The 71686-nt window shown below is 40.1% G+C and overlaps 4 protein-coding genes and 1 long non-coding RNA gene across 11 annotated transcripts; 3 read left to right on the forward strand and 2 right to left on the reverse strand.

Moving 5' to 3' along the window:
* Nucleotides 1-32919: 32919 nt before the first annotated feature.
* On the forward strand, nucleotides 32920-37090 carry LOC110912297 (probable WRKY transcription factor 4). Its single transcript, XM_022156990.2, has 4 exons — nucleotides 32920-33594; nucleotides 34382-35034; nucleotides 36089-36259; nucleotides 36689-37090. Exons 1-4 carry the CDS (start codon nucleotides 33175-33177, stop codon nucleotides 36954-36956), a joined length of 1512 nt encoding a protein of 503 aa, XP_022012682.1. The 5' UTR covers nucleotides 32920-33174; the 3' UTR covers nucleotides 36957-37090.
* A 3540-nt stretch (nucleotides 37091-40630) lies between these two features.
* On the reverse strand, nucleotides 40631-46313 carry LOC110912296. Of its 6 annotated transcripts, none has more exons than XM_022156985.2 (11): nucleotides 46032-46313; nucleotides 44388-44446; nucleotides 43976-44250; nucleotides 43477-43554; nucleotides 42883-43155; nucleotides 42671-42806; nucleotides 42292-42454; nucleotides 42053-42181; nucleotides 41558-41752; nucleotides 41359-41481; nucleotides 40798-41079 (listed from the first exon to the last, which is right to left on the reverse strand). In XM_022156985.2, the coding sequence occupies exons 3-11, from the start codon at nucleotides 44220-44222 to the stop codon at nucleotides 40975-40977; spliced, it is 1449 nt and encodes a 482-aa protein (XP_022012677.1). In that variant the 5' UTR covers nucleotides 44223-44250; nucleotides 44388-44446; nucleotides 46032-46313; the 3' UTR covers nucleotides 40798-40974. The 6 variants fall into 6 exon arrangements, with proteins under 6 accessions (XP_022012681.1, XP_022012678.1, XP_022012677.1 ...); XM_035984819.1 differs by lacking the exon at nucleotides 46032-46313 and having other exon boundaries at nucleotides 42883-42960; nucleotides 43024-43155; nucleotides 44388-44677; XM_022156989.2 differs by lacking the exon at nucleotides 46032-46313 and having other exon boundaries at nucleotides 40631-40923; nucleotides 41359-41437; nucleotides 44388-44673.
* Nucleotides 46314-50024: 3711 nt separating this feature from the next.
* LOC110910169 lies at nucleotides 50025-50935 on the forward strand. Its single transcript, XR_002575915.2, has 2 exons — nucleotides 50025-50418; nucleotides 50482-50935. It is a non-coding gene; the product is annotated as an uncharacterized LOC110910169 (long non-coding RNA).
* A 1251-nt stretch (nucleotides 50936-52186) lies between these two features.
* LOC110912295 (vesicle transport v-SNARE 11) lies at nucleotides 52187-54682 on the forward strand. Its single transcript, XM_022156984.2, has 6 exons — nucleotides 52187-52363; nucleotides 52555-52656; nucleotides 53177-53235; nucleotides 53318-53506; nucleotides 53603-53773; nucleotides 54310-54682. Exons 2-6 carry the CDS (start codon nucleotides 52563-52565, stop codon nucleotides 54457-54459), a joined length of 663 nt encoding a protein of 220 aa, XP_022012676.1. The 5' UTR covers nucleotides 52187-52363; nucleotides 52555-52562; the 3' UTR covers nucleotides 54460-54682.
* Nucleotides 54683-54711: 29 nt separating this feature from the next.
* LOC110912293 lies at nucleotides 54712-56606 on the reverse strand. Of its 2 annotated transcripts, none has more exons than XM_022156982.2 (5): nucleotides 56210-56606; nucleotides 56043-56129; nucleotides 55355-55504; nucleotides 55090-55287; nucleotides 54712-54968 (listed from the first exon to the last, which is right to left on the reverse strand). In XM_022156982.2, exons 1-5 carry the CDS (start codon nucleotides 56414-56416, stop codon nucleotides 54867-54869), a joined length of 744 nt encoding a protein of 247 aa, XP_022012674.1. In that variant the 5' UTR covers nucleotides 56417-56606; the 3' UTR covers nucleotides 54712-54866. The 2 variants fall into 2 exon arrangements, with proteins under 2 accessions (XP_022012674.1, XP_022012675.1); XM_022156983.2 differs by having other exon boundaries at nucleotides 54731-54968; nucleotides 56043-56114.
* Nucleotides 56607-71686: the final 15080 nt, after the last annotated feature.

Raw genomic sequence — 71686 nt, forward strand, 5'->3', positions numbered from 1 at the left:
GTCGCAACATGACTCGCAACCGTGGTTGCGGCTCGTGCTGCTGTGGTCTCGAGTCGGGATGGTGAGGTATCGACTCGCAACCGTGTGGCTATCCAATTGTAACCATTTTCCTGATTTCATGCAGATCGGTTACGAGCATTTATGCAAATCAATTAACATATTCGGTTTCCATGATTATCAAATCAATTAACAGTTTCCACAAATTAGTTAACCAAAATATCGATCAACAGGCAGTAACAATATGAATCGTATGAACCCTAATCTAATTAAAAAATCAATCAAGAATAACATATAACATTCAATCAGGTTAACCTTATCATCTAATAGCAAATCATACCAACCGATCAATTAAGTTCAAACATCATCATCACGCATGCAAGGCATCACAACATCAATTCGGTTTAGATCAATATCACATCTCATCCGATTTCAACAACCCGAATAACCATTCATACGTCAATCAACAGCCGATTTACAAACATTCAATAACCCATAATCAAAACATCATTTAGCAAGCACTTAACATCAAACACTAATCGGATTAGCCCTAGTTTATCATCATGAAATTCTAAAACATGTGAAACCACATAACATCAACCAATTAAATAACCAAACACTAACCGAAAGGTGGAGGATGCAAGAACAATTCCAAACTCGTGAGCCTTTGGGTGCCGTCGGCTTCAAGAGGGAAAGGAACGAGAGAGGGAGCTTGTGTTCTTGTGCGTGTTTGTGTTTTGTAACAACAATGAGAAACAAACCCCTACCAAATGGTTTTGTGTTTGCGAGTGGGGAGTGGGCCGAGCCCAACTCGGTGCTCACTAATCCGAATGCAAAGTGTAGAGCCCAATGGTATCCGATTTCAAGAAGTGGCCCGAATGGGCTTGTGATCGGTTGAGCCTTGTGCGATCGGTTATGGTGTGTGATTTAGGCTCGTGCAACACATAACATACATACACACATAATGCACATAAACATAACATATCAAGTATTCATTCAATTAATAACGTTCTCGTAAACACGTATCGTTACACAAAGTAAGTCTAAGGTTCGAGTTGTCACATTATCCCCAACTAATTGGAAATTTTGTCCCGAAATTTGGTATGCACTCACTGAGGGAGCTAGGTAAGTTCAATCGTTCACTGATTTTCCTGGGGTGTCACATCCTCCCCCCGTTGATCTGGAATTTCGTCCCGAAATTCCGAAGTAGTAGCTTCAGCCTTAGTAGCGGTTGTATTGGTTCCGAATAACTGGGGGTACTTTTCTGTCATCCTGTCTTCGCGTTCCTAGGTGTACTCTGGGCCACGTTTGGAGTTCCAACGTACTCGAACAAGAGGGATTCTCTTGTTTTTGAGGACCTTCACATCCCGGTCCGTGATTTCGACTGGTTCCTCGACGAACTGCAACCGCTCGTCGATAGTGAGTTCTTTGAAAGGAATGATAAGGGTCTCATCTGATAGGCACTTCTTCAGATTCGACACGTGAAAGACATTGTGAACTGCTCCGAGTTCAGCTGGTAGGTTCAACTTGTAGGCTACTTTGCCTATCTTCTCAATGATTTCGAACGGTCCGACGTACCGCGGATTTAGTTTGCCCCTTTTGCCAAAACGTACCACACCCTTCCAGGGTGAGACTTTCAATAATACCCGGTCCCCGACCTGAAATTCCAAAGGCTTTCTACGCTTGTCCGCGTAGGCTTTCTGACGGTCGCGTGCTGCCGCCATGCGTTGTCGTATCTGTGCTATCTTTTCTGTGGCGACCACTACAATCTCTGGACCCGTAATCTGACTATCCCCCACCTCTGCCCAACAGAGAGGTGACCGGGATTTACGTCCGTACAATGCCTCGAATGGAGCGACTTGTATGCTGGTGTGATAACTATTATTATACGAGAACTCCACCAAAGGGAGGTGTTTTTCCCAGCCGTTGCCGAAGTCTATAACGCATGCCCTAAGCATGTCTTCAAGTGTTTGAATCGTTCGCTCAGACTGCCCATCCGTCTGAGGGTGATATGCTGTGCTCATGTCTAATCGTGAGCCGAAAGATTTATGCATCGCTTGCCATAGCTCTGACGTGAATCGTGCATCCCGATCCGAAATGATGGAAGTGGGCACTACGTGCCTCGAAACAACTTCTTTAAGATAAACGTCTGCGAGAGTGGAGAACTTATCCGTTTCCTTTATAGGTAGGAAGTGTGCAGACTTGGTGAGTCGGTCCACGATCACCCATATGGTATCATTCCCACGCTGGCATCTAGGTAGGCCTGTAACGAAATCCATGGAAATTTCTTCCCATTTCCATTGCGGTATCTTAGGCTGCTGAAGTAGGCCAGCTGGTTTCTGGTATTCAACCTTGACTCTCGCACAGGTCAAGCACTTGCCGACGTAAGTAGCAATGTGGGCCTTCATGCTAGGCCACCAGTAAGTAGTTCTGATGTCGTGGTACATTTTATCCGACCCTGGATGTACCGAGTAACGAGACTTGTGAGCTTCATCCATCACAAGTTCGCGTAGACTGCCATAAAGTGGGACCCAAATACGCCCCGTTACATAGTAGGCGCCGTCTGCCTTCTGTTCCATTCGTTGTCGTGAGCCGCGTAAGGCTTCAGCTTTGACATTTTCGGGTTTCAATGCTTCTACCTGAGCATTTCGTATCTGTGCTGGAAGGCTAGACTGAATCGTAAGCTGTAGCGCTCGCACGCGCTTAGGTAGTGTGTCTTTTCGACTGAGGGCATCAGCCACAACATTGGCTTTGCCTGGATGGTACTTGATGGCGCATTCATAATCGTTCAGTAGTTCAACCCATCGTCGTTGACGCATGTTCAAATCCTTCTGCTTAAGAATATGCTCGAGACTCCTGTGATCGGTGTAAATCGTGCACCTGGTACCGTACAGGTAGTGTCGCCATATCTTAAGCGCGAAAACCACAGCTCCCAGCTCTAAATCATGCGTCGTGTAGTTCCGTTCATGAATCTTTAGTTGACGAGAGGCGTAGGCAATAACTTTATCCCGCTGCATCAATACACAACCCAGACCCTGTATTGATGCGTCACAATATACCACGAAGTCATTCGTGCCCTCTGGCAATGAGAGAATAGGTGCGCTGCAAAGCCTATCCTTTAGATACTGAAAAGCAGTTTCCTGCGTGTTGCCCCAACGGTAGGTGACACCCTTCTGTGTCAGTAGTGTAAGTGGTTGCGCGATCTTGGAGAAGTCTTTGATAAACCGTCTGTAGTAACCTGCCAAATCCAAGAATTGGCGTATTTCTGTCGGTGTACGCGGTGCAGGCCAGTTTCTGATCGAATCTACCTTGGATGGATCGACATGGATCCCATCCCTGTTCACCACATGGCCTAAGAAGTGGACTTCACGAAGCCAGAAGTCGCATTTAGAAAGCTTGGCGTACAGCTGTTCCTTCCGAAGGAGTTCCAATATCAGGCGAAGATGCTGCTCGTGTTCCTCCTGACTCTTGGAGTAAATCAGGATGTCATCGATGAATACTATGACAAACTTGTCAAGATAGGGTTTGCACACCCTGTTCATAAGGTCCATAAATACAGCAGGCGCGTTCGTTAACCCGAACGGCATGACAAGAAACTCGTAGTGGCCGTAACGAGTTCTGAAGGCTGTCTTGGAGACGTCCTCATCCCGGACTCTCAGCTGATGATACGCTGACCTCAAGTCTATCTTGGAATAGTAGCACGACCCTTGCAACTGGTCGAATAAGTCGTCGATGCGCGGAAGAGGATAACGGTTCTTCACCGTTACCTTGTTGAGTTCACGGTAGTCGATACACATCCTGAACGTACCGTCTTTCTTTTTCACGAAAAGTACTGGAGCTCCCCATGGCGAAGAGCTTGGACGAATGAAGCCCTTTTCCAAGAGCTCTTGCAGCTGTTTTGACAATTCTTCCAATTCTGATGGAGCTAGACGGTATGGTGCGCGAGCTATGGGTGCTGCTCCTGGAGCGAGCTCGATTTGAAATTCGACCTGACAATGAGGCGGTAAGCCAGGTAAGTCTTCAGGAAACACCTGAGGGTAGTCACGTACAATTGGAATATCTTCCAATTTCTTTTCCTTTGCTGATGCGTCTGTAACGAGTGCCAGAATGGCAGTGTGCCCCTTTCGTAAACATATCTGCGCCTTTAAGAAAGAGATGATGCCACCCACTGCACCACTCTTGTCGCCTTGTACTTCGAGAGGTTCTTGACCAGAGCGTGGAATGCGAATTATCTTCTCACTGCATAAGATTTCTGCCTGGTGTTGGGATAGCCAATCCATCCCAATCACGACGTCGAAGCTACCCAATACTATGGGAATGAGATCAATAGAGAAGGCTTGACCAGCTAGGATAAGATTACAACCCTGAACTACGTGCGTGGCTTCTAGACTTTTACCGTTAGCTAACTCTACTACATGTTTGGTGGGTAAAAGTGTTGGTGCACGTTTTAGCAGTTGACACATTTTCACAGACATATAGCTTGTATCCGCACCCGAATAAAACAAAACAGTAACGTAAATATTGTCGAGGAGAAACTTACCCATAACTACGTTGGGATCGTTCACTGCGTCGCCTCGACCTAGTACGAATGCACGTCCCCTTGCCTCGTTGCCGTTGTTGTTTCCCCCGTTGTTGTTGCCATTGCCCTGATTGTTGTTATTGTTGTTGTTATTGCTCCGGTTCCTGTTTAAGTGAGGGCAGTGCCTTTTGAAGTGACCTTCTGCCCCACACTGAAAGCATACTTTGTTGCCCTGTTGCTGATTCTGCTGTGCTTGTGGCTGCTGCTGGTTCTGGTTCGCAGGACGAGGGCTTCTACAATCCTTAGCCTCATGACCCATCTTGAGGCATCCTTGACAGCGACCCTTGTTACACTGGCCACCGTGATGTCTACCGCAGTTGTTGCACTTTGGGAGGTTCCCTCGATATCCGCCCTGCCTGTGATTACCCGAAGAATGCTGACTGGGACTCTGATAACTGTCAGTCTTCCGCTGCTGGGCCTGAGACTGAACTGTAGCTGATCCCTTGCTGGAATCCCCATCCCATTTTCTCTTACTGTCACTGGGAGTAGCAGGAGTAACTGAAGTAGTAACGGTAGCAGTAGCGCTGATACGTTTAGGCAGTTTGTTCTGATCCACTGCCTGGTCTGTGATGCGGTGAGCGAGGCGTTGAATCTCCTGGATGTTATCAAGATTAGCCGAAGTAACATGGCTCTGGATCTCTGGCGCCAACCCCTTAAGATACATCTCGATGCGCTTGTATGGAGGGTCTACCATAGTTGGGCACAGCACGGCTAGCTCATTAGACCGTTTAGTATACGCTTCAATCTCTGACCCAACCATTTTCAGGTTATACAGCTCGTCTTCCAGCTTGTGAATATCTTCACGAGTACAATATTCCCTCTTGATAAGTTCCTTAAAATCGTTCCAGGGTGTGGCGTTAGCAGCTGCCAACCCAAGAATCTGCACCTGCGCATTCCACCAGGTTAGCGCGATTCCTTCCAAGGTGCCAGTTGCATACTTGACCTTGCGAGCCTCAGGGCACTCGCACATTTCGAATACTGACTCTAGCTTCTCAAACCAGTGGAGGAGTCCAACTGCTCCTTCAGTGCCACTAAAGGTACTTGGACGGCAGTCCATGAAGTTCTTAAAAGTGCAGACAGGTTGCTGCGCGTGTTGGCCTATTGTGTACGAATAGGACGAGATTAAATACGAGAGTTAATGCAGGATCTAAGGATCCTAGTATGAATCTATACTGCAGGGTATACTACCTGCTTGAGCAGCTGCAAGTGCCGCAGCAACTTGAGCTTGAACGAGAGCCTCTAGCTGGGCTTGAGTCATGTTGATTCGTCCAGACATGATCTTCATAGTAAAAATTAATGTAAGTGAGAGTGGTTCGCGAGTAGGGCGATGACAGAAAAGTGTAAACACGTAGGTATTCTCATGTAATAGTATCATGTGTATCTAAGTGTAATGCGAGCAAAGTTCTATGCAGTTCTAGCAAACAGGCAATAAACATAAACCTTATTACCTAGGATGTCGAGTCTTGCACGTGGAGCGAAGCGTCGTTGTGGATCGTTGAGAGCACTGTTCTGGTTATAGTCTGGTTTTAATAAAAACGTTTTCCCATATTAAAACCTAGTTCTCTATAACCAATGGCTCTGATACCAATCTGTCACACCCCCAAAATCCACACGCGGAGTATCACCGCTTGAGAGCGTGACATGACCAGGATCAAGCCACCAATCATATTGAACATGTAATTAAGTAATAAAAATCAATTTTTTTTAACACAAAACTCATTGTAATTAAGATACAACATCAAAAGAAGAATTTACAACATCAAATAGTTCATTTCTCCTTTCAAAATCACTCGTTTTAGATTTTTTACACATGTGTAAATATAACAGATTTACACATGTGTAAATGGCAAATTTACACATGTGTAAATTTTCTTTATTTACGAATTCACGTAGAGTTAGACGTGTAAATTAAATTTCTAACATTGTATTCGAATAATAATGATAAGTGTAGAAAAATATTTTGAATTTGAATTGTTTTTTACCAAGTTCTCGTGGTTTTTTCATTTGTTCTCACGGTTCTTCATTTAGCGTTCTCATCTAAACCTTCCCCTGTAATTATATATGTATATATATAACGGTGTCCAAAATACGAGTCACGTTCTAGTGTAATCTATCTACTATAATAAAAGAAACCAACTTTTGAACACGTGTCATTCATTGAAGGTATTCTCAAATCTATACTAAATAAATAATAAATTAACATTAAATCTTATCATAATTTAATAAAATATTATCCTCAAATCTAAATTGTTAATTTAATATTTTAAAACAAATACCTCTCTTTCATACTTATCTTATATTAAATGTATAAATAATAAAAAAATATTAAATGTTATCCTAATTTATTAAAAATCTAACTTTTTTTATTATTTGGTATATGAAGAAACAGTGATCTAATTAGGGAGTTAATTAGATTGGTTTATGTTCCTTTCATGAGGGTTAATCTTCTTAAGGATATTTGGGCTCCGACTTGGTGATTTATCCTGCAAAACAGAACACCGTTACTCGCTAAGAGGGGAATGTGGGGGTTTCCCTCTTAACCGGGCTCCGGCGTGAGAATAAGCGACTGCTTTGAGAGTAATTAAGTGTAAAGAATGAGAGACGAGGGAATAGAATGTTTAACCTGTGTGATGAGGTCTCTATTTATAGCCGGAGAGGTGTAAGGGGTTATGGGCTGATGGGCCTTGGGCCAGAAGCGGACAACAAAACGGATATGCTCTTTGTCTCACTGGCGTCGACCGCTTAGTGGCTTCTAGACGCTCGTCGGTGCTGGCGCAGCTTGATTGGAGCCACGTGTCATTCTTGTCGGCCTTGTTGTCCTTCTGTCATCAGCAGACAAGTGGAGATCGTGGGACAGTTGTCTCTGTCCTCTGATTGGTGCCACGTAGGCGTCCTTGTGTACTTCTCATCAGGCAATCGTGGCACACGATTGACCAGAGCCTGCTAGACGCTCATTGGCTCCTTTTACTGCCACTTGTACCTTATGTACCACTGTAGGTAGCCGTGCGCTTCCCTACTGAGTGGCTCTTGTTGGACAACAAACTAACCCGCGCGGGGTTAGCATGCTCATTTGTTCCATTGTTTCATGCTAAGTGCTGATACTTGGCTCTCTTGTGAGCTGTGCCTCGCGCGAGACAAACTACAACGCGTGTAAGTCGCGCGAGGGTACTTTTAATAAGTTTTCTGAAATAAGGAGTATGGTTCCGCGCGCAACCTGGGCGGAGGTTTGCGCGACTTTTTGGGACCATACCCCTTCAAGTCCCCCCAGTCCAGTGTTGCACCATGCGCAACGCAAGTGGTTGGAGCTCTGGACTTAATAAAATTAGGAGAAATAAGTGTAGGGGAAATGTTCTTTTGATATGTAGCTGGCGCGGTTCATGTAACTTCTGCATGAAGTCACTTGCAACTTTTATGGCGGGAAACTTCGAAATTTGAACTTCTGACGGGTTGGTGAGATAAGTCGCTGAGAGCGACGTTTGAGTTGACCCCTGGCACGGGTGTCATCATGCCGCCTGCGGCGGTTACACTTCATGTCAGGAGAGTGAGGCCCACGCGCGCGTGGTAACCGTCACCCCTGGTTTTCCGCTTGACGTGGCAACCTCCTGTTGGTTAGCCTAGCGGCGAACGCGGCACGGTTTCCCATCGCATTAAATGCGATGGGTATATATATTCGAAGAGAAGGTGAGAGGTTCTCACTTCTCTTCGTTTCTTCTCTACTTTCCTCTCAGAATTCTTTGAATCTTCAAAGTGTTCTTCATATCTTCAAATCTTCAAACTTTTCTTCGAGTTTTTTCCAGATCTTTCTGAAAAGATGAGTGAAGAACATCAGGAGGTTGCTGTTACTGAGGAAGGACCAGTTCCTGTCCTTAAATGGGACTTAGGTCTCTTCGAACAAATCGTTCGTAGTTTCCGATTCCCACCGGAGTGGGATGCCCGGTATCCGGCTCAGGGCCAGACCGCGGCTGATGCACCACCCGGTTACATCACTTTATACGAAGACTTCTTCCTTCAGGGCAATTTCCGACTGCCGGCGACCAACTTTATGGGCAATATCCTTCATCACTACAACTTTCATATATCGCAGATGAGCCCACCCGGGATGGTGAGGGTAAGGCACTTCGAGTTCTTGTGCCATTCTCATGGCATTGAGCCATCTGTAGATAAGTTTCGTGCTTTCTATCAGTTGCAGAGGACAATGGGGTTCTTTTCTTTTGCGAGCCGTGGTGCGGCGAAGAAGATTTTACTGAACCCACCGAAGAGTTTCCATGACTGGAAACCTAAGTTCTTCTTTATCAGGGAAGAGGTTTTGCCGGTTGCCATGCCTTTTAGGGACTGGACCGAGGCCATACCAAAGGAAGATCTTCCCATTCCAAAAACTGCTCGGTGGTACCAGCAGCTAACCCCAACCCCAAATCGGGTGTTTGGGGAAAATGTGTTAGTTGCTGCTAAGATGAGTGACCAGTGGTTACCTAGCAGTAGGGAGGTTCCGGTTTTGAAGATCGGCGATCAAGGTTAGTTTCCTCTTTGTTGTTTTTTCAGTTGATCTGCTTTAATTGCTACTAACTTACTTAAGTGCATGTTTAGAAGCGCAACTCTATCAAGCTGCCTTCTCGACATTTGGTGGCTCCATGGGTGTTCGCCCATTGCGCGATGACGAGGAAAGCTGGTTTGACCAGATTAAAGGCAATTTCATGTTTCCAGCTGCTGATGCCTTCGCTTCGCCGCCCACCGCTACTGAAGGTGCGCAATACCCTAAACCTCGTCCTTTGCGCTCTGTGACTCTTGCTGGGAAAGAGACTCTCTATCTTTCCAGCGAGGAGTCAGTAGGTTCTTCCAGCGGAGAGCTAAGTTCCTGGTCTAAAATCTTTGCAGGTGTGTTGCGCGACCTGGGGATTGACCCTGAGGAGAAGAAAAAGAAACCTGTGAAGAAGAAGAAGAAGGTGGAGCCTGAAGTCACCAGCAAGGGCACTGGCCCTAGTCGCGCGACAACTGCTGCTGTCAAAGGTACTCTTCGCCTTCGTCAACGTGACTTAGATGATTATGTGATCATCAGTGACTCATTTGAAGGCTTGTCATGTGTAGCTAAGGGAAAAACTAGTGCTGGTGGGTCGAAAAGCTCTGGGAGCGCGGGTTCTCGTAACCCTGAAGCTGGCGCGACTCCATCTTTTCCTGAAGATGACGAAGCAGAAGAAGAAGATGCCGGTGCTCAGCTTGTTGGGCGGAAGAGGGGTAGGAGCGAAGCCACGACTGGTGTGGCTTCCGCCCCTACATCTGTTGTGATTCCCGCGGTTGGGAAAACGAGCAAGTTGCGCTCGTTATACAAATTTTCTCCTGGTATGTTCCTTCGCTTCTCTTCTTAATACTTTTCTCTTTGCTTAAATGCACTTGCTTTATTTTTCAGAAATCAAGAAGAAGACCCCTGAGAAGGGTGTCACGTTCAGTGAGGCTGCGGCGAAGAGGCCCAAGATTACCGTCAAGTCCACTGACACTGCTGCTCAGGATGCCGCGAAGGCTGCTGAGGCGCAGCGAAAGGTGGAGGAGGATCGGAAGAGAGAGGAAGAGAAGAAGAGGGTTGCGGAGGAGAAAAAGGAAGAAGAAGAGAGGAAGAAGAAAGAGGAGGAGAGAAAAAGAAAGGCGGAGGAAGAGCGTTTGAAGAAGGCGGAGCAGGCGAGGTTGGCCGAGGCGGCGAAGAAGAGGGCCCTTGAGGAGTTGGAAAAAAAGAAAGCCATGGAGCAGCCTGTTAATGTTCAAGGCCCTGAGGTTACAAACCCTACTCACTCCGCTCCTGTCATTACTTCTAAGGGTGCGGGTCGACATGCTTCAAGCAGTGCGAGCTCTGGTGGTGCAGGGGGCTTTAACCCGAACGTGATCGGGGCGAAGGATACCGTCGGCGATATCTATTACAAAACTTATAGTGAAGAAGAGCGCGGCGATGCTCCTCACCAAGCCCCTTAGAGCTTAAAGCAGAAAGATACATTTCATGAATTTGCCCCTTGCCGCGAGTGGTTCTTGAATTCGTTCACCCCTGCAGAAGTTAACCGGCAAAGGGCGAAACCTCATGAAATGTTATATCGCACCTTTATTCTTGGAGAGGCCAACGCTCGTGCTGCCAACCACCAGATAGTCCGTGAATGGCGAACGATGGTTAGAGAGCGCGCCGATTGGGAGGCTTATCGTGAGCGCACGTTAAAACGCATTGCTGAGTTTGAAAAGTCCAAGGCTGCTCTTGGCGAGGAGAGAGCCAAATTTGAAGCTGATAAGAAAGCCGAAGCATGGGGCCGCGAGGGCCTGCAAAAGAAACTTCATAATGTTGAAGAGCAACTGGCCAAAGAGAAGGCCGAGTTTAAACGTATTTGTGCCCAAGACAACGAGCGCGCCTATGCGGCTCGACAGAAGATAGTTGATCTTGAGGCTAAAGTTGCTGACTTGACCTCGAAGGTAGAGGAGGCGCAGGGAGAGAAGGCTGCCAAACAGCAGGTGGAGGTTAGTCTTATTTGTTTTCCTTTATTCTGGCTATGTTTTTAACAACCCAGCCTAAGTCGTTTTGTCGGTGTCCAGGTTGAGTTATCTGAGGTGAAGGTGCAGCTGTCTAACAAGGACAGAGATCTCCATGCCAAGGACGTTGAGATTGCAGAGCTCAAACGTCGTTTGAACGAGCAAATCGACAGATGTGAGTCGTTGGAAATCGACCTGGAGGCCGAGAGGGTCAAGGCTGCTACGGCTGAGGAGGCGTGTGCTGTTAGCACTGCTGCGCTGAATGTGGCCCAAACCAACTATTCCGAGGCTCAAGGCATCGTCGATACGCTTGTCTCAGAAGCTGAATGGATGCGCACTCGTGGAGTAGTGTTGGTGAGTACTTCTTATGCTTCTATCTTGTTAAGGGTTATCTTTAACACTTTTCTTTTGTTGAAGGTTGCCAACTCCATCTTGAATGCTGGTGAGCTAGACCGCGCCGTTGCTGGTCTTACGGATGCGGCGCGTGCGGTGGGTCACCGAGGTGGTTACTTAGAATGTGCCAGTCACGTTGAGCAGATACTAGGGCAAGAATTCGATGTAAGCCATTGCTCGGTGACTGATCGTGCTGATGCTGCGCTTGCTCAAGCTGAAAACTCGTATGACAACCTTTCCTTGCCTATCATGGATCTGGTTGTGGAATCCTTGAAGAAAGACGACTGGTGCCAGCGCCTTAAAGCGGTCCTCGATCCACCAGTTACTGTCGAGTTATCCGATGAAGAGCCAGCTGGTGATGATGGTGGCGATGGCGATGATGATGGCAATGACGATGATGGCGATGATGATGGCGATGATGACGGCGACGATGATGGTGACCGTCATGTTGAATAGGGTAGGCTGGTGATAGGCTTTTATGACCTTGTAATTTTCTTTTGGTAGTTGAATGTACAATGTTGCGCTGTTGCGCAAGTTTTAAATGATATGAAAGATTTTCGTTTTTTTTTTGTTGCAATTATTGCATTGCTATAAAACTTAGGTTAAATTAGCTCGAATAAATGGAAGTATCCTTTATATAAAAGGTTACCGCCCGGTCTCGCGCTTTGTTTGCGGAGGACCTTGGAGGCGATTTGAACAAACTCTGAGATGCTGGAGTGTTTTCGCGGTAATCAAAAGTTTGGCATGCATTTGTAACGAAAAAAAATGTAATAGAAAAGCATGTCGTATGCATTCATTAAGTCAAAAGTGGGCGCGTAGGCCTTCGTACATAATTGCTAGTGGCTTATAGCCGACGTAGGGAACTAAACTGGGGCGCAAGGCCGGAATAGATTACATATAACATTTGCGCAGTTGTTGCGCATTCCATGTCCTTGGTAAGATGTGGCCATCTAGGGTGCGTAATTTGTAGGCCCCTTTTCCCAAGACCTCATGTATCAGATATGGGCCTTCCCATTTAGGTGCCAACTTCCCTGGACGTTCCGCATTTGACGCTTCATTGTCGCGAAAGACGTATTCCCCTGGGGTGAAGGTACAGATGCGGACTCTTGTGTTGTAGTACCTTTCCAGCTGGGTTTTGTACTTGGCCTCTTTGATTCGCGCGAGCTCGCGCCTTTCTTCTAACAGGTCCAAGTCCAGGCGCCTTTCTGCTTCATTGTCAATTGAGTTGACCGCTGTCATACGTGGTGAGGGTAGGCCAATCTCCGCCGGGATAACCGCCTTTGAGCCGTATACCAAGCTAAAGGGGGTTTCGCCGGTACTCGTCTTTGGCATGGTTCGGTGAGCCCATAAAATGCTTGGGAGCTCATCAACCCATCCTCGTCGCCTTGTCCCCAATCTGGCCTTTATTCCCTCGACGATGCATTTGTTCACGCTTTCCACTTGTCCGTTGCCTTGGGGGTGCGCAACGGATGTGAAAGTGTGTTCAATGTTCATCTCCTTCATCCATTTCTTGAGATCATCTGATGCGAAGTTGGTGCCATTATCAGTTACGATCTTTAGCGGAAGGCCAAATCTGCATATGATGTGCTCCCAGATGAACTTGCGCACAATCATAGCTGTGGTGGATGCAAGGGCTTTGGCCTCTACCCACTTGGTGAAGTAGTCGACAGCCACTATGATAAACTTTACGGCGCCGGGAGCATCCGGGAAGGGTCCCACCATGTCAATTCCCCATTGTTGAAAGGGCCATGCGGTGGATACAGGGATAAGATCATTTTTAGGGCGCAGTGTTTTTGGAGAATGCCTCTGGCAAGAGTCACATTTGCGGATCTCCTTCATTGCGTCGACATGCATACCAGGCCAGTAGTAACCGGCGCTCATGATCTTCGCGACAACCATCCGTGGTCCGGAGTGAATGCCGCAGATCCCCTCGTGGATCTCCCTTATCAGGTAATTCGCATCCTGAGGGTCCACACAGCGTAGCAGTGGCCCTAGGAAGGATTTTCGGTACAAAACACCGCCGTTCATTTCGTATTGCAGGGCTTTGTTTTGGATCTTCCTTGCTTCCGCTTTGTTTTCAGGGAGCACCCCTTCTTGCAAGTATTGGATGATTGGGGTCATCCACGATGGTTGCCCTGTTTCGATCACGTTCACTTGTCGCAGTAATACCGATGGGTTCTTGAGTACCTCTATCCTTACATCTTTGGCGAGATGTTGAAAGGAGGTCGAGGCAAGCTTGCTCAAGGCATCGGCAGGCTTGTTTTCTGAGCGATTGATATGTATAACCTTGTGAGTTTCGAATTGTTGGAGCAATTCTTTCGCTTGTTCCAGATATAGAGCCATGACTTCTCCCTTCGCGTCGTATATGCCATTTACTTGACTGGCTATCAGGAGTGAGTCAACATGTGCGCGCAAGTTTTTTGCTCCCATCTTGATGGCGAGGCGTAAGCCTACCAGAAATGCTTCGTACTCAGCCTCGTTGTTGGTGTTTTTGAAGTCCAACTTAATGGCGTAAGTAAACTCGTGATTCTCTGGGCTCACCAGGCGCAATCCTGCTCCAGCGCCATCTTCATTTGATGCCCCGTCGGTGTAAAGCATCCAAGTTTCATCTGTTGTATCTTTCTCGGGAGTCTCTATCAGCTCGCACTCCTTGATTTTATCGGCCGGCACTTCTGTGATGAAGTCGGCGAGGACCTGCCCCTTAATGGCCGGGCGCGGCCTGTACAAGATGTTATGGCCGCCCAGTTCAATGGCCCATTTTGCCAACCTGCCTGATGTCTCAGGCTTCTGTAGTATGGTGCCAATGTGAAAATTTGTAAGCACAGTTATCACATGGCCTGTGAAGTATCGGCGCAACCTTCGGGAGGCGTGTAGCAGTGCAAGAACCAGCTTTTCCATTGTGGAATATCTTGTTTCTGGGTCAGTGAGTACCCTGCTGACATAGTAGATCGGGGTTTGTACCCCGTTTCTGTCGACCAATAATACTGACCCTACTGCCTTATCCGAGGAGGACAAGTACAGTACGAGGGGCTCCTTCTCAAATGGTGCAGTCAGGGTAGGGAGTTCGATCAGACACGCTTTCATTTGTTGAAAAGCTGTTTCGGCTTCCGGGGTCCATTTGAACTCTTGCTTCTTCACACAATTGCGCAACGTGCTAATGAAGGGATACGACTTTGCGGCGTGATTGGAGAGAAAACGATTAAGCGCGGCCAGCCGGCCGGCTAGTCGTTGCATTTCCTTGATGTTTCTCGGTGAGGGCATTCGCTCAATAGCTTGTACTTTCTCTGGATTCACCTTGAAACCGCCGTTTGTGACAATGAAGCCTAGAAACTTCCCCTCTTCCATGCCAAAGGAACACTTGGCTGGATTTAGCTTCATATTCACGCTGCGCAATGAGTTGAATGTTTTCTCGATGTCTTTCAACATTTGGTCCTCCTCAGGACTTTTAACCACTAGATCATCGATATAAACCTCAATATGCTTTCCGATGTCACCTGCGAAGGTCTTGTCCATCAAGCGTTGATATGTCGCGCCTGCATTCTTTAGGCCAAAAGGCATCTTTGTGTAGCAGAAGATTCCAAGATCCGTTCTGAACGCTGTCTTGTCTTCATCTTCTAGCTTCATCTGCACTTGATGGTATCCTTTGTAGCAATCCAAAAAGCACTTCCATCGGTATGGCGCGAGAGAATCTATTTTTTTATCGATCTCAGGCAAGGAATAGCAATCCTTTGGGCACGCCTTGTTGAGATCAGTGTAGTCTACGCACATGCGCCATCCGCCATTTGACTTTTCGACCATCACGGGGTTCGCCACCCAACTCTGATATCTTACCTCCCGCAGGATCCCGGCTTTGAGCAGCTCACATACCTGCTCGTTCATTGCTTTTGTCTTGTCTGCCCCTAGGCTGCGCCTTCTTTGGACCTTTGGCTCGACAGAAGGGTACGTGTTTAAGCAATGCTCGGTGATGTTGCGCGGGACACCGGTCATGTCTGCCGGTGTCCAGGCAAATATATCCATGTTTCGAAACAGCAGTTGCTTTAGACGTGTTCTGATGTCTGACGAAATGGCATGGCCAATTGTCACAGTCTGCTCAGGGTATTTTCGGTTTAAAACCCATTTCTCTGGCTCGGTCGTGGAGACCTTTGCCGCCTTTGTTGGGCGCAGCTCTTCAGTTGACATTACTTCTTTCTTGGCATATATGATTGCTACTCCTGTCTTGGTTGGGAAACCTATCGCAGAATGAGGCGTTGAAGTCACCATGCTTAGCTCGCCTTGTGTTTCCCTACCAATAAGCACATCATGCCTCGATTTCACCGGCATTACCATGAAGTTTACATTTGTTGTTCTTGAGTGTTTCCCGTCAGAGAGCGTGAGGGGGAAACTGATCTGTCCGAGAGGAAAAACCATCTCGTTGCAAAATCCAGACAAAGGATAATCGACAGGTTCGAGTCGCGCTTTATCCTCTTCATCCAACTGATTGAAACACTGTTCGTAAATGATGTCGGCAGTACTTCCCGGGTCTATGAATATGTAGTCAGTTTCATAATGCCCGATTATGCCGGTGATGACCACAGGACGTGTGGCGCGAGGTCCGCCGCGCACTACTGGGAATATAACTTGCTGCTCTTGCCAAGAAGGTTCGTAAGGGCGTTTGCCTTTCTCTTTCGCGCTGTACCTGGGTCCGTTGACCATGTGAGTCTCTAGTCGTCGGACCTTTTTGTGGTTCCCTTCATCGTGGCGCTGGAGTTGACGGGTTTCCTTGCGTACATTCTTCACTAAATGGCTTAGCTTACCGCTTTTGAGCGCTCTCTCGATTTCTTGGCGCAAGCTATAACAGTCATCGGTTAGGTGCCCTGAATCTTTGTGAAAATCGCAGTACAAGTTAGGGTCTTGCCCTTTCTTGTTTGTCATTGGCCTGGGCGCCTTGAAATCGACATTCTCCGTCATCAATACCTCCTTTGGAGTTTTTGTGAGCGGAGTCCAGTGTTTGTCACGATTGTCGTCTCTGACCGCCTTCTTGTAACCGATTCGGTCAATCGTTTCTCGCGCATCTTCTCTGTAACGTGGCCTGTCGTCACGGCCTCTTGGTCTCTCAGACTTCCAGTCATGACTCTTGTATTTGTTACGCTTGTTGTTGTTGTCGCGCGTACTTCCTCTTGAAAATCGATCTTCTGGGTAGTAGCCCTTTCCACCAGCAAGGGACTCCTCAGTTTGCGCGACGATTTTTGCGGCTTCCATTAGTTTATCCCACTCCTTCGGCATTCCATCTTTGCCTGTGATGGTTCTAATGAGACTATCGCAGCGTATAGCCTTTTTGAAGTGACAGCGCATGAGTTGCTCACTGACGCCGCCTATTTCCAGACACTCTTTGTTAAAACGCGTGATGAAGTCCTCCAGACCTTCACCATCTCTTCGCCAAATATCTTCTACTTCGGCTGTGTCACGTTGGTAGCGACGTTGTTGGCTAAAGTAGCTTAAGAATTGCGTCTTGAAATCTGTCCATGATTTAATCTTCCCAGGCGAAAGGCTGTCAAACCAGGCGCGAGCCGCTCCGGTAAGAGTTTGAATGAACATGTGGCACCACATGGGCATGTTCCAACCTCCCATGCAGCCCACACTCGTGAACGTTCTGACGTGATCGTCTGGGTCAGTCAACCCATTGAATTTCCCAACAGTTGGGGGTAGCTTCTCTCGTGAAAGCGGCGCGAGTGCAATTTTCGGGATAAACTTGGAGTGTTCCGCAGCTTCCGCTGGTCTGTATGCCAGGCGGAAATCTCTTTCAGCTTCTTCTGTGTAGCCAATGTGTTGTCTTGGCTTGTAGTACTCATGGTTTTTTGGCAAACGATTAAAGACTGACGATTCTTCGTCACCTTCCCATGTGGGATCATATGGGTCCGTTTCTTCCCATTCATTGTTCATGTTGCGCGGCGTGAGCCGGCTGTGAACAGGGCCTCGTTGAAGGTTCGACGGATATTCACAGTAACTATCCGTTTCCCCTCTTGTATCGCGCGTGTCTTGTACGCTTAAACGTCTTGTAGGGGGAGGCCTGTTGGTTCTGCCTTGTATATTGGCTGGTGGGGGCATTTAGCGCACCCCCTGACTCTGAGGGGTGACCAAGGACGGTTCTGCCGTCAAAACTGCCTGCTGCGCGATGAGCGATTGGTATGCTGCATTGATAGTGGCGATGTTCTTGGCATACCACGAGGCTGGAGTTTCACCTTCTGGTAAGCCAAGTAATGCAGATACATTTTGAGGTGGCGCTGTGTTCGAAGGTCCTTCTCCGTTTCCTGGGGTGACCACTTGGGTGATGCGGGTGAAGCTCCCGCGCGGACCCCCAGTATTGTTGATTTCAACTTCGCCGATTTCTTCGATTTGTTGGGCTTGGAAGTTTTGGATTCCCTCGCCCAACGCCGTGTTAGAGTTGGTTCCGAAACCGAACTCTGGGATGATTCCTTGACCAGTCATAGCCGAAGGAAGAAAGAGACGTCAAAGGCTCAAATAAAAGAAGATGAGGGTGGTTATAGAAAAAATCGGTGGGCGCCAATGAAGAAACAGTGATCTAATTAGGGAGTTAATTAGATTGGTTTATGTTCCTTTCATGAGGGTTAATCTTCTTAAGGATATTTGGGCTCCGACTTGGTGATTTATCCTGCAAAACAGAACACCGTTACTCGCTAAGAGGGGAATGTGGGGGTTTCCCTCTTAACCGGGCTCCGGCGTGAGAATAAGCGACTGCTTTGAGAGTAATTAAGTGTAAAGAGTGAGAGACGAGGGAATAGAATGTTTAACCTGTGTGATGAGGTCTCTATTTATAGCCGGAGAGGTGTAAGGGGTTATGGGCTGATGGGCCTTGGGCCAGAAGCGGACAACAAAACGGATATGCTCTTTGTCTCACTGGCGTCGACCGCTTAGTGGCTTCTAGACGCTCGTCGGTGCTGGCGCAGCTTGATTGGAGCCACGTGTCATTCTTGTCGGCCTTGTTGTCCTTCTGTCATCAGCAGACAAGTGGAGATCGTGGGACAGTTGTCTCTGTCCTCTGATTGGTGCCACGTAGGCGTCCTTGTGTACTTCTCGTCAGGCGATCGTGGCGCACGATTGACCAGAGCCTGCTAGACGCTCATTGGCTCCTTTTACTGCCACTTGTACCTTATGTACCACTGTAGGTAGCCGTGCGCTTCCCTACTGAGTGGCTCTTGTTGGACAACAAACTAACCCGCGCGGGGTTAGCATGCTCATTTGTTCCATTGTTTTATGCTAAGTGCTGATACTTGGCTCTCTTGTGAGCTGTGCCTCGCGCGAGACAAACTACAACGCGTGTAAGTCGCGCGAGGGTACTTTTAATAAGTTTTCTGAAATAAGGAGTATGGTTCCGCGCGCAACCTGGGCGGAGGTTTGCGCGACTTTTTGGGACCATACCCCTTCAGTATACGAAATTATATTTATTCGACTCGTGTAAAACGCGGGGTTTTTAAAAACTTAACCATTTTTCATTATTTACTATACAAAGTTACATTTATATAACCTGTGTAATACACAAAGTTTTTAAAGATATAACTTTTTATCATTTGCTATGTAAAATTAGATTTATTCAACACGTGTAAAACACGGGGTTTTTAAGGATATATTTTTTTATTATTTGTTAGATTTTTCAACCCGATTATACGCAGGTTTTTTAAAGATACGTCGTTTTTAGTATTTAATATACAAAATTACATTTATTTAATCTATGTAAAATACACATGGTTTTTAAAGATATAACCCTTTTTAGATCTATTCAACACGTTACAAGTTTTTAAGGATGTAATTTTTTTATAATTTGGTAGATTTATTCAACCCGATTATACACGGGTTTTTTAAAGATGCGTCGTTTTTAGTATTTAGTATACAAAATTACATTTATTTAATCTGTGTAATACACATGGTTTTTAAATATGTAACTTTTTTTATTATTTGATATATAAAATTACATTTATTTAACCCGTACAATATACGAGTTTCGTAAAGATATGAGTTTTTATTATTTAATATATAAAATTACATGTATTCAACCCGTGTAATACACGGGGTTCTAACCTAGTTATATATATTTTCTAATCATTTACATATATTGCATAAGTATAGACATAATATATTGCATTACTATACGCATATGATATGTAATTACTAATCTACTATACATACCCATATGTCTCTAGACTGAATTACATAAGTAGCACTATAATGATTTCCTATGCTTTGTGAGAAAATCCCTTTTCAATATATAATACTAGGTTAGAACCCCATGTGTTACACAGGTTAAATAAATGCAATTTTATATACCAAATAATAAAAAAAATATATCTTTAAAAATCTCATTTATTACACGGTTGAATAAATACAATTTTATAAACCAAATAATAAAACAATATATATTTAAAAATCTCATTTATTACATTGGTTGAATAAATGTAATTTTATATATTAAATAATAAAAAAAGTTATATCTTTAAGAACCTCGTGTATTGTACGGGTTGAGTAAATGTAATTTTATATATTAAATAATAAAAAAGTTACATTTTTAAGAACCCCGTGTATTGTACGAGTTGAGTCAATTTAATTTTATGTATTAAATAATAAAAAAAGTTACATTTTTAAGAAACTCGTCGAGCTGAGGAGCGAGACTAAATTTGACCGTTAGGGAGACTAAAGCGGGAGGCTGTGTTATACGGGTTGAACACATGTAATTTTATATACCAAACAATAAAAAGTTATATCTTTATAAATCCTATGTATTATATGTATTGAATAAATCTAATTTTATATACTACATAATAAAAAAGTTATATTTTTAAAACCCCGAGTATTAAACGAGTTGAATGAATCTAATAAAATTTATATCTTAAAAAAAACTAACGGGTATACTCAATATACGATGGATGGGCTGATTGCGGTGATTGTTCTTATAAATGTCACGTAAACATAGTGATTATCGTATTTGAGTTGAGAATTGAACACGAAAATATAAGTATAGAATAAACACCTTTTAAACATCTTTGAAATAGGTTCTACCCTTAACTATTTTAGTTTAATAAAATAAATAAATCATTTAAATTAACTGAGTTAGGGCTAAAGGACATAACTTGCAAGAGTTTGCAAACATCGAGTATGTTTTCTGTAATTATTGAAGACGAAGGACACAGTTTGCAATAAGTGACATACATAAAGGACGATTTTTGTAATTTACTTTATTTTAAAATATTATATATATTATCTCCTATATGAATTGTTTAAATTTATATTAAATTTAATTATATAATTATCTTTTAATTGATATTAATTATTTATAAAAATAGATGGCTTCAATGAATGACACGTGTCCAAAACTTGGTTTCTTTTATTATAGTTGACGTAGCGCGTGATACGGAAAATGAAGATCAACACGTTAATTCTGCGAATACCCGTGTAGTTCTTCCCCAACCCCCAAATTGCAACCCAAAGGCCACGGAATTTGAAGTGAAAATTCGATAGTTTCAAAATTCTATTCTGATCATTCATATTACTAGAGGGACATATAAATAGAAACCGAAATTCGAAATGGGCCTAAAAAAGATAACGGGCCAAACACACGGCCTAAAACAAAAAGCCCAAAATAGTTCAAAAAACATAAAAATACAAATAAGTAATGGAAATAAGCGTTTTTTGCAGCAAGATGGAGCTCGTTCTCACGTTCGTTTCGCCTGGTCGCACGCCCAAAACGGACCTCCGTAGCCCAAGTTAGAGCCATTTTAGTGAAGTCCCTTTTGTTACGCGATCTTGAGCCTCCAAATACAAAATAGCCCGTTCCTCCACATTTGGGCCCGCATCAATAGTAGATAGATATCAGGTAGAGGATCCTGTTAAAAAGGCCCAAAGTGTGAGAAAGGTAAGAAAGAATCTTAACCATTAGACCTTTTGATTTAATGGTTGAGATCAATAGGGACCAAAATGGTTAATATTTTTCTTAATTTGGACTGAATTGAAAATTATAGGGGTAATAAAGTCTTTATATCCATTCAAAATAGGAAACTGTAAATCAAAATTCCTATAATTCTGATCTCTCTCTCTAATTGATTGTACAGTTTCTCTCTCTCTCTACAATTTCAAAACCCTAATGCCGATAAACCTCCATATCGATCGAACAGCGGCAGCGACGACGGCGAGCGACGAGCGGCGACGGCGAGCGGCAGCGGCAGCGGCGACGGCGAGCGGGCAGCGGCAGTGGTTGTGCGGATCGGCAGCGGTGGTGCAGCAGTGGTGGTGCCGGAAGTGCCAGTGGTGGTGCCGGAAGTGGAGAAGATGATACAGAGGTGTTTTTTGTACTGAATGGTGTTTTTTTTTATTTACTGCTGAATGGTGTTATTTTTGTACTGAATGGTGTTGTTTTTGTACTGAATGGTTTTTTTATCTAATGCTGAATGGTGTTATTTTTGTGCTGAATTGTGTTATTTTTGTGCTGAATGGTGTTATTTTTGTACTGAATGGTGTTATTTTTGTACTGAATGGTGTTTTTTTATTTACTGCTGAATGGTGTTATTTTTGTGCTGAATGGTGTTATTTTTGTACTGAATTGTGTTATATTCTTGTACTGAATGGTGTTTTTTTTATTTACTGCTGAATGGTGTTATTTTTTTGCTGAATGGTGTTATTTTTGTGCTGAATGGTGTTATATTTTCTGAATTGTGTTATATTTAAAACACCATGTATGAACATGCTCTGAATGGTGTTATATTTATGGACGGTTATAAGTCCTAAATTCCAGGTTTTTCTCTCTCCAAATCCTTAAATCAAGGATTACCATATTTGAATTTGTTAATGCATTTACAATCATACTCTTTTCAATTAATTTAGATCTAATGATTGAGATTTTTTCTTATCTTTCTCACACTTTTGGTCTTTTTTACAATAACTCCACCCTATATATCATATGTTACTTACATATCTTATCATATGTCTAGTAGTTTGATTCTTGACATATAGTTTATACTAATCTTGTTTTGATGATTAAGTTAATTTTCATTATAATAAACGTGTTTTAAAATAAACAAATTCCAAATACCTATAGGAATATGATTATAAATTGTTTCGCTAAAATAAGAAATTGACTAATTTGTAAGATTCGAAATAGTTGGATGATGGAATTTTCGCTTTCTTAATTTAATGACTAAATTAAAATACTAATGATTTAAAATATTGAGTAAATTGTTATTTTACTCCTTGAGGTTTGGTCCAAATTATCATTTTAGTCCAAATAGTTTTTTTCTTCTCTGGGTCCCTGACTTTTTCATTTCTTGCCATTTTGATCACATTGCCTAACTCAGTCTAAAAATCTGGTTATAATCAGGGGTATTTTTGACATAACTGTTGTGTAGTGATAACCAGGGGTAGTTTACAATATAATTTGTAAATCTCATAATAATTTAATGCCATAAATACCCTTGATTATAACCTGACTTTTAGACTAAGTTAGACAATATAATCAAAATGGCAAGAAAAATGAAAAGTTAGAGACCCAGAGGAGAAAAAATAACTATTTGGACTAAAATAGCAATTTAAACAAAAACCTAGAGACTAAAATGACAATTTACTCTAAAATATTAGAAGTTTTATATTGTTGAATTAATATTAATAAATAAATGAAAAAGAAACATCGGCCCATATGATTATTATCTTACTTATTTATATGTAGAGTTATGTGAGCTTTGGCATGAAAACAATCTAAATTGAAATTTAGAGTTAAATGTCTGGAAAGTGTTTGTGGTTTGCTTTTTTTTCACTTTTAGTCCCTAACTTTCTAAAATTAACTCTATAGTTTCCAACTTTTCAATTTTCGTTCCCGGATAGTCCCTGACGCAGATGAAGGTTAGTTTTTTCAGTTAAGTGGGTGTGAAATTACTAAAATACCCTTATTACTAATAAGAATATTATTACTTATCTATTTTTTATTTAGTTATCTAATATTGAAAGCATGTGGGCCCATTTTTACCTATCCCACCCTTTTCTTTCTCTCTCTTTTTCACCAGACCTCCACCACCTCTACCATCACTATCAACACAAAGCCACCACCATTATCATCACTACCACAACCACCCCCGCCAGAACCGTTGCCATCATCACCAGTGCCACAACCAACCTCCGCCATCATCACCACTGCCACGAATAATCTCAGATTTAACTTCAAGTTTCAAAATACACACACCGGAAATATCAGATTACAAGTAACAAAATCTCAGATTTCACATGCATTTTTCACTTCCTGTTCGAACAAATAATATCATATTTTCAAAATTTCAAAACACACACACGAAAACATTAGAGTACAACAATAAGTAACAAAATCGCGAAAATGCAAATTGATTCGAAGCATGTGGGCCCATTTTTACCTATCCCACCCTTTTCTTTCTCTCTCTTTTTCACCAGACCTCCACCACCTCTACCATCGCCATCAACACAAAGCCACCACCACTATCATCACTACCACAACCACCCCTGCCAGAACCGTTGCCATCATCACTAGTGCCACAACCAACCTCCGCCATCATCACCACTGCCACGAATAATCTCAGATTTAACTTCAAGTTTCAAAATACACACACCGGAAATATCAGATTACAAGTAACAAAATCTCAGATTTCACATGCATTTTTCACTTCCTGTTCGAACAAATAATATCATATTTTCAAAATTTCAAAACACACACACGAAAACATTAGAGTACAACAATAAGTAACAAAATCGCGAAAATGCAAATTGATTCAAAGTCGGAAACGTCAGCGTCATAACAACAACAGAATCGCGAAAATGCAAATTGATTCGAACTCGAATAATCTCATATTTACCATGAATTGGAGTCAGAAACGTCAACGTCATCGTCGATTGATTCGAAGGCTTCTCCGGTGACCGATGGCGTCATAACAACAACAAATTTGTTCGCCATTTTTTGACCTGCAAATGCAAATTTTCTTGTTGTTTTGAAGGGTTTGTTCGTGATGGCAGGAACGACGACAGCGGTGGTGGCGACAGTGTTGGAGCAGGTTCCGGAATGGAGGTGTGAAGGTGGTGGTGGCGGTTGGGATTTGGGGGTGGTGGTGTGGAAGTGTGAAGCTCGTGATGGTGGTCGTGATGGCAGGAACGAAGGCGGTGGTGGCGACAGTGTCGAAGCAGGTGCCGGAGTTGAGGTCTGAAGGTATGAAGGTTGTGATGGTGATTTGGTCGTTCAAGATCAGAAGAGGGGAAAGTGGGAATAAAAGGAAAGAGGGGTGGGGGTGGAGTGGGTAAAAGGATTAGGTTTTTTATTAATTATTAAGGGCATTTTAGTCATTTTACCCCCTATTTAACTGAGAAAACTAACTTCATCCGTGCCAGGGACTATCCGGGAACGAAAATTGAAAAGTTGGGGGCTATAGAGATAATTTTAGAAAGTTAGGGACTAAAGATGAAAAAAGACCAAACCACAGGGACTATCCGGGCATTTAACTCTGAAATTTATAAGTTTATTTTGGTTTGGACGGGTTCTCATGCATTTTTGGTTTGAACATATGAATTAAATGGATGGACCGGACTCGTGTCAACTATCCCAAGTAAAACAAGGGTTCGAGTCGGGTAACAAATCGGCCTTGGTCCAAGTCAACTTCTTAGCTTCAAAAAACTTATAAATTTGGTCTAGGTCAGTGTAAAAATGGTACGAACAGTTTTATGCAAAACAATCAACAACAATAACACCAGAAATAGTGATAAACCGGTGACATAAAACTTTTATTATTTACCAACCCAGAAAAACACCCAACCACCCTTGATCTTACAAAATGTAAGATCTAAAATCAGTACAAGAACAATAGATCAACTGGTGATAAATCAGTTGATCATAAGAAACGATACAACCAAACCAGACGAAGATCCACAGGATCTAATCAATACAGCAAACAACTAAAACAAGATCAATAGCAGATCTTCAAGATCAACAGCAGATCTTCAACATCCTCTCGATCTTCAACACAAACCCAGAGATATGAGCGAACAAGTGAAAGTAATGTGAGAGAGTACAGAATGATCTGGAAACCCTAGAAGCTGCCTTTTATATCATGAAAATATCAAGGTTTCTCTTTAGCCCCCAGCTTATAACCAATGTTAACCGGAGCCCCTTGGAAAGACCACAACAGCCCCTATCAAACATATGAATTACATTTATGGCACAAAATCAGTTGCAACCACTTGCAACCACAAATATCTCCAACAGTAACAGGCCACCAGCCCAACGTGTGTATAAGCCCAACAAATAAATAAATAAAAGACCCACTGGATGAATTAAGAAGAATGAATTATAAAAGGCCCAATATATATCTGAATAATAATCAGCCCATTATAATTTAACATCCCCCCATAATTCATACAGTGAATGCATCTAACATACCCATCTTATGACACAAAGTGTCATGCTGTAACCCATTCAGCCCTTTGGTGAACAGATCAGCCAACTGATCATCTGAACTTACCTTTTCTGGAATAACAATACCAGCTGAAATTTTTTCCCTTAAGAAATGCAAATCCAGCTCAAAGTGTTTAGTCCGTTCATGGAAAACCGGATTAAACGCAATTGAAATAGCTGACTGACTATCACAAAACAACTTTACTGGTAACACACTTTCAACACACAGTTCTTTTAACAGATTCAAAATCCACATAACCTCACAACAAGCAGAGCACAAAGCCCTATATTCCGCTTCAGCGGTAGATCTAGCAACAACACTCTGTTTTTTTGACTTCCAAGACACAACAGAATTACCAAGAAATATACTAAACCCAGTTACAGATTTCCTAGATGTTAAACATTTTGCCCAATCAGAATCAACAAAACCTTTTAACACAAAATCATTCTCTTTTTTGAACAAAATCCCTTTCCCAGGAGATTGTTTCAAATATTTTAACAACCGTAATGCAATTTGCAAATGGCATTCTTTAGGAGAATGCATAAACTGGCTTAGAAACTGAACGGCATAACTTATATCAGGTCTAGTAATAGACAGATATATTAGCTTGCCTATCAGTTTCTGGAAACTTGTAATATCTTTCACAACAGTTTGATTTTGACTCAGTTTATTACTAATAACATGGCTTTGCTCTATAGGTGTACTAACTGGTTTAACACCCAAATACCCAAAATCACTAAGCAGCTCTAAGCAATACTTACGCTGATTCAAACAAATACCACTATCAACATATAATACTTCAATTCCCAGGAAATATTTCAAAATTCCCAAATCTTTAATCTGAAAATTTTTACTTAAAACCGATTTAATTCTAACAATATCAGTTTCTGAATTACCAGTAACAATGATATCGTCAACATAGACAAGCAAAACAACAAACACTGAATCAGCAGACATAACATACATAGAATGGTCACATAAACTCTGAACAAAACCCATTTTAACCAACACATCATTCAACTTCTCATTCCACTTTCTCGGGGCTTGCTTAAGCCCATATAAAGACTTAACCAACTTACAAACACGAGTTTCATTTTCTGGAAAATAACCTGGTGGAAGTTTCATGTAAACATCTTCGGAAATGGACCCATACAAAAATGCATTGTTTACATCTAACTGATAAATTTGCCAATTATTTTTAACAGCTAAGCTCAACACACATCTAATGGTTACCATTTTTACAACAGGAGAAAAAGTTTCCCCAAAATCAAGACCTTCACGTTGGCTAAAACCTTTAGCAACTAATCTGGCCTTATACCTTTCTATTTCACCATTAGACTTATATTTTACCTTATAAATCCATTTACAACCTATAGCTTTTCTGTCTTTAGGCAAATTAACAAGAACCCAAGTACCATTTTTGTATAATGCTTCCATCTCCTTATTCATGGCCTCTACCCACCTAGGATCCTTAACAGCCTCACTAAAACAAGTAGGCTCAGTTGTTTTATTTAAGTTTGATACAAAACACATGTTTTCAACAGATAAATTAGAGTAATTAACAGACTTTTCTATGCCATACTTAACCCTCCCTTCAACAATATACTCATCAAACCTTTTTGGCATAGAAACATTTCTAGAAGACCGCCTAACAGACTGAATGCCCTCAGATTGGTTTGTGTCATCATTTGACCCAGAAGTGTCCTCTGCCCTACCACTGTTACCTAACCTACTACTGCCAGCCTGTTCCACTGGTTGACTAGACTCAAACCCGGATACAGGGGCTGATGTAGAGGGCTGCAGTGGTTGCTGATCATCACTAGCTGGATCATGTGCACCACTTGTACCCTCTTCATCATTGGGCGTGTTAGGAACTTCAGATGTTATTATATCAAAAAAATTCAAATGATTTAGATTTAATTCAAAGCCTCTTTCTTGATTATCTATTCCTTTAATTTTAAAAGGGTACACATTTTCATAAAATTTTACATCTCTTGAAAAATAAATTTTTTTACTGTCTAAACTCCACACTTTATACCCTTTTTTTATGTTAGAATAACCAAGAAAGACACACTTATCAGCATGAAATGCAAACTTATCAGGTTCATTTAAAACAGTAGTGAAACACAAACATCCAAAGTTCCTTAAATGTAACAAGGAGGGTTTAAAACCAAACATAACCTCAAAAGGACTCTTACTATTCAACACAGAGGAGGGTAACCTGTTAATCAGGTATACAGCAGTTAGAATACAATCAGACCAAAACCTCAAGGGAACACCACTTTGGAACATCAAAGCCCTAGCTGTGTTTAAAAGGTGCCTATGTTTCCTTTCCACCACACCATTTTGCTGTGGTGTATAGGAACACGTTGTTTGATGTAAAATACCATTAGTTTTACAAAACATGTTCATATTGTTGTTTACAAACTCTGTCCCATTATCACTTCGAAACACTTTAATCTTTTTCTTAAACTGTGTTAGAATCAATTCATAAAACCCTTTTAAGTTTTCAAACACTTCAGTTTTACTAGCCATAAAATAACACCAAACAGACCTTGAAAAGTCATCAACAATTGTCAAAAAATACCTAAAACCTTCATAACTTGTGACCTTGTATGGACCCCACAAGTCCAGATGAACAAGATCACCTACACTCTTGGTTTTATGTTCACTTAAAGGAAATGGGACCCTAACTTGTTTGGCCCTGTGACAAATATCACAAGGGCTATGACCATTTAAATTTAAGTTAAGGCACTGTTTCAACACAGCCAAGACCTGATCAGAGGGGTGTCCCAATCTAGTATGCCAAGTAACAGATTTCACAGCACTATTAAAGCAAGCATAAGTAGAATTACCATTAATTCCTACAACATACAGCCCACTATCTTGCCTACCACTCATCAGGATTTTCTTTGACTTGGAATCCTGAAGCAAACAACTATCCTCATTAAACACAACAGACACACAATTATCCTTAGCTAACTTATGTACAGACAACAGATTTACACAATAATCTGGAACATAGAAAACATCTTGTAACACAACATTTTAGTTAGCTCAAGATTACCAATCTTTAACACTTTAACCTTTGTACCATTTGGATGACTAACAGTAATATTAAACTCAGAGACATCCACAGCATTTATCAAATATTTATCAGACTTAACCATATGTTGACTCGCCCCTGAGTCAACAATCCAATTATGACTATTATTAAACACATTGGAACTTGAACAACTCACAAAATTAGACACATTAAAGCACTCACCTCCTATATTAGGATTCTGTGACTCTGATTGAGAACTTTCACCAACAAGATTTAACAGCTTAGTAATCTGCTCAGAAGTAAATGGCAATCCAGACACAGAAGAAGCAGCAGATTTACCAACAGAAGAATTAGACTTATTATTGTTATTATTAACACTAGTGGAATTAACTCTATTAGAAGAGTTATTATTAGTATTATTGTTATTTCTTCTTCTAAACCCTGATGGATAACCAATAATCTCAAAACATCTGTCTATGGTATGACCTAACATATTGCAGTGAGAACATTTAAGATTGTTAGGTCCTCTAGTTGATCTTCTCTTATTCTCAAAACTTTGGCTAGCCTTAGAGACAAATGACACATTCTGGCTTTTAGATCCATTACTAGAAAGCCTGTGTGACTCTTCTCTAGATACAATAGAGAAGGCCACTTTTACTGAGGGAAAAGATTCTCTTGTCAAAATATTAGTTCTCACAGGCTGATACACATCATCAAGACCCATAAGAAACTGCATTAACTTTATAAGAGCTGAAAAATCATTGTAATCCTTAGCAGCCTGACAAGAACATGAAGGCAGTTGAAGCATTGCATCAAACTGCTTCCACATTGTTGTCAACCTGTTATAATATTCTGCAACTGTACTACCATTTTGGGAAATACAGTTTATTTTTTTATACAAATCATAGACAACTGAACCATCAATTTTATCAAAGGATTCTTTTAAATCAGTCCAAACTTCAGAAGCTAGTTTAGAAAAAACTTGACCAAGAAACAATTCTTCTGAAACAGAATTTAATAACCAAGTAAGAACAACAGAATTGCATCTATCCCATTGGGCTGTCAAAATTTCATCATCTTTAGATTTTTCAACTTTACCATCTATAAATCCATACTTGTTTTTAGCTTCTAAAGCCAATTTCATGGCACTAGACCACACAGCATAATTCTCAGTTCCTTTGAGTTTAACACTAACAATAGTTAAACTACTGGAATCACTAGGATGTAAGTACAATGGATCTCCTATATCCAATTTACTAATCAACGTCTGAGAAGTACTAGGAGCAGTCTCAGCAGGCATAATGACAAGCAACAATAGACACCAAAAAAACAAGCAGACAACAACAGGTTATCAACAAAAAACACACACAAAGACCCAAACAACCAAAGACAAGGCGAAACTGAGTCAGGGACCAGATTCCAGGTTCATCACTCAAGGTGCCTGGACAAGCCTTTACTCAGGAGCTGAACCCTAATTAAAACAACAGCAACAATAACCAACCAAAAAAAAACCAAACAATACAAATATGTGCCGGTCCTCACTACCCCGACTTCAACTATCCAACAACAGAAACAAAAATAGGATAGAACGATCTTACAGAGGGTGCAAATCCTTGAATATATATCAGATTTGTAGTTTTCAAGAACTACAAACCTGATGTCCAGAAAACCAAGTGTCACACAGGTTAGTTTGCCCTAAAACTTTCAAGAGTTTTAGAGACCAACGCAGTATGAACACCAGCAGCAAATGAACCTTCACACAATCCAAGAAACCCTAAGATAGGGTTTCAGTAAACAGATCTGATCTACTATGCCCAAGATCAAGCCGATCCAAAACCCTAGAACACCAGGGTATAACCTAAACACAAATAACAAAAAAATATCAGAATCGAACAGCGGAGATAACAGATCAGGAGCGATGCAGCTCTGATACCATGTAAAAATGGTACGAACAGTTTTATGCAAAACAATCAACAACAATAACACCAGAAATAGTGATAAAACGGTGACATAAAACTTTTATTATTTACCAACCCAGAAAAACACCCAACTACCCTTGATCTTACAAAATGTAAGATCTAAAATCAGTACAAGAACAATAGATCAACTGATGATAAATCAGTTGATCATAAGAAACGATACAACCAAACCAGACGAAGATCCACAGGATCTAATCAATACAGCAAACAACTAAAACAAGATCAATAGCAGATCTTCAAGATCAACAGCAGATCTTCAACATCCTCTCGATCTTCAACACAAACCCAGAGATATGAGCGAACAAGTGAAAGTAATGTGAGAGAGTACAGAATGATCTGGAAACCCTAGAAGCTGCCTTTTATATCATGAAAATATCAAGGTTTCTCTTTAGCCCCCAGCTTATAACCAATGTTAACCGGAGCCCATTGGAAAGACCACAACAGCCCCTATCAAACATATGAATTACATTTATGGCACAAAATCAGTTGCAACCACTTGCAACCACAAATATCTCCAACAGTAACAGGCCACCAGCCCAACGTGTGTATAAGCCCAACAAATAAATAAATAAAAGACCCACTGGATGAATTAAGAAGAATGAATTATAAAAGGCCCAATATATATCTGAATAATAATCAGCCCATTATAATTTAACAGTCAGGGAAAGTGGGCATATCAGCGGCGGTGGGGGACGCAGTGGAGGTTGATGTGTCTATGACAGGCATGTTGGCGACAGTGGAGGAGGTTAGGAGGCAACGTCAGTGGAGGCCGTTATATGAATACACTAACCGATTATACAAACCATGATGAAATAATAGATAACAAGTTTTTTTTACTTGAATCAATTAATTTTTTGAATAGTGCTAATGGTTATTGAACACAGGCTCATCCTAGCGGGTTCATGGACGGACCCATTTAATCTATTTGTACAGGAAATATAAAAATACATATTCTATTATCTATTTTTAATACTAAAAAGTAACAAAGATTAATAGTTTTTTTTTTTTTAAATTAATTTTCATTTTATTTATCTCTTATAAGTTGTAACTTGCGTTAGTTAGTATTACAGGAAAAAAAAAAAACAAAATACTGATTAAATTTGTTGTGTCAACAAACCCATATAAATTTTATTAAAAACAAAGATGTTTTCAAAATAAAATAGTTTTTGTATTGTAAACTATACCAAGTATCGGTACAATATCGAACTGGTACTGACAGAACTACTAAATCGGTATTGTACAGCGACAATCGATACACTGTTTGGGTTGTGCTTTTACTCATTTTCGATTTCTTTGGGTTGTGCTTTTACTCATTTTCGATTTCTTTATTTTCAGTACTAGTAAGAAATAATTATATTTATTAACATTCCAATATAAATTTCATCAAACGTGGTTGTATTCAAAATGAATATATTTTGGTACCATAATGAATCTAACTGATACTGACCGAACATTGTTACTGGTATCAATATTCACTTTTATGATTTTTAATCGATATAAAACGCATTATTGTTATATTTTATAGGTTGGATTTGCCAAACCCGATTAAGACATTTGAGGGTCAACTCTCACACAAACATTCACATACTTCTTGTTCCTATAAACCAAAAGTGAAACTTACACAATAGTTAAAGGACCATAAGGTAGCGTTCGTTTCATGGAATGGAATGGAATTAGGAAGTTTTTCTTTGTAAAATTGATGTTGGTTGGGGGAGGGAGGAATTTGAAATCCCATGAATTTCTTTAATCTATGAAATTTGTGACTATTTCAACATTCCATTCCATTCCTTCATTAGAGTGAAGGATTTCTAAGGAATGTTGAAATAGTCACAAATTTCATAGATTAAAGAAATTCATGGGATTTCAAATTCCTCCCTCCCCCAACCAACACCAATTTTACAAAGAAAAACTTCCTAATTCCATTCCATTCCATTCCATGAAACGAACGCTACCTAAATGTAACCACCTGCTCATGATTATAGTATTTGCCACCATAAACAAGATAAGATCAAGATGCAAGAAACACACACACACACACTCTGCAAAATCCCTTTGTCAGTATCCGTACTTTAAATCCCAAATTGGAACAACTAATCCACAATTAAACCCCCAAAATCATCCCCAACACCCAAATTCCCATTCAATTTCACCCCAAATCCCCCAATTTCTAGAGACAGAGAACTAATCTGACACCACCAATCACCACCACAATCATCACCAATCTGCAATTAAACAAAAACCCACATGGCGGAGACTAACGGCGGCTCAGCCGCACCACCGCCGCCGCCTCCACAACGGCGAGTTCCCGTTCCACCGATTGCTCTGCCACCGCAATCATCGTTCGAAACCCTGTTCACCGGCGGACAAATACCAGGGTTTAGTCCGGGACCCATGACTCTTGTTTCAAATTACTTCTCCGATCAATACCCAGATGTTGATTGCCGGTCGTTTTCGCAGCTTCTCGCCGGAGCTATGGCTTCCCCTGTTTCGAAAATTTCACCGGCGAGTGTTGTTGAGGGGACGGATGAGAAGAAATCAGGGGGTTTTAAGCAAAATCGGCCGGTGGATTTGGTGATTGCTCAATCCCCATCTGGGTTTATGTTTCCGAGTGTTTTTAGTCCTTCTGGGTTTCTTAATTCTCCTGGGTTTTTCTCACCTCTTCAGGTATTGTTTTTGGCTGTTTGTTGGGTGTTGAGTGTAAATTTATAAGCTTTTTTGGGTGTTGAATGTAAATTCATAATCTTTGTTGAGTGTTGAGTTCAAATTTATTGAGTGAGTGTTTGATTTGGGTTTTAGAAGTTTGTGATTGTTTTGTGTGTTTTTCAAGAAAAAGGGTGCCCTTTGACTTTTGGTGTTTAATGAACTCAATTGCAAGTTGCAACTTGAAATTGGACCTAAATTTGAGTGTTAGGTATAAATTTATAAGCTTTTTTTGGGTGTTGGATGTTGTAATGGTTGTATGAGTAAGTGTTTGAATTGGGTTTGTTGTAGAAGTTTGTGATAATTTTGTTTTGCAAGAAAAAGGGTGCCCTTTGACTTTTGAGGTCAAATGAACTTATTTGCAACTTGAAATTGGACCTGAATTTGAGATAGGTAGAGACATTTGTGCAACAATATTAAACATTACAACAAGCTTTGAAATTGGAAAATTGTTGGTGTTTAGATATGTTAGATAGCCCTATCAATTTATATGTTGTGACTTTTTCGGTTTGACCTTTGGTGTCAAATGAACTCATTTGCAACTTCAAATTGGAACTAAATTTTAGCTAGGTAGAGAGATTTGTGCCAAGCATATTAAACATTTGTTGGACATTTTTTGGTCTATAGATATGTAAGATGGTCTGTCAATTATATGTTTGACATTATTTGGTTTGACTTTTTTGGAACTTGAAGTTCAAGATTGTGTTTTTGGAACCAAAAAAGGTGTTCTTATTTGTTTGAATTTTTGCAGAGTCCATTTGGGATGTCTCACCAGCAGGCATTGGCTCATGTTACCGCTCAGGCTGCATTGTCTCAATCTTATTTCAATCCTGTTCAACCCGAAAACGGATCATCTGCGACAATAGTATCCGAGGGGGAATCGTATATGGTCAATGCAGTCAATGCGAACCCAGAGATTGAGGATTCACAAGTAGGATCGCCAGATGGGTTTCCGGGATCTCAATCCGACGTTACGGAACCTCAACAAGTCGTTTCTGTATCGGCTGATACCAAAGACGGTTACAATTGGAGGAAGTACGGGCAGAAGCAGGTGAAAGCGAGCGAGCATCCTCGAAGCTATTATAAATGCACGCACCCTAACTGCCCGGTGAAGAAGAAGGTTGGGCAGTCGCTTGATGGTCATATAACCGACATTGTGTATAAAGGTCAACACAATCACGAGCCACCTCAACCTGGCAAACGAGGTAAAGAGGGTGCTGATGCGAACAAACAGAACAATTCTCAGTTTGTAAAACGTGTAGCAGAAGAACCGGTGGTGGATCAAGGATCTAACCACATGATTAGAACAGATCAAGGATCTAATCAGATGATGAGAACTGATCAAGGTTCTAATCAGTTGATGAGAATAGATGAGCCAGATGATGAACCGAATCCGAAAAGAAGGTACGTTGAATATCATTGAACATATGTTGATGCAGGACAAAAATACAGATTGTTAAACATGTGTAATTATAGAAAAGAGTTAATTGCCATTTTCGTCTTTGTGGTTTGTCCAATTATGCCAGTCCAGGCAATTTCCGTCCCGACATTCTCGAAAGATGCCAGTTCCATCCAAAAAACTAACGTATGTTAAAACCTACTGTTTAATGAGCGGTAAAACCGTCATTTTTCTTTATTCTCCCCTTTTAAACCCTATTAATAGGGTTTAAGAAAAAAAAGAAAAATGATGTTTTTACCGTTCATTAAATGGCATGTTTCAAGAATGTTAGGGACGGAAATGGTACAAATTTGAAGTTTGGGCTGGACTAGCATAATTGGATAAACCATAGGGACGGAAATGACAGTTAACTCTATAGAAAAAATAAATTGGGAGTTAATACTCACACATCCCTCCTCTCTCTCTCTCTCTCTCTAGACATACTATAGTTGTCAATAGCGGCTATAGCGACCGCTGTAGCGCGCTATGTAGCGAAGTGACCAAGTGTCGCTATTTGGGTCATAGCGGCCAATGGCGTGAATAGGGACAGTTAGTTTTTTTTTTTTTCTTTTTGATGTAAATAGCATTTAGATATAGCTATAGAATAGCTGGATTTATAGGTTTTTGTTAGATATACATGTAAAATAGCATATATACCAAGGTATTTTGATATAATATACATATAAAAATTTTCAAAATTCTTTTTCTAGTGTATCGCTATATATAAAATAGCGGTCGCTATGTAGCATATAGGTCCCTTGTCGCTATTTGGCGCTATTCGCTATTAACAACTATGACACATACATAGATATATAGAGAGAGAGATAGAGTGAGAAGGGTGTGTGAATAAGATGTAGGGACGTGGGAATAGTGGGAGCCAAAAAATTTGATGTATATATATATACTTTTTAGGCGTGCAAAGTTCCTTTTTATATAGGACACAATGACGAGCTAGTTGTATATCTATGATAAATTTGACTTTTTGCACATCGGTTGATGTAATTTGCTCATGGGTTGCAGGAATACAGAGGTCGGGCCTGTGTCCGTGCCTGTGGACTCGACTTCAGCTCACAAGATGGTCTCTGAGCCGAAAATCGTAGTGCAAACACGAAGTGAGGTTGATCTTTTGGATGATGGATTCAAGTGGCGAAAATACGGGCAGAAAGTGGTCAAGGGGAATACTAATCCAAGGTAATCTTTATGTCATCAACTTTAGAAATTTATTTTCATGGTTTCGTCATATTTAAAAGAGTAAAGTACACGGATGGTCCTGTGGTTTACCAAAATCTTGGATTTGGTCCTTAGCCTTTCAAAATTACATGAATGGTCCCTGTGGTTTGCACTTTGTAACGGATTTAGTCCCTAGCCAACAAGTCTAAAGGTTTCAGCATATCCAAGTTAGGGACTAAATGCGTTACAAAGTGCAAATCACAGGGACCATTCATGTGACTTATGGCAAAGTTGGGGACTAAATGCGTACCAAAGTACAAACCACCAGGACCATATGTGTACTTTTGAAAAATAGGGACTAAATTCAAAATTTTGGTAAACTACAGGGACCACCCGTATACTATATTTAAAAGGGTTCTGTTCACTTATATGAAGTTTTGAACCGTGCAGGAGTTACTATAAATGCACATATGCGGGATGCAACGTGCGAAAGCATGTAGAAAGAGCTCCATCGGATCCGAAATCTGTGGTAACAACATATGAAGGGAAACATAATCATGATATTCCGGTAGCAAGGCATCGAGGCTACAATAACAACAACAACGGTGGTGGGCAAATGGGGAAATCTACAAGACCAGCACAGCGCAAAGACACCAATTTAGGAAACAACGAAAGACCCGTTCTTTTGCAAATGAAAGAAGAGGAAATAATCGCGTAAATGGTGTGTTGTGAATGTGGTAATGTAAAAGATCCGTTTTGAAGCTTATATTGTTGCTAACAGATGTTCCAGTTTGCTTCCATATATATATATATTATATATTTTTTTTAATATTGTTTGATTGTTTTATTGAAGATACATATGTACAATATGTACAGGTGAACCTTGCTTTATTTTTTTTTGTACACAGAGCGAGGTTTGTACCTCATATGTCTTGTAGTTTTAGGCGTGAATCTTGAGTCTTGGCGCTGGTATGGGTCTAAAGTGCGAATCTTGAATCTTTAAACGTTATTGGGTATTATCTTGATCTGATACTGGACGCATTATACCCGCTTGCGGTGTACACATATAATGTATATATGTGTGGGCGCTCGCCCGGGGGGGGGGGGTGAAATGGTACTAACTTTAACGTTATTTTACTAATTTCGTGAAAATAACGTTAAAAGCGGCGGATGGTTAATCATGCATCATGTGGTGCCGTTGATAGCTGAAAGACACGGGGGTACATGCACCAATCATTCTCTATCCCGATTGTTTAAGTGTTATGTGTCTTAGGTCCAAGGCTTGATACAAAACTACAATCGAGCCGGGGTCTCACTGGAAGCAACATCTCTATTCCTACGGGGTAAATGTAAGGCTGTCTACACTCTACATCTACCTTTCTCAGACCCTATTTTAGTTTTGCTATTGGTGGGAATTACTGAGTATGATGATGATGATGATATCGGACACATTGGGATGGGAAAATGAAGTTCACATAGTAGGAACAAAATCTTTTTCAACAAGATATATTAAAGTAGTTTGACATTATTGTATCCACATTATTAACTATTTATTGTTATATATGATTTGTGATCTGGTGAGCAAATTATTACTTCTGGTGGGGTCTAAATGTATAAAGAGTCAACCTCTTCATATAATGCATGTAAATTAAAGGTTGATTATCTGTTTAAAAATCATAACTTTTCGACTAAAGGGTGGTCCAAGTAGAATTTTTGTTGAACTACAAATCGATGACAAATTTTAGGGTATTAAAATATGAAGAGGTATGGTCTCAATTCTTTGCTCACATGGCAAGGACCACACCACTTTTTCATCCTACATGGCGCCTACATCAGCAATGTAATCCAGAAACTTCTAGAAGCTTCTGGAAGACATCAAGGTGGCACCAAAGATGCTCCGTCTGACAAGAAGGACAACACGTGTCACCAGTCATTGAGCGCCATGTAGGCCTGCAACAAATCAAGGAGCAGACCGACAACGCCAGTACGACGTCTCCAGAATGAGCAAATGTAAGCGCGCCACGTGTACCACTACACTGGTCATGGCAGAGGAGACCAAGAGGATATTCCCCTTGGTCGGACAGCTGGCGCGCAACCACAGCTGGCACAGCTGCTCCTCCCTCCTTCACCCTCCGGCTATAAATAGGACCCTTCATTCAGGTTGAATCATCTTACTCTCCATACTCACACACTCAACACACACTGTTTATTCTCCCTCAGAACAGTACTTATTCTCACGCCGGAGCCTGGTTAAGAGGGAAACCCCCATATTCCCCTCTTAACGAGACTAACGGTGTTGCTGTTTTGCAGGATCCAGGTCATTTTCACAAATAAGAAAGGAGATTGAACCCACAGAAGAAACAACCCCACAGATTAACCTCAGCATTATTCTGTGTTTCATCAAAATAAAATAACTTATGTTAAAGAATTAACGACAATTTAGGGTAAAATTACAAGAAAATGGCATCATTTGTATTAAAGAATAAGGAAAATAGAGGCATTTATTAGCCACTCTATACGTGTAATTTTAGTGGGTATGATTGTTACTAATGTATTCATCCCTTGTGGTCTATATTTGGTAGATAAAGGTAATGAAGGCTAGTTCTCCCAGACCTTAGGTCAAGAGTTCGAGCGAGAGCCACCCTAGGTTTTAGTCCACCGTTACGCCAGAGAGATTCTCTCTTGTGGCAGCGTAAGCCCATGCCACTGGCAGCGGGTGGTATGGTTTCCCGGGGAATGTCGTTAGCCAAACTCTGACGCCAGCGTGGGCCCGGTTAAGACAACATAGGTATGGTTTCCCGGGAACGCCGTTAGCCAAACTTTGACACCAGCGTGGGCCCGGTTAAGACAACATAGTCTGACCGGAGTGGAGTTAGGGCCCTCTGTTTAAGAGGGTGTCTCTCTTTTATGCTCCCATAAATCCAACCGTTATATGCTCATTTTAAGTTGGTTCCTTTTGTAGCCATTTGTTTTTTATTTAGTTGTCCCAAATTTGTTTGGTATGGAATTCTTGGATGAACTTTAGGATCCTTTTGTATTGAATTTGGACTTAGAAAACTCGAAATTTAAACCAAACCAAATTCGAGCTTCAATTTTGAATCCAAATTTCCAATTCGAAATAGCAATCAATTCAGATTCAAGTTCAAATTTCAAATCGAACTCGAAATTGTGATTTTCAGTTCTAACCAATTGAATATGCGAAATCATATTAAATATAAGGGTAACAATTCAAATAGGGAGAAAAGCTTAGATACAATGATAAAATAGGTTTGACATAAAGATCTTTGACATGATTGTATGTCTCATCAATGTTGAGTGTAATCACCTCTTATGTGGAGAGAAAAGGTCTAAAAGTCTGCCGGAACCTATGTATTATATTCAATCATAAAATCATGTCTCATAAGTCGGGCAGTCGATACACATTACTCGCCACTTTTTGGGCATGCCCGTTTATGACCCTATGTTGTAAAAAAGCCATTACTCGAAACTAAATTTTAAACTCACTTGAAAAATGACTTGAAATATCAAATATTTACCTATATTTATCATAATTCAACCATTTTAATAATTTCAAATTTCTAACAATTCATCATGTTAACATACCGGGTATCTATCTGGGTAAACGGATTCATGTAATCGGACCTAATACCATACAGCCATACCCATTTCAAGCCCACGATCTAGGCCTAAATGACATTTGTACACATATATTCTAATAGGAGAATTAGGGCTGCTAAAGTGTCATGTTTGCGGGTTGGTGTGTCAAACTCGACACGACCCCGAACACGACTTGTGTATTTGTGGGTTGATATGAAGACATACCCGTTTAACATGAAGAAAGAATTTTATGTACTTTTTCATAATTATACTTGTCTCAAATTATTTGAAGCGATTATGTTTAAAATATAGCATTTTATTTTTTGAGTTTTTATACTTTGGCATAAAAAATACCCGAATAGTTTAAGTTATTACACACACACATTTTTTAAGAACGCTTAAAAAATAAATAAGTTAAACAAGTCAACCTGCAAACCCACCATGTTGACACGAGCACCAATAGTTTAGCTAAACGTGTTCACGGGGTTGACCCGAAACTGACCCCCGTTTAGACTAAAGCCAAACCTATGACCATGTTAGGTTCATGCCGTGTCAGTCTGTCAGAAATTCATGCCATTAGGAGATCTTAGCTTATGATCTTTTGTTGTTTATATGACCCATCAAGAGAACTGGATCCAAATGATAAACCCTTTGCAACTTGATGTGACAGACAAACACAGCAGGGTGATGGTACACATGGGCGTAGGATAATAGGGGCGGGAGGGGGCGGCCGACCCCCCGAACTTTTCATTCAATAGTGGAGAGTATGTAGTTTTCATATAGAAATTTTTGGGTATATACGTTTTTGACCCCCTGGTTTATAGAAATATTTTGGTATATACGTTTTTGACCCCCCCGGTCGGAAATCTCTAGCTTCGCCACTGATGGTACATTTTAAAGTTAAGTTGTTTGGTTAGGTTAGCAGTTGGAAAAGTAACTGCAGCAGCAGAACATGTCCTGTCTTGACAAAACCAGTGTAATGAGGATGCCAATGTTTGTACAACTTATAGTAGTTGACTCCATATCAAGTTTCCTTCTCTAACTCTAAGCTCAGGAGATAATAAACTCAACTTGTTTACACTTAATCCCTGCACAATGGCCAACAACAACATGCATGTATCATGAATCCTCATCAACTGCTACTCTGCTACTAGCCTCGGTATTTCACCGCGATTCACAAAGTCAATCTTGTTTAATCTCAAACAGCAAAGAACTTTCTCTGGCAATTCTTCTGGCTTCTGAGCCTGTTTTTTTTTTTTTTTTTCCAAATCATTTTGTTCTTGTTTTAAAGAATAAAGATGATGGTGATTAATAGCCGTAAATAAGGGAAAATCACGAAAATGACCATTGACCTAGCCAATTCGCGAAAATCTGAGGCGTCTAAGCCCAGATGCCTCGGATGTTCATTTTCGCGAATGAGCTTGGTCACTGGTCATTTTAATGATTTTTCCCGTAAATAATGCGACATGTTGGCATGTAGCATTATTTACGGCTATTAGTGATGATACTTAATTACAATGTACCTGAATGGTTAGGCCAAGATTCATTATCCCGTCTTTAAGGCGTTCACGAAATGCATCTAGTCCCTTTCTTGCTATGTAACTAAAACGATGAATGTCCAGGTCAATTTCAAAGTAATTTGAACCCTGTGTTTAAATAATAATAAAAGCATGTTACATTTTACTTGATTAAACATGACTTTGAGAATGCAAAGGCGGGTACCCGATAGAAGTTGTGTTGAGGGCGCGAAAGGACCGGTTTCTCATTGTACGTGTGCAAAAGCTTCCTCTCTGTGCTGCTCGAAAGAAGATCATCCGGGTTCACCACACCCACCATTATCTTTAACCTTTCTCTGAAAGCTACCACATTTTCTTTTCTGAAACCTTTCACCTTTTCCATTTTGTCCTCCACTAAACTCTAAACACAATACTCAATTTCATTAATAAATATAGAGCGGGCGAACCCTTTCTTTTTTTTTTATTTTTCTAAAATAATCCACTTCACCTCGATCTCATTTTGGTCAGAACCCGTTTAGACATGGACCAAATCGATATATTATATTAAAAACGACCCGTTCTAACCCATTACTTGACCTGACCCACCCATTTTGCCATGGTTTGGTTATAGGCTCATGATGTCACATTTGTCAGTGTCGTAGCTAGGCATTGATTTGATCAGTCACGATTACATAAACTATGTTTGTGTGCATTTTAGTACCTTAATGCTCTCCTGAAACTGTAGAGGGATGTCTTTCTGGTACGTTTCCGAGAGTTTAAAGTATAATACGAGGCTCACACCTTCACCGTCGCTGTCACTAAGGAACATTTGAGCAGCATAACCAGGTAACTGTAACAACCACATATACATAACATTAAAGTTTACATTATGCAATGTCTCAATAGTCAAGACTTCTCTTAAATCAAGTCACCTTTTAAATAATAAATAAAAATCCAAACCTGAATATTGACAATGAGAAGAGGTGGCAATTTCTCATCACCTTTTAACGAAGGAAGCTCGATGTATTTCGCAATGTGGTTGATTTTTTTCGTGCACGCAAACAGATCTACACCAAATGGAATGTATGGGGAATAACTTGGAGCAGGTTTTTTCGACTTATCTCTGCACATATGACACTTGATCAGGTTATAGTTACATAAAAAAATTAATTCAATCTAAAATACATATTTAAGTTCTAAAATAAACTTTCAACAATTTAATTTAATGCATTAAAAAACCGGGGTCTGAAAAGACACAGCCGGCCCAAGACTGGCCTTGGGCCGAGTGGCGCCTCTCTAAAATGATTAATTTTTGAAAAGGGAATTTGAGATGGGATACCTTAAATAGTTTTCACTTCTGAGAGTGAAACTTGACGGGTCAATAGCAGACCAACATCCACGAGTCGGCTTCTCATCCGTACAACATGGAATCAAGAATCCTGCTCCGGGTCGGTAAAAAAACTTTTCTGTAGCACCTGCATTTCATTTCACATATTTAGACATTAAGTTTTCTTCAAACCCGAAGCCACAAGAGTAATGTTTTATACGTACGGGTTCCATTGAGATCCTCTTCGGCTCTCTTCACTGCAAGCTTAATAACAGTGGGCTTTCTTGTCTGATTCTGTGAGCCTGAATTTGATGTGTTAGTGATTTTATCATTGAAACTAGCAGAATGAAACAAGTGGGGCCCACCAGGCTTCAAGATCCGGGCTGGATTTTTATCACCGTTGTAGCTACTATAACTACGTCTGAACTTGTTTGATGGGCTTAAATCACCATCATGTTCATGGGAACTAAGATCATTCTCCAAATTTGGATCATCGTCTTTAACCAACGAAACAAAGTAGACATGAATACAATTAGTTATGCAATATTTCACTTTTAAAGTTGGTCAGACGGGTTGGGTAACAGGTCAAACGAGTAATTTCTAGTAAGGCTCAAAACTTGTTGACCCATTTTTTAAATTTTATAGATAAAATGTGTATTAAGTATGATTACAAAACCTTTGTTATTATTTTAAGATTCTAACTTTCTTGAATAAGTTAATTTAAAACCATTACAAAAACTGTATTATACTATTATTAATATAATAAGCACACGGGTTGTAAATATTTGAAAAAAAAAGTATTCACAAGAAGTCGTTACCTCCATGCATGCTGGCAAAGCTATCATCTGAATCAGAATCTTCAATGCTGCTGACAGAATCAAACCATCGTTCGTCGACTGCATGAAGACGACAATGCTCGTGTCATTCTAATTGGTAACGCATTGTTTTATGTAGAGGTGGAAATTTTGACTCGTTTACTTATTAGTGGACCGATTCAGGTAATGTTTTTGTCTAACGGGTCAAAACAGGTTAAATTAAAAAAAGTAGCTTAAAAGGAAATGGGTGCACACATCAAGCGGTTTAAAAGTCACCCAAAGTATATAAACGTCAGATTATTATTAAATAAAATATCTTTATAATAAATTAATAATAATAATAAGTTGTAGACTAAGTATTTAAAAAAAAATTGGACAAAGTGTTAAGGTGTAACTCCCGGGATGTAGAGAAAGTAACTCTTTTGACCCGTTACCCAACCCTTCTACATTGATCCGTAAAGTAAGTATTGCGTGAGACAAGGTGAAAATTCTAAAAATGTACCGTTTGAATCAATCTGACTGCTATGTAAATCCATCTGAGTGGGTTCATGAGTACATTTAGAAGATACTGACTCCCTACAAGTGGTGGTTGTGTCAACATTCTCAGTAACCGCAGCCGAGTCTCCTGAATCGCTGTTCTTCTTCTTCTTCTTCTTGAGTTTGTCGTGCCTATGTTTCTTTTTGCTACGATAACGCGGCAGTTTCATTGGCTTGATTGTTTTTACTGGGCTTGAAGCACAACCACCCATTTTTCCTGTTTTACGTTAATGCAAGTCCCTGTTAAAACAACCAGAAAACGTTTGATCTATTTATCACAAAAATATGGCCGATGGATGTGCAAGAACAATGACTATTTTACAATGATAAAATCATAATTCATATATAATAAATAATTTATAAGATGAGGAACTTACCTTAGCAAGCTTCAAGATATTCCAACAAAGCCAGTATCATGATTCTTCATGCGAGAATTCTGCGATGAACAAGTTGAAATTTTATATTTCAAGATAACTTATTGGCATAGAAAAGAATCAACAATCTATGAGAAACCACAAATCCATTTAATGAAACTTAAAGTGTGTAAATGAACTCATTTTAATGAAAATGAAATAAAAAATGTATGATAAGATGGAACATAGATCAAGACAATAAAGCCACGTGGTTCCAAACAAAAAGGCGAATACGAAGGAGTGATTGGGGCTTTTTGAACCATCAAACTTCACTTTTCAAGATACCAAAACACAAGCTACAGCTTGCAAGAACAAACACAATGTGAATACAAAAAGTAACTAATCTCCATTAGTAATATTTTGTGGAGAATCTCTAGTTCTTGTAAAGCCATGCTCTTTTGTGCTTTTGCAAACATTATTCTTTAGTAAATTCCCCCCCCCCCCAAAAAAAAAAAAAAAAAATTCTAGCTATAGTTTGCAAGAATCAATGACATGGGGCGTGTTCAATACAACATACTTATGCGTAGCGCTGACCGAGAGAAAGAAAGAGAGTTGGATTAGGCGGTTATGTACCAAACTTAAATCAATACGCATATGTCTTTATACAATTCATACAGTTCTCTACTTAAAACCGTAAAATATTTCTCTTATTCACCGCAACACAAATGGCTAATTCTTTTACTATGAAGATGATATAATAGTGACAAAATTCAAAAAAGATGATAAAAATAACTATTTCTTATGCTCCATGCATTCACATGATTTATTTGTCATCCTCATGAATTCCAAATACATAACACCAAATAACATTAAAGTCATTAATATCTCATATGGGTACATAGAGAAACTTCTCAAAAAGGTACAATAATCACTTCCAATGCGACTCATAAATAGTTGAGATTTTGGAATCCCTGACAAAAAGAAGAAATATATGCCTTTTTATACATCCTAAAATTGTATCTTCCCATGAAAACAAAGAAACAGCTTCAACAAATCAAATCAAACACCCCCCCCCCCCCCCCCCCAAAAAAAAAAAAAAAAACACTAAGAAGATAATTTTAATAAGTTGGGGTAAATAATGTATATAGTTTTAAATAACTGAATTAGATCATGCAAACCATAACATGCAAATAACCAAATTAACCGAATCATAACCGAATTTATCGAACATAACTTACAATTTCCTCTCTCTATAGCTCAAATAAAAATTATTATATGAGAAAATAATTTCAGAATTTTGGGTAAGATAATATATATAATTAAAAATAACCAAATTAGATCATGCAAACCAAAACATGCAAATAACTGAATTAACCGAACAATAACCGAATTAACCGAAAATAACTTACAATTTCCTCTCTTTATAGCTAAAAAAACTGAGAAAATAATTTCAGAAATTTAGGGAAGATAATGTATATAATTAAAAATAACCAGATTAGATCATGCAAACCAGAACATGCAAATAACCGAATTAACCGAACATAAATTCAGAAATTTAGGGAAGATAATGTATATAATTTAAAATAACCAAAGTAGATCATGCAAGCCAGAACATGTAAATTAACCGAATTAACTGAAGAGTAACCGAATTAACCGAACAGAACTTACAATATCCTCTCTCTCTCTCTCTGTAGCTCAATATGTTTGACAAATTGAAGAACCCACCATGGAGGAGAGGGGAGGAAGGTGGGTCCGAATGCTGTCGGATCAGGGTTCAATAATCCAGCAACCAAACCTGTTGATTAATTTTGTTGTTGTTGTTGTTGTTTCTCAAACCGATGGAAAGTTTGGGGATTTTTGAATTTATAGGAATGATGTGTAAGAAGGTGTGTTTGAGAAGGTGTTTTGAATTCAAACCCCTGTTTTTTTTCCTAAAAACATGATGATCCTAACCTCTAATTTTGTTATGTTTTCACATTGATAAATGATCATGGTTTGTTTTGTGCACTTTCATGGTTGAATACGACTCCAAACGAGTGGGGGGGGGGGGATATTCCACGGTACTCCCAACCGCCGAGGTGATCCCACCTCGCAGACCGCCACCCAGCAAGCCTGAGTCTGGGGGTAAATCCGCTACCGTAGGGGCATTGGGAACGAGCAAGACTCGAACCCGCCACCTCCGGGTTAGAACGAGGTTCACGTGTGTTTCCATAAGAGAGATTCTCTAAGGGTGAGAGGGGCACTCCTCTCTTAGGGGAGTGACCTTCACACCCAATCAGCATGCGTCACGTCAACTCCCCTCTCAACTTCCTTCACACCCTCAATTTGATGGCGACACTCCTCTTTTGGGGGACTTGTTTTTTTTCTTACACACACCCAATCAGCACGTGTCACATCAACTCCCCCCTTAACTCCCTTCACACCCTCAATTTGATGGCGACACTCCTCTCTTGGGGGACTTGTTTTTTTTTTTTTTTTTTTAATTTGTTGTAATTATGCATGTTTATAAATTAAACAAATATTAATAAAAAATAAATAAAATTTAATAAAAGACATTTCATTAAATTAAAAATAAAAATTACACTCAAACTAGAAAAATAAAAAAACAAACTACTCGTCGTCCGAATTCACTTCAAGGTGAGGTAGATCTAAACGTCCAAGATGCTCAACGAGATCGTGTTTTAGTCTCCAATGCGTTTCTTCATCAATGAGCTCGCTAAAAGCTGTATCATCGAAGACAGGTTCATCGAAGACAGGTTCAACTGGAGGATCTTGAATGTGTACCGGTGCTATCGCCCTTCCGTCGTCTTTTATAATCATGTTATGTAAAATAATGCACGTATACACGATGGACCGTATCTTTTTCACCGTTTTGGAACGCATTGGACGATTTAGTATTCCCCACTTCGCCTTTAACACACCAAATGCCCGTTCCACATCTTTTCTTGCGGCCTCGTGTTGCCTCTTGAACTTTTTTTCATTCGTGATGTGAGGATATGGAAAAGACTTCACAAACATGGACCAGCTAGGGTAGATCCCATCAGTAAGATAATACCCGCGTTTGTATAAGTGGTCGTTCACCTGAAATGGACAATTTGGCGCCGTTCCGTTTCGTTGAGTAAGAAATAACGGAGATTGTTGGAGCACGTTGATGTCGTTTTGTGAACCCGCGGGCCACAAAAAGCATGCCAAACCCACAAATCTTGAGACGCCACCGCCTCTAACATAACTGTCGGGTATTGATGATCGCCTCTCATATATTGTCCATGCAATTCTGTGGGGCACATTCTCCAGACGAAGTGTGTACAATCCAGACTACCCAACATACCAGGTAGGTGATGTCTCTCCTCATGAGCCTCATACAATAGCGCAACGTCGTGGCTCGTTGGTCTACGTAAGAATTCACCGGCATACATTCTACAGACCGTCTGGCAGAAATAATCAAGACACTCACGAGAGGTCCTTTCAACCATATTTAAATACTCGTCGTTTTCGTCTGGTGGGTTACCGGTTGCAAGTAGTTTAATCGTAGAAGTAATCTTTTGCAACGCCGTGAAACTTTTCTTCATTCTCCCGTCCAAGCCCTCTTGAAACCACTCGTTATTCGCTTCCACGTCACTAACAATTTTTAGGAACAAAAACTTGGACATACGAAACCTCTGACGAAAAATATCGGCATTAAATTTTGGATTATCGACAAAATAATCGGCCATGAGTGTTTCGTGGTCTCCCACACGATCTCGACGGACAACTTTTTTTTACTAGACGATGCCGTGTATAGTAGCTCCGCTTGTTGGATGAGATTTTGGAAGAAAATTAAACTACTATCGCTTGACGATGAATCTTCATCGTCGGGAAAGTCGGGCAAGGGAGAAAAAAACGGGAACTTGGAATCCATTTTTTTTAAAGATTGGTTAAAAAAATTAGATGAGTTGAATGGGTGAGAGTTGTTTTGGGTTTGAAAAATAAATAGATTGAAGTGGTAGTATTTATAGGATTTAGGAAAATTTTTTTTAATATATAACGGCTATATAGCCGTTTGAAAATTGAATCCCCTCATCGGTGAACACCCACCGCTCCCATTCCCCGATTAGCTTCCCCGAGGGGTCGGCGGCGGTGTTCCCGCTCGGGGACTTCGCTCACCGCACCCCTCCCCGCTAAGTGCCCCGGACACCCTAATAACTAATATTTGAATGGGGATTTCCCAATTAATGTTTTTTTTTTCATATAAAGTGTTAGGTGTCAGCGAGGCTAACCCAATTGGTAGATGCATATGCCTCTTAGAAAAGAGATTCCAGACGGATAAAAGGTGAATAATTTAGAATTATTGGTGTAATAGAGTAGAAGCAAACATTGTCATTCAAATAAATAAATAAATAAATAAAGTGTTAGATATTTTTTAGGGGGTGTTTGGTGTTGCGTTTTCAAAATAGATTATGCGTTTTCAAAATGGCGTTTTGAAAAAGCATGTAGGTACATGCTTCTCCAAAACTGTGTTTTGGAGACAGATAATCACTTTTTCATCCAAGCACTTTTTTAGATTATTTATGTTTTACAAACGCAATAATCAAATAATCACTTCAAAACGTAATCCAAACACCCTCTTAGTGTAATTTGATTGACTTGTTGACCAAAGTCACTTGTAATACACATCAAACAAGTTAGGAGGTGCTGAAGTGCACGCTTGTTTGATTTTATTACAACTTATTCAGGAACCTTATAAGCAATGGGGTTTAAGGGGGCAACGCCCTTGAGCGCAGGGTCTAAATCATGAAACAATTTGAATTATAATAGATGAACGAACAAGAAATTTGGTTCGATTAGTTAAATGAACGAACATGAACAGAGGTCTCGTTCGTTCAATTGTGTTCGTGAACGTTCGGTAAAGTGTTCGTGAACATTCATTTATTTGCGTTCGTTTATGTTCGTATTTTTGTGTTTTAATTAAATATTTTTGTACTTTCATATATTGTATCTGTACTTTTTTATATTATTAAACTTCTATTTATTTTATTACCCTAACAATCAAACTTGGAAACCCTGTTTCACCTTGTTTATGTACCTTTTCTCTTTCCTTTCTCATTATTTACATCGACGAATATGATCGACATCTGTCTCACAATAAGGGATTCAAGTTCCAGTGCTACTCTCTAGGGCCATCCACATTTACCTTCGTTGCGTTAGCTAAATTTATTTGTGTTCGTGAACCGTTCGTGAACACGCTCATTTCCTTAATGAACGAACACAGACATAAAATCTCATTCGGTAAGTGTTCATAAACCGTTCATAAACACATTTATTATTATTATATATATTAAAAATAGAAACTAAAGAATAGTAATTTTAATATTATAATAATATATAGTTTTTTTTATACTTTTATTATTTTAATATTATAATAATAGTTATTTCCTTTATTTTTTTAACTTTAATCATTTTTTAATATCACGAGTTGGGATGAGTTTGGTGTCAACCGGTATCGAGTCAATACTAGTATCGAAAATACTGGTATAGTCCTGTTCAGTATCGGTACATTATATTATATATATTATTATATATATACAATTGAGGTATGTTCTTGTCTACAGTAGCCAGAGAAGACCCCTTTTTTAATATATTTACATTTGTGCCACTGTTTGATTTTCTTTTGACCATTCACAATGTTTGGAACATAAGACCAAACAAAACACGCACCCCACACTGCCTCCCTCTTTTCTCTGTGCATATTCAAACCCTAATCCTCTAACCAACACACACAAACGTGGAGCATAACTTCATTTTCTTCATTTCTCTCTTTCAAGAAGACCCAAATACCCACACCACAAAACCACTCCCTCCCTCTCTCTCAAATCCGGCGACTGGAGGTGATCTCCGGCCGGTTATTCCGGAGAGTAGAACGAGAAGGAGATCGGAGAGAAGGAGCAGGAGAGAGAGAGAGACGGCGAAGGGTTTCGGCGCCGCCTCGGCGACGGCTGTGGCGGTGGATCTTGACGACGGCGGCTGTAGCCGCCGGAGATGACGACGGCGGTGGCGGTGGCGGTGGTCGCTGTTTCAGGTTAGTGGTTCTACTCCGTTCATGTTCGGGTCTCAATTTGCTTTAATTTTGGGTTCACTACAGTGGAGGAGCTCTCGGGTCAGGATTCGGGAGCTCGGGTCAGATTCAAGTATGGTTCAGTTTCAGTTTTGGTGGTGTTTCAGGTGGTGGAGTACTGGTGTTTCAGATTGTGGGTAGTTCTCAGATTTTAGTTCGGGTCAGCCGCGGTTCGGGCTTCAGTTCATCAAGTTCAAGTTTTGGTTTTTGAGCTGTAACTAATGGTCCTGGAATATTAACGTCTGTGCTAGAATATGACAACAAAATTATGGATAACTCCTTTCTTAGCCACTTATCACCCAGGGAGGAGATGACAATTGCAAGGTTTTGTTTTAGATAAATATTGAAAATTAAAAATCGAGATAAATGAAAAATGTAGTAATATCGGAACTGTTTAGTGGGCGCTTTTTTTCTAATCGAATCGTCGTTTTGGTTGTGTTACGACTTTATTTTTACATTTTATTTAAAGCTTGCTATGATATTTGTCGAAATCGTGACAAAGTTAACTTATACCGACTTAATTCCCTTCACATCCCCATGGCAACACACGGTCATAAAACAAGTATAATATTATGTAATCAATGGCGTATTTAACATAATTACAAAAACATTAATGTTGAAAACCAATTATAGAAAACAAAGCATAACATACATATTTCTTTTCAACACAATTATAAGAAACCAATGGCGTCTATGGAGAACCTGCATTGGCGTTTTTAACATAATTACAAAACTTTACCAACTGTGTAATGAAGCGAACCAATAACATTCAAATTCCCGCGCAACGCGCGGGGTAATAAACCTAGTTTATATATATTAAAAATAGAAGCTAATGAATAGTAATTTTAATATTATAATAATATATCGTTTTTAATACGTTTATTATTTTAATATTATAATAATAGTTATTTCCTTTACTTTTTAACTTTAATCATCTTTTTAATATCACGGGTTGGGATAAGCTTGGTGTCAACCGGTATCGAGCCAGTACTGGTATCGAAAATACCGGTACGGAGTTGTTCGGTATCGGTATATGAAGGTAAAAACCGACACTAATACAGAAAACACCAAAAGTTGGTGCCGAATTGATATTGGAAATCTTTTGGTTCGGGAAATTCAGTGCTGCTACCCGGTACCATTTGCTCATCCCTGATCACGGGTACCGTACGAACAACAATGGTAACGTACAACTTTTTTTTTTGTTGATTTTCTTCAACTTTTCTTTTTTTCTTTTTTTTGTTTCAGGGGTAGGGATGAGCTCGGTGCCAACTGATACAGTATCGGTACTGATATCGAAAATACCGGTTACGGTACCGGTATATGAAGGTAAAAAACGGTAGTGAACCGGCACCAGGAACGCCAAAAGTCGGCACTGAATTGGTACTTAAGATCTTTCGGTTCGGCAAATTTGGTACCGGTACCCAGGACCATTTGCTCATCTCTGACCACGGGTTTTATACGAACAACATCATTACCATACAACTTTTTTGGTTGATTTTCTTTCGGTTATCTTTTAGTGTTTTTTTTTTCTACATTTTTCTTTTTATTCTTGTTAGCAGTTCCGTTCGCAACGCGCTCGTAGTGATTTAAAACACAGACTAAATGACAAAAGAAATTTTAAACCTAGTTTCCTTAATGAACGAACACGAACAATATTTTATTCGTGTTTGTTTAGTTCATTTACAACCTAACATGTAATATATGAGCCGACGTGGCAAGGCTGTGATGAACCATATCAGTCACTTTATCATCACCCCTTCCCCCCTTCAATAGTTCAATCTGGAATATTATTTTCTTTCTGAACAAGATATATTCTAGAGAATTCAAATTCAAATCATTTCTCAAACAAATTCAATATCAGATCCAAATCTTCTAATCATCTAATTTCTGACTTCTAATCAAGTGTCAGGTTCGTCTTATGTGCCCTAATTAATCTTTTAATAGTCGATCATTGATCAGACGCGTGATTCGTTCATTTTCGATCCGCAGATTTTGTATCGATTCGCTGATAACTGAGATATGATTGATGATTTGACGTCTGTTTGTGGTTTCAATTTGTGAGATCGTTATATGATTCCGGTTGCAATTGATGATTTGCAGGTGACAAGATGAGTGAGGTATTTGAAGGTTACGAACGCCAATACTGCGAGCTTTCGGCTGGATTGTCGAAGAAGTGTACCTCTGCTAGTCTTCTTGATGGAGGTGAGTCAAAACCCTAATTTGATTGTCATTTTCCTTGTTATAATATGTTTTGTATGACCTAGAAACTATACGGTTAATATCGGTGATATATCAGTTATATCGGCCCCTAGTAAAATATCGGTGTCGAATATCACTCAGAATATCGGTACCGATAATATCGGCGATATATCACTGAATTACTAGTGTTAAATTGCTATATATATAAATTCTTCAATATATTAAAATTACCGATATCCCACCGAGATAACCTATATCTCAAATATCGGTCATTGATTGATATCCGATATTTTACCGCATTAAATGCATAGCCTAGAAATATGAGATGATATACAGTTCTAAACATAATTGTTTACCATCAATTGCCATGTGGATTGAGATTCTCGAAATAAGCAATAAGCTGCTTCCTTGTTCTTCAGTAATATTCTTTTTGGCCTACTCTGATGAAATATATGTTTTTCCCTTTTAACTGTTATCATGCTGTGGCTTTTGGGGATGATGATGCATTTTTCTTCACTTGCAGAGCAAAAGAAACAGAAACTTTCTGAAATAAAAGTTGGACTCGAAGAAGCTGAATCTCTGGTATCGTACTGTCCTGTAGTTGTTGTGAAATAATTTCTAGTATATGTGACACGGATTGATGTAATCTTGAACATTGGTCCAGATACGGAAAATGGACCTTGAGGCAAGAAGCATGCAGCCAAATATGAAGGCCGTGCTCCTTGCTAAACTAAGGGAATACAAATCTGATCTGAATAATTTGAAGAGTGAAGTTAAACGACTTTCTTCGACCAACTTAGATCAGGCTGCTCGAGATGAGTTGTTAGAGTCGGGAATGGCTGATGCAGCAACCGTATGCTTACTAATTTTGTTTCTTATTCCATTCATTTTTTAGAATATTAAAGGTGTTTGCCTTAGAAATGTTATCTTTTTTACTTTAATGCCACAGGTTTCAGCAGATCAAAAAGCAAGACTACTTATGTCGACAGAAAGATTGAACAAAACTAGTGACAGAGTGAGGGACAGTAGAAAGACAATGTTGGAGACTGAAGAGCTCGGGGTTTCTATTCTCCAAGATCTAAACCAACAACGACAGTCTCTCTTGCATGCCCATGGAACAGTATGTCTATATACATGTGTTGTATATTAGAGTTAATTACATTTTTTTGTCCCTGCGGTTAGTTTAAAAATTGCCCATTAGTTTAAAAATTGCGAAAACGGTACCGGTACTTTCACTTTTATAACAATTACAGTCCACCTCACCTAACACCACCCATTTAACCTGCACGTGCCAAACACGTAGTCTGACTAATGGGTTAAATGGATGGTAATTGTTACAAAAGTGAAAATACTAGTATTGTTTTTCGCAATTTTTTAACTAATGGATTGTAATGGTTATTTTCAACAAACCACATGGACAAAAAACGTAATTAACTCTATATAGTATTACGAAAAACTTCGATATAACGAATAATTTGATTTTTTTAATAAATTAAGATGTTGTAAGAAATGAACTAATGAAGAAGATACATGTTTATTATCTAGCTAATTTTGTTTAATTTGGGATAAACCATAAGTCAAATAAAAAAGTAAACGTGTTGAAATTGTCTTATATATTGGACACTGAAACCGATGGTTTGCCTTTTTACATTTCAGCTTCATGGAGTCGATGACAACATAGGCAGGAGTAAGAAGATTTTGACCAACATGTCAAGGAGGATGAGCAGGAATAAGTGGATTATCGGTTCCATAGTTGCTGCACTTGTTCTTGCCATCATCATGATCCTCTACTACAAGTTGAAGTAGTATATCAAGTAAGATTGATATATTTGATGCTCCAATTTTTCACCAACCCCTTTGTTGGTTATGTTTTGCTGCGAGACAGCTTTTCATTGTATTATCGTGTCGGCCTTTTCATAATGGAACACGTTTTTCTTGTTTTCTGGCTCATGTTGTAATCGGTTGAGTATTAATTCTATTCGACAGGTATTATCTGCTCTTGTGATAATGGCAAATGGAGTATTTTCTAGTAGGTCCTATAAGTTATAGACAACATCATCAAAGCCAAACCATGTTATATTTTTGTTAAGCAAAACACCCTTCCAAATAATAATAGATACAAAACCACAAGCATTTTTACAGGCTTTGTACACAAATCTTTACACAGAAAAATGGTATCCTGATTTGCAATTTGACTTGTCAAGCGTGATAACTCACACTAGTTTCTTTGCGCGTTCGTTCTTGAATCTGCTATAATCAGCGAGCAAGCTACCATTCACTTTCTCCTTCATGTTCTCCACTAATCGCTTCAAAACCTATAATCGAAGTATTAGTTATTCCAATTGGAGATGGTGGTTTTTGACCCACTTACTTTGGAAATGTTTTGATTTGGTTGTTTATTAAACTAAACCGGGAAAATGAAGTTGAAGGTCTAACCGTCTCTGCAACATCTCGGCGAACATCCTCTGGAATCAAAGAAAGTACAGGAGGTAAGTCGAACGTTATGCTCATCGAGAGCTGGCCTTTAAGTCGACTACGGTTTCCTTGTCTAGATGGGTACAATGCCCCTTTGACACCAAGAGAGAACTCTGATGGTTTGACAATGTCTTCCAGCCCAAGAAGCTCCCACCTTACCTGCATAACAATAACTTATATAAACAGGAAACTGATAATTCATAAGGCTAATGAAGACAGGACTCACGATGTCGAGATCAAGAACTTTGGTGACTTGTGGTGGAACTCCGGTTGGGTAGTCGTATCCATTTGATTTACACCTCAACCGCATGTCGATCACTGGATTACACGTCAAGAAGAAGAACTGTATAGGTAACATATGTACTCTCCATTCTTCCTGTGTAAGATTCACTCACATTATCAGTTTCCTTTACACATGTGATATAATTCACCTAAATTAATAAAATCGAACATGAGTTCCAAAATCTCCTAATCTAGTTTCCATAACAATTCACTTTACCCATGAGGAGGAATTCAAGGATGGTTGCTCCAGTGAAGATTTCCTAGGAGGTCAACCATCCTGGTACTACTCGCACATGAGCACGCTTAACTGTGGAATTCTGATGGTATCCACAGCCAAAGCGTCCAAACTGATATTCCTTGGGAACACATCTCTCCGGTCTACTGCCAATGTGGCATTTGTCTAGAATCAGACATGGCTCTGATATTCGAAATGAACCCAACATCTCTCCTGTCCACTACCTATGCGACATTTGCCTAGAGTGTTACGGTTATAATCCAATGTGGCATGTGTTAAATCCTACAATCGAATTGTTAACTTGTTTCGATTTTTAATTCTAATTGTAGCTAACAAAAACAGTTATCTAATTCTTCTACACATAGTGAAGTGCAAGATAGGAGAACAGGATACATACATGGTTAAGCTGCTGGCTTCTACGCTTATCCGGAAAAATGGCCTTAAACACTCTGGGCTTATCCTCCAAATACTGATCAAACGAAGCCTATAAACAAATTCAATTTCCAGATCTAAAAACACAAACTCACATAAACAAACACAAACACAGAATCAGTACACAATTACGTCAGGTGATTCATATAGATACACATCAGTCGCAAGTCTGGAAGTGTAGGTGGAAGCATTCGACAATTTGCAAACAAATCTCCGAAAATTTGGCGACTCCGATCGCTTGAATTTCGGCCAATTTTGCTTTGAATCTCCTCCGGCAATAGCATTAAATGTGATTTTTGAGAGAGTATGGTGGTGGTATGTGAATGGAAGAACTGCCATGTGTGAGAGAGAGAAGGATTATTGGTTATGTTTATGTGAATGCATTTAGGGTTGGTTGAGAGGGAGAGGCTGATGGAGAAAGTGGTCGGAGATGACAGTTACAACCATTATCTTTGTGGAGCTGAGGTGGCAGTTTGTTAGTGGATGAGGAGGAGCTAAAGTGAGTGAAATTTTGGTAGATAATCACTCTCATTTGGAGTCTTCCTCTCCAAATTTTAATGATTTATTATTTTCCATCATAATCTCTGTCTAACCCATCTAAGAAATATGGTGTGAGATAAAAATTATTACTTCTTTTATATCGCGCGTTGCGGCGAAACCGAGTAAAACAAACGTGATTTGAAAATAAAGCATGTTGTTTAGAAAGTCAAACCATTAGAATGATTTAGTTTATTATCGTACCGTTTATGATACCAAATAAATATTTTATTTTGAGTACAACTTCATTTTTAACAAAATTTATAACGGAATGTTAGGAAAAAAAATCAAACACAACTACGTACTTAAGTTTTTAGAAAAAAGTTATAAACATAAATTATTAAAGAAATATCAAATTAATTGATAAATTAATATATGTTAAAAGAAGAAAAAAAACAATTATTAAAAAAAGGTAAAGAAAATATATGTTCAAAAAAGAAAAATATGTTATTAAAAGTAAATATAATAATAAGCTATTATAATATATTAAATAATAAAATAATAAAAAACTATATATTATTATAAAAATAAAGTTACTATTTATCATCTCTCGTTAACAATATACATACATACATATATATATATATATATATATATATGTATGTATGTATGTATGTATATATATATATATATATATATATATATATATATATATATATATATATATATATATATATATATATATATATATATATATATATATATATATATATATATATATATATATATATATAGGGTAAGGTTCATGCGAGAACCACCTTTATTGCGAGAACCGCGACAACCAATGTGAACACAAGCTAAAATAGCTAAAAAAACCTAAAAAAACCCTAAAAAAACCTAACACCCACCCCCCCACCCCCCAAAAACCTAAACCCCCCCACCCCCCCCCCCCAAAAAAAAAACCTAACCCCCCCCACCCCCCCAAGCTAAAATGCTAAAAACTAAACCCCCCAAAAAACCTAAAAAATCTAAAAAAATAAAAAAAAATCAAAAAAAATCTAATTTTTTTTTTACTATTTTTTATGTTCAAATCGCTACTTTTAGTAGCCAAAAAAAATATTTTTTTTTTAAAAAAAAATATTTTAAAATTAAAATTTTTTTTTTTGATACTAAAAGTAGCGATTTTTATATAAAAAATAGTAAAAAAATAAAAAAAATTTTTTGGGTGTTTTTTAGATTTTTTTAGGTATTACTGTTTGTGTTCACACTGGTTCTCGCGGTTCTCGCAATAAAGGGTGGTTCCTAACGGATCTTTGTCCTATATATATATATATATATATATATATATAAAATTCGAATTTTTGTGTCCAATAATGTGTTAACACGTGTCATTTGATTACACGTGGCATCTATAATAAATAAAGGACTAATTTTGACAAACCTTGAAAGTATATAAATTCGAGGGTTATAAATATCAACAAGGGTAAGTGTACTGTATAGTAACCCTAAATAATGCTTGTACCTTCAAACGAATAAATCATAGATCATACGGAAGCGAAACACGGAAGAAAGTGAGAGATTACGAACTACAGGGGTTAACTGTGTCAACATGTTTAATTATACCTCTGAGTGACCCATTAACGTTCCCAAGGCTTTGTAACAGTATTATACACTCACTAGAATATACTGTATAAATTCCGCGAAGTTCCGTCTTAAAACGAGAAAGTTATACTCGAATTCGTATGAGAAGGGTTAAAAGCGTCAACAGTGAAAGTTAAGGCTTTCCAAATAATTAATGAACTAACTGGGGACTTTATAATGCGGGTAAATAACACGAGGCCCCTATCGGTAAATAACCGAGGGCCAAACCGCAAAGTTACCCCTTCAAACCCGAAAGGTCAGGTAAATCATTACGAAAGATTTCGTTATTAATTACCGGATTCTGATAATCATTACGAAAGATTTTAAAAATCTGAAAAACAGACCTCTCGCGACCCGCGTGAAGGTTAGGCTTAAGTTGAGGCGGGCCGCGAGCCTCCTCAATTACGCGTCTGATTTCTTAAACTCAGGCGACCCGCGTAAAAGTGCATGGGAACTCCCATGCGGGTCGCGTGGAACGCCCAGATGCAGAAAGTTGATGTTTTCTTGACTTTTGGGCATTATGAACGATCAATCTCCAATAAATGAGGCATGGGCGCCCCCTACTCGACCCATATCACTCAGGAGACATCTACCCATCATCATGATCAGTGTAGGTTGTTGTGTAGTGATCTAGAGAGCTTTCTTTGGCTATAAATAGCCACATTATGTGCATAACATTCACACAACACAAAACACATTCATCTGATCATTTCAAGAGCTCTCTAGCATCCATCTCTGCTCTCTAAGCAAGAACACACTTCTGTAAGTCGTTCACAACCATTTTGGTCATACATTTCCATAGTTTTAGCCTATAAACGCAACCGTCGTAACTAACGGTTGTCATTACAATAACTTGCAAATGGTTCAGTCTTATGACGAATCAAAAGTGGTTATGAGATGGTATTTATGTGGGTAATAAACCTCTAAAAAGGTTCCCCCTGATCACCACTCTAAACTATGTCAAATATCGAGTCAAACGTTTTAGTGAGGTATAAATATACCTTAGGACTCTCTTAGGACCAGGTCACATGTCGGTATAAACCTCAGTGATCGGTTCATGAGTTATCCTAGTCTTTTGCGCATTTCCGTCATTCGCCTAAAAGTTGACCGTAACGGCCTTTTGAAATTAAAACGAGTATTTCGGACACGTGAACGGACCAGAACCTTGCTTATTAAATTATAAGCATGTCCTTAAAGTTTCACGTCAATCCGAGGTCTAGAATGAGAGTTATGCTAAATGGCGCATTTAAAAGTTAACTTTAGTAATTAACGGCGCAATTAGCATAACACCTATCTAAACCAAGATTTCGTCACCAAAACTTTTACCCACTGTATTAAAATAATATTTTGGGAATTTTAAAGATTTTTAATAATTTTTACCTTGCTCATAACCTGCGGTTATGGCTACGATTCGGTAAATACCGAATATGCCCTTTTCGACCAAAAACATGAGTTCTACAAGGTCTTTTGACCCGATTCCAGTTGCTACTGATTTTAAATAATAAATAAAGTATTTTAAGCTTCATAAGCTGTTCGGAAAACTCAGATTTCCTGTAGAACTCGAAAAGCCCTTTTTAAGTCTTTAAAATGACCGAAAAGCCCCTACGGGGCATAATATTAACTTAAACTCGTTACGGGCATCACGGAAGGTATCCTACTGATACCACAACCCATTTAAGGCATATTGACCTAGGAAATAAGCGTACGACTCTCATGGTTAACCGTTTCGCCTATTGCGCGCACGGTTCGGCTTATGAAACTAGTTTTCATAAATTAGCCGATACGGGTCAAATTATATTATTTGAACCCCAAAATCCAGAGTGTGAACCATTAACCCATATAAAACAAGTCTCTGAACTTGTTGGGTCATAATCACACTCCATTCTCGGTTTTCGCCTTTTCGCGCGATTAAACCATATCTATATACATCGGAACCAACCGGTCTAGGCTACGACCATCATAACGACTCGTTAGGATTCTAAGAGGTTAATTAAAACCTTCGTTCCAGATTAGTAGCCCCAGTAAAAGCTATCGGTGATTTAATCCAAATTAAGGAAATATACTTGCAAAGGTAAATACTTTAACTTATTTCCCCTATATGGGCTTGGGTTACGGTATACTAATACCGCTTGATTGAGCATTGTATTCTTCCATCGCTTAGGTGGTTAATTAAATAATATGATCGGCTCATTTAAACAGTTTTGTTGCTTATAAGCCTTTGGGGGGTTTAATGACCGTTGTCCCGGATATCCTTGGCATCATTTTACGAAATGGCCACGACCATCGACATCCCGGTGTAGGCGTACACCCGGTATCTACACCCGGTATAAAGTGTCGACATTAAATTTAAAAGACGTAGCCGTTGGTTTTTATACTAGGGTTTTACGCAAACGTGGTGTGTCTATAAATCTTTAACCCGGCACGACCCGGGCTACTAAACGCATAAAAGAACATGTAAAACGTTCACAAGATTTTATTATAATTTTCCCAAGTTATAAAAGAGTTTGTGCCTTGTGCATTCAAATCAATTTTAATAAGCATTTTCAAATGTGTCAGTTGAATGTATTTACCAGTGTAAACTGACGTATTTTCCCCAAAAAGATTAAGTGCAGGTACTGAACGAAATGGGCTGGTATTAGCTTCCTAAGCATCGTACATAGTCTCGCAAACTCGATGCTACATCTGAATGAACAATATTTTATCATTTTGATCCGCTGTGGATTATTTCAACTTATGTAATACATTTGATATTACAATCAGAGGTTGAAATATATTTATTTATCTTATGCTTCCGCTGTGCATTATATAATTGTGTGGTTTGACTATATTGTTGCCAACATCGTCACGGTAATCCCCCACCGGGCCCACCGGTGAGACACGTGGAAACCGGGGTGTGACAGGTTGGTATCAGAGCCAACATTGAGTGAATTAAACACTATCCTATTGTGTTTAATCTCAATGACACAATTGCATATACTTGAGTCTAGACAAGAACTTAGGACAAATTCGAATTGTTATTCCAATTTTGTCTTTTCTTTTATTATTTGTATTTAAAGTTTTATTAAGCAGGAAAATGCCACCTGTAATATTCCGAGGAAGAGGAAGGGGGAGAAGAGGCAGAGGAGAAGTCGTGACACATCACGATAACGAAGCTGGACCATCTGGTACAAGACATCCTTCGATGACACGGAGCGAAGAGCCACAACGACGAAGAGATCTTTACGAACCCGCGAGGCATTCCACCTCGCACAGCTCGACGCCATCCTACCGGCACTCCTTTGGGCCAAACTCAGAAAATGATCCCAACAACCCACAACCTTCCTTCATACCTCTACAACGTTCGGTATCGACCCGGAATTATGACGACCCTACTCCATACTACATAGGTCAGTTTAATCCGGCTGACTACATACAGGAACCTTCTGGCTTTGTTCCCTTAGGGCCACAAGATCACTTCTCTGAAGATCATATGGATGAAGATACTGATCCAACTGAACCTGCTCGTGGTACGCCCACGCATCCGATAGAAGTCTCTGATGGGTCATCCTTCCATGGCACACCTTATCAGGGACCAGACAGTTTCCAAGCGTTGTTTGACCGACATGAGTGGTACTACACGCCACCCCAACAGACATCACAACAACCGCGACATCCACAGGATCCCTCTGATGATTCACGCTTTGAGGCAGTTACGCCACCACCTCCGCCACCGGCACAACCAGTAATACCTGATCCGCCAAGGCGTAGGAGGACAAATGCTCGTATGTCTACACGAGGAGGAGGGGGTATTCACTTCATCACTCCTCGACATTCTAGTAGTAGCCACTATCCGCCACTACAAGAAGAAGGACCTTCAAGTCCTATACAGGAGGCGAACTCCGCACCAGCTGCACAAAATTCGCCACCGTTTGGGTATGACCAACCCATACCTGCTTATACGGGTCCAACGGCTTACAACCCGTTCGAACCATCACAAGCACAATACAACTACGGCTATGAGCGCGACCCATATGTGGTGTCGGCAAGATATAATGCGCGCTACCCTGACGGAGCACATGGAAACATGGGACCACCGGACTACTCAGCTCATGGGTATCCAATACCTCCCAGACCTCCAGTTCCGCATCAAGCGCCACAACCACGTTTCTCTCCTCCTGAACAGGAAGAAATACTCCATCGACTAGATCGTGTGGAGAGAGAGTTCGAAGAAGAGAAAAAGAGCCACCGAGGATTTCTCAAAGGCTTGGCGAACCTACTAAAGGGCAAAAAGAAGAAACGTGACCATTAGCCCTTAATAGTTGTACGAATGTAATTTCTACTTTGAAATAAGTCCCTGTGTGGACAACTTATCGTATTTCAGTCCCTACGTGGACTTATCTTTAGTCCTTGCATGGACATCTATCTTGTATTAGTCCCTGCGTGGACTTGTCACTTATTTTAAAACCTCTATGGAGGTACGTACTATTTGAAAGACCCGTTTAGGGCAATATGTAATTGTATTTGAGATTTTGGAATGTATGTTATGAGTTTTGTTTTAATATATATAAAATATAAATCAAAACCATTCCTTTTATATTGATCTGCCTAAATAAAGAATCTTAAAAGGTGAAACCTAGCTTGGTGTCTTTTAAGATCCAGTCAAGATGGTACGACCTAATTGAAAAGATTCTGATTCCCTGTTAACCTCTGTACGCATGTTAACAATCATGGCAGATGTGATTCGTTAAATCACGCACGTCATTCTTATACAATAATCCTTTAAGGATTTCAAAACCCAACTAAATGATTTATAAATCGTGGGTTAAATCACCAATGAAGGTGATCAATATTATTAAAACATCCATTAGTGATGTAGTGCCTACGAGCCAGTATTATAAAAACATCCATTAGTGATGTAGTGCCTACGGGCCAACCTTATTAAAAACATCCATTTGAGATGTAGTGCCTACGGGCCAACCATATTAAAACATCCATTAGAGGTGTAGTGCCTATGGGCCGTAATAATTGTCTTATAACGACAAAAGACAGTGGTAGTCTATGACTCTCTGTCAGAAAGAGATAAAAGAACCACGGTTCAAATCTCTGTGCCTTTGATTCTCTGAAATCTCGGCTAATATTATAAAACATCATCATGATTAGGCTTTATGCCGCCAATATTATCTATATAGCTGAAATAGGATATATTCAAATCCTAATATGTAATGAAATAATAAGTTAACCAAATATGGTCTCTGTACCATGGTTGACAAATTGTCATAAAAGACAATTATATAATAATCTCCTGAATAAAATTTTGTTATCTTTTGTAACAGATTCAAGTTACAATGGCGGATCCCAATGGAGAGAATAGCCATACTAATGATGACGAATACGACAATACGCCAGTACATTTGACAGGCGCACAACTGAAGGCTCTGATTGACAATGCTGTTCAGGCAGCTATTGATCGTCAATATACTGAGTCCCAAGGCAGAACCGTGTCAAAACCACCCTCTAAACCAAAGACACACTCCAAACCACCCTCTGAACCCAAGAAAGATGACGACAAACACTCGTCCACTGAGCACAACGTTCATCGCGATAGAGAATATACTGATGCATCCAGTGCTAAGGGTTGCACCTACAAATACTTTGTATCATGTAAGCCCCGGGAATTTACAGGGGAGAAAGGTGCCGTTGATTGCATCACCTGGCTAGACGAGATGGACACTATTGTGGACATCAGTGGGTGTGCAGCGAGGGATGTGGTGAAGTATGTGTCCCAGTCTTTTAAGGGCGAGGCCCTGGCATGGTGGAGGGCGTTGGTGCAGGCATCTGGTAAGTCTGCTTTGTACAAGATGACATGGGAGGAATTTATTGCTCTCATTAAAGAAAACTACTGCCCTCAGCACGAGGTTGAGAAGATTGAGGCTGACTTTGTGTCACTGGTGATGACGAACCTGGACTGCCAGGCATATTTGACGAGTTTCAATACCATGTCTCGTCTGGTCCCGTACCTTGTAACACCAGAACCTCGAAGAATCGCCCGTTTTATTGGGGGCTTGGAGCCCGCAATAAAGGCGAGTGTGAAGGCATCTCGGCCGACGACCTTCAGGTCAGTTACTGACCTCTCCTTGTCTCTAACTTTAGACGCTGTCCGTCTGAGGACACTAAGGAACAAGGAGGCTGAGAAGAGAAAACGTGAGGATGATACCTCACGAAGATCAGGGAAGAAGCACCGTGGAAGCAGTGAAGGCAAAAAAGGGTCGGAGGCAAAGAAGGATGGGCAAACTGGTGAAAGGCCCAACTGCAAGATCTGCAAGAAACCCCACTCTGGGAAATGCAGATTTGCATCAAACTCACAGTCGCAATCAAAGACTCCTTCCTGTGGACTATGCAAGTCCAAGGATCATAAGACTGTGGAGTGCAAGAAAATAAAGGATGCAACCTGCTATGGTTGTAATGAAAAGGGGCATATCAAGAGTAACTGCCCTAAGTATGCCAAAAAGGCGGAAGAGACGAAGAAGTCAAATGCGAGAGTTTTTCGCATGGATGCAAAGGAAGCGGTTAAGGACGACAATGTGCTTATAGGTACTTTTCTCGTAAATAATATATTTGCAAGAGTACTATTCGATTCTGGCGCCGATAAATCCTTTGTAGACCAGAAATTTTGCCAACTACTAAATATGCCTATCAAAACCCTTGACGTGAAATACGAAGTAGAGTTAGCAGACGGCACGATAGAAACCGTCTCTACTGTTCTAGAAGGATGTGAAATGTCCATTAGGAACCATTCTTTTCCTTTATCTCTACTTCCCTTCAAATTAGCGGGTTTTGACATTGTGCTAGGCATGGACTGGTTATCCCGTAATCAGGCCCAAATCATCTGCGGCAAAAGGCAGATAGTTTTAAAGACTCCGAGTGGTGAATCTCTTACCATTCGAGGGGATACGCATTACGGATTGCCCGAAGACGTATCTATGCTGAAAGCTTCAAGGTGTTTGAACAGAGGCTGCGTAATTTACATGGCTCAGGTGATAATTGAAGAACCTAAGCCGAAGATAAAGGATCTTCCTGTCATTTCTGAATACCCCGAGGTTTTTCCCGAAGAACTACCTGGCTTGCCGCCAGATAGACAAGTGGAGTTCAGAATTGACATCATTCCTGGAGCAGCTCCGATAGCAAGAGCACCTTACAGGCTAGCTCCAACGGAAATGAAAGAACTGAGGACCCAGTTGGATGAACTGTTAGCGAAGGGTTTTATCAGACCTAGTTCATCTCCCTGGGGAGCTCCTGTCCTGTTTGTAAAGAAGAAGGACGGATCAATGCGGTTGTGCATTGATTACCGTGAGCTAAATAAAGTTACCATAAAGAATAGATATCCTTTACCAAGGATCGATGATCTATTCGATCAGCTGCAAGGAGCAAGCTACTTCTCCAAGATCGACTTGAGGTCGGGCTATCATCAGCTAAGGGTCAGAGATGAAGATGTACACAAGACTGCATTTAGGACTCGCTATGGTCATTACGAGTTCCTAGTGATGCCTTTTGGGCTCACAAATGCACCGGCTGCGTTCATGGATCTCATGAATCGCGTCTGCAAGCCATACTTGGACAAATTCGTCATAGTTTTCATCGACGATATCCTTATCTATTCCAAGAACCAAGCTGACCACGAGAAGCACCTCCGTTGCATTCTCAAATTACTACAGCGTGAGAAACTCTACGCCAAATTCTCGAAGTGTGAATTCTGGCTACGAGAGGTTCAGTTTTTAGGTCACGTTGTGAGCGAGCGTGGTATCCAAGTGGATCCCGCTAAGGTAGAGGCAGTCATGAACTGGCAAGAGCCAAAGACGCCTACCGAAATCCGTAGTTTCCTGGGGTTAGCAGGATACTACAGGAGGTTTATTGAAAATTTTTCAAGGATTGCTGCGCCCTTGACTTCCCTGACCAAGAAGAAAGAAAAATATATTTGGGGCCCAAAGCAGCAAGAGTCCTTCGAAATACTGAAGCAAAAGCTAAGCAACGCACCTGTGCTGACACTACCTGAAGGTACAGATGAATTCGTAGTTTACTGCGATGCATCACACACGGGCATGGGGTGTGTGCTTATGCAGAAGGGCAAGGTGATTGCCTATGCTTCAAGGCAATTAAAGGTGCATGAAAAGAATTACACCACCCATGACTTGGAGTTGGGTGCCGTTGTGTTTGCACTGAAATTATGGAGGCACTACCTTTATGGTATTAAATTTGTGATTTATTCTGATCACAAAAGCCTCCAGCACCTGTTCAACCAGAAGGAGTTGAACATGAGGCAGCGCCGTTGGATGGAAACCCTGAATGATTATGACTGCGAAATCAGGTACCATCCCGGCAAGGCGAATGTAGTCGCCGATGCCTTGAGCAGAAAGGAAAGGGTAAAACCCATTCGAATCAATGCCAAGAGCATTGAAGTCAAGAACAATCTAATTGAAAGGATTTTAGCTGCACAGCGAGAGGCTGTGTTGGAAGCTAATTACCCTAATGAAAAGCTGGGAGTAACTGAGGAGCAGTTGACTCTTAGCAAGGATGGAATTCTTAGGCTGAACGGACGTATATGGGTTCCGATTTTTGGAGGACTACGATATGTTGTTCTCCAGGAAGCCCACAGTTCCAAATACTCATTCCATCCTGGTGCTGACAAGATGTACCAAGACTTGAAGGCAAATTATTGGTGGATAGGCTTGAAAAAGTCTGTAGCCGCCCATGTAGCAAAGTGCTTGACTTGTGCTCAAGTCAAAGCCGAGCACCAAAAGCCGTCTGGCTTGCTACAACAGCCTGAACTTCCCGAGTGGAAGTGGGAATGCGTAACTATGGATTTCATAACCAAGTTACCCAAAACCAGGAAAGGAAACGATACAATATGGGTCATAGTCGATAGGCTGACTAAATCAGCTCATTTTCTACCCATCAAGGAGACGTATAGCTCCGATATGTTAGCCCAACTTTATGTTGATAAGATTGTAGCCTTACACGGCATACCTGTGACCATTATCTCGGACAGGGATACCAGGTACACATCACACTTCTGGAAAAGTTTCCAGCAATCTTTGGGCACGCGTCTAAACTTTAGTACGGCTTACCATCCACAGACGGACGGTCAAAGTGAGCGTACTATCCAAACGCTAGAAGACATGCTTCGTGCATGTGCGATCGATTTAGGTGGTAACTGGGATAAGAACCTACCCCTGATCGAATTCTCCTACTATAATAGCTACCACACCAGCATAAAGGCTGCGCCTTTCGAGGCATTATACGGTAGGAAATGTAGATCGCCTGTTTGTTGGGCGGAAGTAGGAGAGGTCCAATTATCAGGACCAGAGATTGTTTTCCAGACAACGGACAAGATTGTCCAGATCCGGGAACGTCTCAAGGCTGCCCGCGATAGGCAGAAAAGCTACGCTGATCCAAAACGTAAGGATCTTCACTTCGAGGTAGGTGAAAAAGTGTTGCTTAAGGTATCACCCTGGAAGGGGGTGATGCGTTTCGGCAAGAAAGGCAAACTGAGTCCGAGATACATAGGACCTTTTGAGGTCATTGAACGGGTCGGGTCAGTTGCCTATAAGTTGAACTTGCCTGAAGAGCTCAATGGAATTCACAATGTGTTCCACGTCTGTAATCTCAAAAAGTGCTTCGCCGATGAATCATTGGTGATTCCACACACAGATGTGCATATAGATGAGAGCTTAAAATTTATAGAAAAACCTTTGCCGATTGAAGATCGACAGGTGAAAAAGCTTCGCAGAAAGCACGTACCGATTGTAAAAGTCAAATGGGATGCTCGTAGAGGTCCTGAATATACGTGGGAAGTCGAAGCTACAATGAAAGAAAAGTACCCCTATTTATTTGAGTAAATCTCGGGTCGAGATTTATTTTAAGGGGGTGAGGATGTAACACCTCGAATTTTTGTGTCCAATAATGTGTTAACACGTGTCATTTGATTACACGTGGCATCTATAATAAATAAAGGACTAATTTTGACAAACCTTGAAAGTATATAAATTCGAGGGTTATAAATATCAACAAGGGTAAGTGTACTGTATAGTAACCCTAAATAATGCTTGTACCTTCAAACGAATAAATCATAGATCATACGGAAGCGAAACACGGAAGAAAGTGAGAGATTACGAACTACAGGGGTTAACTGTGTCAACATGTTTAATTATACCTCTGAGTGACCCTTTAACGTTCCCAAGGCTTCGTAACAGTATTATACACTCACTAGAATATACTGTATAAATTCCGCGAAGTTCCGTCTTAAAACGAGAAAGTTATACTCGAATTCGTATGAGAAGGGTTAAAAGCGTCAACAGTGAAAGTTAAGGCTTTCCAAATAATTAATGAACTAACTGGGGACTTTATAATGCGGGTAAATAACACGAGGCCCCTATCGGTAAATAACCGAGGGCCAAACCGCAAAGTTACCCCTTCAAACCCGAAAGGTCAGGTAAATCATTACGAAAGATTTCGTTATTAATTACCGGATTCTGATAATCATTACGAAAGATTTTAAAAATCTGAAAAACAGACCTCTCGCGACCCGCGTGAAGGTTAGGCTTAAGTTGAGGCGGGCCGCGAGCCTCCTCAATTACGCGTCTGATTTCTTAAACTCAGGCGACCCGCGTAAAAGTGCATGGGAACTCCCATGCGGGTCGCGTGGAACGCCCAGATGCAGAAAGTTGGTGTTTTCTTGACTTTTGGGCATTATGAACGATCAATCTCCAATAAATGAGGCATGGGCGCCCCCTACTCGACCCATATCACTCAGGAGACATCTACCCATCATCATGATCAGTGTAGGTTGTTGTGTAGTGATCTAGAGAGCTTTCTTTGGCTATAAATAGCCACATTATGTGCATAACATTCACACAACACAAAACACATTCATCTGATCATTTCAAGAGCTCTCTATCATCCATCTCTGCTCTCTAAGCAAGAACACACTTCTGTAAGTCGTTCACAACCATTTTGGTCATACATTTCCATAGTTTTAGCCTATAAACGCAACCGTCGTAACTAACGGTTGTCATTACAATAACTTGCAAATGGTTCAGTCTTATGACGAATCAAAAGTGGTTATGAGATGGTATTTATGTGGGTAATAAACCTCTAAAAAGGTTCCCCCTGATCACCACTCTAAACTATGTCAAATATCGAGTCAAACGTGCGGTTAAAAAGTCAACAGAAAGCTATTTTAGCGATTTATGCATAATCTGTAATGTATGTGTTATGGAACCTGTTTTGACAATCATAAAACATGATATTAAGTAAATAAACTTGTTTGCGCTCGTTTGAATCGACCATTTGCTATATTGAACCGGTTCGGAGCCGTATGTCGCAAAAGTTTGACTTTTGCTTTGACTTCAGTTCTGACCCGTTTTAGTGAGGTATAAATATACCTTAGGACTCTCTTAGGACCAGGTCACATGTCGGTATAAACCTCAGTGATCGGTTCATGAGTTATCCTAGTCTTTTGCGCATTTCCGTCATTCGCCTAAAAGTTGACCGTAACGGCCTTTTGAAATTAAAACGAGTATTTCGGACACGTGAACGGACCAGAACCTTGCTTATTAAATTATAAGCATGTCCTTAAAGTTTCACGTCAATCCGAGGTCTAGAATGAGAGTTATGCTAAATGGCGCATTTAAAAGTTAACTTTAGTAATTAACGGCGCAATTAGCATAACACCTATCTAAACCAAGATTTCGCCACCAAAACTTTTACCCACTGTATTAAAATAATATTTTGGGAATTTTAAAGATTTTTAATAATTTTTACCTTGCTCATAACCTGCGGTTATGGCTACGATTCGGTAAATACCGAATATGCCCTTTTCGACCAAAAACATGAGTTCTACAAGGTCTTTTGACCCGATTCCAGTTGCTACTGATTTTAAATAATAAATAAAGTATTTTAAGCTTCATAAGCTGTTCGGAAAACTCAGATTTCCTGTAGAACTCGAAAAGCCCTTTTTAAGTCTTTAAAATGACCGAAAAGCCCCTACGGGGCATAATATTAACTTAAACTCGTTACGGGCATCACGGAAGGTATCCTACTGATACCACAACCCATTTAAGGCATATTGACCTAGGAAATAAGCGTACGACTCTCATGGTTAACCGTTTCGCCTATTGCGCGCACGGTTCGGCTTATGAAACTAGTTTTCATAAATTAGCCGATACGGGTCAAATTATATTATTTGAACCCCAAAATCCAGAGTGTGAACCATTAACCCATATAAAACAAGTCTCTGAACTTGTTGGGTCAGAATCACACTCCATTCTCGGTTTTCGCCTTTTCGCGCGATTAAACCATATCTATATACATCGGAACCAACCGGTCTAGGCTACGGCCATCATAACGACTCGTTAGGATTCTAAGAGGTTAATTAAAACCTTCGTTCCAGATTAGGAGCCCCAGTAAAAGCTATCGGTGATTTAATCCAAATTAAGGAAATATACTTGCAAAGGTAAATACTTTAACTTATTTCCCCTATATGGGCTTGGGTTACGGTATACTAATACCGCTTGATTGAGCATTGTATTCTTCCATCGCTTAGGTGGTTAATTAAATAATATGATCGGCTCATTTAAACAGTTTTGTTGCTTATAAGCCTTTGGGGGGTTTAATGACCGTTGTCCCGGATATCCTTGGCATCATTTTACGAAATGGCCACGACCATCGACATCCCGGTGTAGGCGTACACCCGGTATAAAGTGTCGACATTAAATTTAAAAGACGTAGCCGTTGGTTTTTATACTAGGGTTTTACGCAAACGTGGTGTGTCTATAAATCTTTAACCCGGCACGACCCGGGCTACTAAACGCATAAAAGAACATGTAAAACGTTCACAAGATTTTATTATAATTTTCCCAAGTTATAAAAGAGTTTGTGCCTTGTGCATTCAAATCAATTTTAATAAGCATTTTCAAATGTGTCAGTTGAATGTATTTACCAGTGTAAACTGACGTATTTTCCCCAAAAAGATTAAGTGCAGGTACTGAACGAAATGGGCTGGTATTAGCTTCCTAAGCATCGTACATAGTCTCGCAAACTCGATGCTACATCTGAATGAACAATATTTTATCATTTTGATCCGCTGTGGATTATTTCAACTTATGTAATACATTTGATATTACAATCAGAGGTTGAAATATATTTATTTATCTTATGCTTCCGCTGTGCATTATATAATTGTGTGGTTTGACTATATTGTTGCCAACATCGTCACGGTAATCCCCCACCGGGCCCACCGGTGAGACACGTGGAAACCGGGGTGTGACAGGTTGGTATCAGAGCCAACATTGAGTGAATTAAACACTATCCTATTGTGTTTAATCTCAATGACACAATTGCATATACTTGAGTCTAGACAAGAACTTAGGACAAATTCGAATTGTTATTCCAATTTTGTCTTTTCTTTTATTATTTGTATTTAAAGTTTTATTAAGCAGGAAAATGCCACCTGTAATA

The sequence above is a fragment of the Helianthus annuus genome, chromosome 15 (genome assembly GCF_002127325.2).
Source record: "Helianthus annuus cultivar XRQ/B chromosome 15, HanXRQr2.0-SUNRISE, whole genome shotgun sequence".
NCBI classification, from domain to species: Eukaryota; Viridiplantae; Streptophyta; class Magnoliopsida; order Asterales; family Asteraceae; genus Helianthus; species Helianthus annuus.

Bases quoted from the DNA above. Each gene is read 5' to 3' on its own strand.
- LOC110912297 (XM_022156990.2), top strand. From the start codon at position 33,175: ATGGCGGAGACTAACGGCGGCTCAGCCGCACCACCGCCGCCGCCTCCA. The intron at 33,595-34,381 runs GTATTGTTTTTG...GAATTTTTGCAG, and splicing joins GGTTTTTCTCACCTCTTCAG to AGTCCATTTGGGATGTCTCA. The intron at 36,260-36,688 runs GTAATCTTTATG...TGAACCGTGCAG, and splicing joins AAGGGGAATACTAATCCAAG to GAGTTACTATAAATGCACAT.
- LOC110912296 (XM_022156985.2), bottom strand. From the start codon at position 44,222: ATGGGTGGTTGTGCTTCAAGCCCAGTAAAAACAATCAAGCCAATGAAA. The intron at 43,156-43,476 runs GTAACGACTTCT...CGTTGGTTAAAG, and splicing joins CTTTGCCAGCATGCATGGAG to ACGATGATCCAAATTTGGAG. The intron at 41,080-41,358 runs GTACATTGTAAT...AAAAAAAAACAG, and splicing joins ATCTTGGCCTAACCATTCAG to GCTCAGAAGCCAGAAGAATT.
- LOC110912295 (XM_022156984.2), top strand. From the start codon at position 52,563: ATGAGTGAGGTATTTGAAGGTTACGAACGCCAATACTGCGAGCTTTCG. The intron at 53,236-53,317 runs GTATCGTACTGT...ACATTGGTCCAG, and splicing joins TCGAAGAAGCTGAATCTCTG to ATACGGAAAATGGACCTTGA. The intron at 53,507-53,602 runs GTATGCTTACTA...TTAATGCCACAG, and splicing joins GAATGGCTGATGCAGCAACC to GTTTCAGCAGATCAAAAAGC.
- LOC110912293 (XM_022156982.2), bottom strand. From the start codon at position 56,416: ATGGCAGTTCTTCCATTCACATACCACCACCATACTCTCTCAAAAATC. The intron at 56,130-56,209 runs GTAATTGTGTAC...ATTTGTTTATAG, and splicing joins ATCTATATGAATCACCTGAC to GCTTCGTTTGATCAGTATTT. The intron at 54,969-55,089 runs GTTAGACCTTCA...CTTCGATTATAG, and splicing joins GCCGAGATGTTGCAGAGACG to GTTTTGAAGCGATTAGTGGA.